Genomic DNA, 72089 nt, shown 5'->3' on the forward strand with positions numbered 1-72089 from the left:
GTGGTGAGGATTACTTGTGGAGTTTTTATCAGCTGTTTGGACTCTCATTCTGATGGCACCCATTCAGATAATCCATTGATTTAAAGCCTTGTCTTTCTCTTTCAAGCCTTCATTTTTGGGTAAACTATTCCTTTAAAGTATTTAGAGCCTATTTTGACCCTTCACATTTAGGCTACAATACATAAGAGCCCTGAAATTTGTCAAAAATTGTGAGAAAACCCAGAGACACAATGTTTTAAATTTCACAAAACAGCAGCACGATAATCGTTTCAAGAGACAGATGAGTCTCTGTTTTGAGAGCTGATGTTTTGTGTTTGTTCAGGGGTGGGTGGTTATGGATGATATGAGAAAGCGTGGGACAGACAGAGAGAAAGAGACACAGATCAACACAGACAGCCTGCTGTATCACGAGCGCTCGCTTACTCGCTCCCTCTCCGCAAATACTCTCATCCCGGAGAAGGTGGGCAGCCAGATACACGCGGCTTATCCATCTCTCCTAGGGCATGCTGGGTAAAGCTCGACTCCTGCCGGCTGACATAGACCTAAGCCACACAGAGCTCCAGTCTCTCCACGGGGCCACACACACAGACAAGGAGGGGGATTTATTTACTCATATTTAGCTGCGTCCATTGATAAAATCATATGAGAAACTTAAGAGCGGCTTACTGCACTGAGCCTGAGTATGCTGGGAGGTTGATTTATGTTAGAGGTCGATGACTGATGTCACGTCCAGCACATACTGGGACGCGGGGTGGATGTGTTGTCATACTGACAGTATGATGCGTGGATGAGCTGTTGCCAAGGAAACTAGTCTAATGTGGTGCTGCTAAAGGGTCTATTAACATTTAGTGCAAAAAAAAAAAAAAAAGAACCCACCTGGAAAAAAGATGTAATTAGTTCAAGGTTCAAATATGTTGTCCTACTCCAGTTTAATATGCAGACACAACTATCATTTGACTGGAATGGATTTTTAATCTTGTTTTTAGTTCCACTTTGGATTTGTGTTTTTATTTTAGTTTACGTTTCATTAAAGTGGTAGTACTTTGAGCATTTCAACTTTTCAAAGTTAACAATCTATTAAGCACAATATTACTGTTATTGCTATCCAGTGTTATTGTCAACTAAAACTAAAACTATTGAATGGCATTTGTTAATTAAATAAAATAGAAATATTGGATGAAAACATAAACCTAAAAAAAACTTTGGGAAATGTTGGGAACTAACTGAAAGAAAATAAGTTTAGATAAAATAAGCTAAAAGTGAGCTGGTGAAATTAATTAAATAAATATATTCAAAATAGTAAAATATGAATTTAAATATATTTAAAAAGCTAATAAAAAGACAAAGTTAAACTACAATTAAAATGCTAACTGAAAATATAAAAATAAAAACCAAACACAAAATGTATAATGAATAAATAAATACATTTCTAAAAAAATGAATAAATAAATACTAAAACAGTATATAAATTATACTAAATACTGCTGATGTCTAGTTAATTTTCATTTAGCGCAGGCTGATAGGACTTAAGGTTTCAAGTTTTATAATGCTATCCCAATTTATTTGATACCATTTATTAAAAACTACAACTTAAGAGTCATAAAAATTATTTTAGTTTACTTTGAAGTTTTTTGTTACATTTACTTCCATTTGAACTTTCTGTTAGTTTCTGTTTTTGATTAGAGCACTGCATTTATTTTTGTTGCTGTGTCACAAAAACGAAATTTCCTGCAACTGCAGAATAAGTTAACTTTCTCCAGCCATCTAAACTATATCAATCACAATCTTACAAGTTAGTTCACATTGCAGCGCATCGGCACCAGAGATCAGATTTGATGAGGCTGAGAAATAAATGAAAGCTGGTAAACCATAAATCTATGGTATGACCGTTAAACCTTCATTCTTCAGGTGTGGTTTATTATAAAGAAAGTATGATATGGAAAATATGAGAGGTTTTTGACAGCTCCTTTAATGTCAAACCATCTGAAAATCCTCTACTGCCCCCTAGCGCAGCGCACAGCCATAAACACTTAATGAATTCGGTGAGAGGGAGCTCAGTGTGCGGCCAACCCAGTGAGTTTGGCTTGCTGTGCTGTCACGGCACGACAGCGACAGGCTTCCTGTGCATTAGAAGAAACAAGGATACGACAGACAGCCAGAAAAACGAGAGGAAACAGAAGTTCCTCGCTGCTCAGAGTCAAGAAGATGTCAATATAACACATAATTTACTCTGAACGCTGTCAAACTGATAAAAGCAGCTACGTTTTCCACCCCATTGCCATCCCAGCAACCTCCTTTAAAAAAATAAAATCCCAGAATCTCCACAAGACAAACCCGTTCGACTCTATCGAATTTTCTATCAGAAAGACTGTTTCTGTGACGTCTTTCCTTGGACTATCTCTGTACTTCCCTAATTGGAGTCTACAGGCTTTTTAAGCTCCTGCTTGCATTAACTGTGTCTCGTCAGCAGTCTCTCCACTGAGGTGACAGTTAAAGACCTATTCCAGCCAAGAAAAGAGCATTCCAGATGGTTGAAGACTCCAGTGGATACGTCTTAATCCACAGAGTAGCATTTCAGGGCTCTCTGCCTCCGCGAGCCGCCAGGGGCAAGCTCTAATTGGCAGGAGGAGGGCTAGAAAAAAGGGACATCAATGAAGTAACGAGGTGAAGGCGTACCTGACAGTGAGGATGGGGGTTTGAACAGCCCATCACGGCTCCTTTATTCTTGAAAATCTGAAACACGAAAGATAAAGTCATTACGTCCTTTCAAAGAAACCAAACATAACAAACCACGGCAAACTGTATACAAGTGTACAGAAACACAGTCAAACAGACAAGTGCACACAACACATGCACTCTGTTATTGAGACATGAAGAGATCAGAGCACATGTTGCTGTCTAAAAGGAAACATCCTGTCGAAGACTTCCTGGCACCTCCCTCAAGGGCGATTTGAGCAGGATCTGCCCTTGACTACTCCACTTGATAAATATTGACTCGGCTAAAATCACCGCTCTTCAGGGTCTGTAAATCGCAAAGATGAGGCAGCACGCATGCTCTGATGTGTTTAACAGAGAAGAGATAACCACCGGTGTTATCCGAGGAGTCACTAAACCGCAAGAAATGTAGAAACGCCCATGTAGATGTTTCTCAGATTGGATTGAATTGCTGCACCCCAAAATAATGATTTGCTGTTTCAACACAATCTCACGTAATTATTTTATGAGGTCGTGAATTTGTATGAATTCATACAATGTGATTCGTACAGAAACACATGATTTTATGAAAAAGTGTAAGCATCTATAAGGTCCAGATTTACTAAAGAGGGCAAATTAGCGTTTCCATAATGACCAGCGAAATCTACCAAATTACCGCCTGCTTTATGCTTTTTTGGGCGTTAAATAATGCTGTAAATAGCAGTTAATTGATGAGCGCAAATCTTAGTAAATAATGTTGTGATTCATTTAAATACTCTCCTCCCATAAATTTACAGATCAAAAGGGAAACTCCTAGCAAAAGTAGCAAAAATAACTGTGTCCACACCTTTTCAGCACTAATTCTTCACTGCGTGTCTTTAGTAAATCCTGACAGTAGTTTTTTAATGGGTTTGCGCTGACGCAAGCTGATAGTAAACCTGACCCTATAACTATAACCTTACCATGAGTGGGGCATAACGGTGGCAAGATTGGATCTAAATGCTGAATGCACACGAACGCCATCATAATATCATAATTACGAGTGGGAAAAACAAAGTTTTCTTTAAGTCCTGAGCTTCTGAGGTGTCGGAATAATACCCCCCCCCCCCCCCCCCCCCCCCCCCTAAATTTTATAAAATAATAAAATAGCAAAAATATAGACTTAAGGCAATTATAAAGGTAAGATGCCATCTTGCTCCAACAAAAGTGACTTGCACACATCTGACATTATTACTTCTTCCCATCTAAAACTTCCCAGGACTTGAACATACCATAAGCAGATGGTACAAAAAAACAAAACTAAACAAATTAGATTGTACAAATAAATGTGTTCACATGAATTAGCCACCAAATCGCCAAAATGTTAAATAGTTACAAATTGTCATGAGAGTGTGTTGGTTTGTTTGCATGTGCATCTTTCAACAAATTACTGAAGAAAATGTTCATTGGAAAAAGGTTTTTGTGGGAAATTTTCAACATTGATAATGAAAACAAGATGAAAAAGACATGTCACGAAACTGTTTTTAATTAAGTTAAATTCTGACTTTCTCACATCAACACAAAGTTAAAGCACATTATATCCTAACTTGGCATGGCATTAAAAATCTCCAAAAACAAGTAATTTGTTGCAACACATGCGACACCACACAATGCAATCAGAACATATTTTAATGTTTACTGCTTAATATGCAGCTGTGTAGAATTACTGTATAATTTGAACCAATGAGATTTCACAGTGTGGACTCAACACAAAGTTCTTGTCACAATCCCAGATTAGGACACGGTGTTAAATTACAGATTCAGTGTCCCTGGAGTAGCCTGAGGTTGGCACTGTGCCGTAATGCTGTAAGTCAGCAGCAGCAATGCTAGCTCAGCAAAAGCGCTGAAGGTGCTTCCTTTTGCCATGAATACATAGATACATGCACTCGAGCAACCTTGTGAACCATAAAATTACAAACTGGTCAGTCTATAGGAGGGGTGTCCAATCCTGCTCCTATAGGGCTACATTCCTGCAGAGTTTAGCTCCAGCTCCTCTGTCTGGGCGTTTCTAGTGATCCTGAAGACTTTGATTAACTGGCTCAGGTGTGTTTAATTGGGGTTGGAGCTAAACTCTGCAGTAGTGTTGCTTTCGTCAACGAAAATTATGACTAAATATCGTCGTCAACGAACCTTTATCTCGTGACGAAAACGAGACGAGACGCAACGTAAATGCTGGTCATGTGACGATGACTATAATTAAATATATAATGCAATATTGTTGACGAATAAAAACAAGACTAAACTAAAAACTATGCTAAAATGTCTCTTCATTTTCGTCTCGTTTAGTCGCGTTATTATTATTATTATTATTATTATTATTTTGCAGTATTTCTGTTTCCTGTGTCTCTTCAGGGGCTGCATCAGGTTGCACTGCGCAGATGCAGGCGACATCACTTCCTCAAGCCCCACTCGCGGCATTATGTAGAAGACGACAACAAATATGTTAACATGTTTGGTTGGTAAAATAAATGTTGTAAATTCAAATCAGAGCATCTTCCTTGTCTGGCATGGATGTATTCTTAAGTCTATAAGGTAACAATAATATAATAAGATAACCTTGTTTGAAATGGGTTTGGCTAAAAGAAAATGTTGGTTTCGTCTATAATACTAGCGCAGTGGTGGGCCGTCAGGGGAAGCAGGGCCTTCTCTGCTGGACCTATACAAAATAAAATTGTGTGAAAAATGTTTTTATTGATTATCTAGGTATCATTTTCATTTGTGTAATGCCCACTAAATTGCCTATGATTAGTTTAGTTGAGGTTGAACTGGAATATCCTTCATAAAAAAAGTATTTGAGGCCAGCACCACAGATAGTGCTACCCTTTAGTTGAAAGACGTCACATCTGATATGTGACAAACATTAGTGACAGAATCATCAGCCAATCAAATTTTGACTTTCAATGACAGCCCGCCCTCTGGGTCCAGCTACGTGCCCAGTGCTACCCCCAGCGTTAGACCGCCTCTTTAATCAGGGATTTCCAAGGTACGAACATGAAAGTACACAAAAAGAAAATGACAGCTGCAGTCATCGGCGCCTACACCAGATCTGGTTGCCGATCTACTAAAATCGCCTTTCTCAAGGCGCTCTTTTGCAGACAAAAGAGAATAACTGTGAAAGGAGGACCTACACCCAAAGTGAATTCACTAACAAAGGCCAGCAAAGGTTTTATGCGTCATTTCAAAGATTGCAACTATGAGTGGCTAACAGCTAGCACTGAGCACAAGTTATGTTGTTGGCTGTGTTTACTTTTAGATCTGAGTAAAGAGGCATGGAATGACAGACCCATGGATTTTATTTACAAGTGAAAGGTGAGTGCTTTATTATTTGATGAGTATTGTCTCATGCACATTGTTATGGAGGTGTAGGTGGTGTGTTGATAATACTGTGGTGTAGTCTGTGGATGTCCAGCATTTGTACAGTTTTGCTGCTTTGGGCGCGTCGTCATTTTAGAGTGACATGAATGTGCATAGTGACCCGTGTATTGGTGGATTACTTTTACTGACCATGTAGGGAAATTTACTCTCCATTTAACCCACCCCAATCTAGCCTACTATTAAAATAGTTGATCAGCCGTCATTGTTTGTTGAGAGCCTGTGTGCAGCATAATATGTGCATTATATGCATATAGCTGTGTTAGCTGTAACAGAGATGTGTAAGATGTGTGCATGTAGTTTACAGTGGCTTACTGAAGGCCCTGACTAAAACCCCACGGTATGCCACTGCTGGTACTTATACTATATTGACTGGGTTAAATAGAATTGCATTACTAAAAAGAAACTAAAATGCAATTTTCATTGACTAAAACTAGACTAAATGTCATCAGTTTTCGTCGACTAAAACTAGACGAAAATAGTCATGGATAATTCTGACTAAAATAAGACATTTAGTTGACTGAAACTTGACTAAATAAAATAGTTGATATCTTAATTTGTGTTCCGAAGATAGGTCTTACAGGTTTGGAACGACATGAGGGGGAGTACTTAATGACAGAATTTTCATTTCGGGGTGAACTAACCCTGTAACTGATGGCACTTGATAGTTTGTGGCTGTTATGTATCGTACATCATTAGAAGTGCATTAGATGAGGTGTTTGTACACTGCCATATCTTTAATGTATTGCATTCCTGCACTCCAGGAGAATACACTTTTCTTCTATTATTTGGTATTGGATGTGTTCTATGGTCCTTTGGAGTCAATGAGTGTCTTCCCTTCATTATTTATCAGTTTGTGAGAAAACTGGAGAACTAGTATTTGGTTTATACCTGCCGATGATCACAGGGACAATTGTTGTACACATTTATTTACTTATTTATCATAGCTGTTGCATAAAAAAGTCAGTTACATTAAAAAAAAAGTTGATTGGTCTAATTTAAATCTGAAAAATAAGACTCGTTACCCCTTAGCTAACTGCTAGTTGCTCAGACTAGTTCTGTGTTCAAGACACAGTCTTAACATAGAGGCTACATTCATGCAACTGGCCCCAGTTATCCAAAAACCTTTGATTTTGGGACAGTGGGTGCAATGAGATGTGCAAGTTTACTATTGAAAATGCAAGTAGTAAGATACAAAAAAATGACAAAAAAGCACAGAATGTACCAAAAATTAGTGGACAAAATCCATATATGAAGGTTAGCCAATCCTAACAGAGGCCATTTATCTATTGATGTTAAGGAACAGTAGCAAAAAGGGTGGAAAATAGTCATATCAAACTAAATTATAACTGTTTTTGGCATAAGAAATATCAATAATGTTATAAGTGGACTTCAGAGAAAAACATAACATGATAAAGTGTGTAGGATTCTGTACCTTTAAACAGAAAACCTTCGTTAAACTAATTTATAGTCTGTCAAAAAGCCACTGAGGCTCAGGAACTCTCTCACACTCATAAGTTAACTATCTTTTGGCACAAACATCTTAATTCACTTTATTCATATCCCTGGAACCCTTTGAAGTGCTCCATTATTCCCTCACAGGAGCATTAATGTGTCCAGAGAGGCCAGAGGAGCGCTCCACACTGCCTGCCATTGATCAGCGCTGAGACACCCTGACTGAAGAGCATCTCCCAATTGATCCAATTAGCACTGATGAGGAAGACTGGGACAGAACCCAATCGAGCGCTGTCCCTGCCTCTGTCTCCTTTAAACACACACTCTTAAGCAGTCACGTCTCCGTGACTCCATGGCTTCTAGAGAGAAAGTTTCTTGAGGCAACAAATGGTGCAAATGTTTCATTAAGTTGCTAAACCCCTCAGAGAGAGTCACAGTGAGAAAAATGACAGTTTTTTTAAAGATGAGTCATGTGTCTTAAGGCTGTGTTTTAGTGCAAAGTAAATTAAAGTGTTTTGCTTGTGAATGCAAAGTAACTGGTGCACCAAAAAATAGACATGAGAGGACGAGACGTACTAACCTGCACCCACGTGTACTCGACACCCAGCTCTACAATCAGATCTGCCCACTTTTCAATCACTTTGTGGATCTCTGCGGGCTGCATGAGGGGGGGGGGGGGGGGGGGGGGTGATGTCAGACCAGGGGTGGAAACACATGACCTTACTGAAAACAAACAAACACAACAATTTGCTTAAAACGTCCTCTTAACAACATTATGCTCATATCTATCTATCTATCTATCTATCTATCCATCCATCCATCCATCCATCCATCCATCCATCCATCCATCCATCCATCCATCCATCCATCCATCCATCTATCTATCTCTGTATGTATGTCTGTCTGTCTGTCTGTCTATCTATCTATCTATCTATCTATCTATCTATCTATCTATCTATCTATCTATCTATCTATCTATCTATCTATCTATCTATCTATCTATCTATCTATCTATCTATCTAGTCTGTCTGTCTGTCTGTCTGTCTGTCTGTCTGTCTGTCTATCTATCTATCTATCTCTGTCTGTCTGTCTGTCTGTCTGTCTGTCTGTCTATCTATCTATCTATCTATCTATCTATCTATCTCTGTCTGTCTGTCTGTCTGTCTGTCTGTCTGTCTGTCTGTCTATCTATCTATCTATCTATCTATCTATCTATCTATCTATCTATCTATCTATCTATCTATCTATCTCTGTCTGTCTGTCTGTCTGTCTGTCTTGCTGCCCATCTGTCCACCTGTATTTCTTCATCTATACCTGTCAGTCCATCTATCTGACCATCCATCCAGCTTACATTTCTCCAGCAGTTATGATCTATGCAGCATTTATCATAAACACACAGTGGATGTTACACTTCACCTTCGAAAATCATCCCGGCAGGGTTATGAATAAATACATAGTGTAATTCTGTCTACTCTTAGCCCTGAATGAAACCCAGCAGCTGTGCCTGCAAACTTTCCAAAGTCTCCTCTTTCAGGCTTTATGTGGGGCAGCCAGTTCTCTCTATTAGGCGTCCTTGACTTGTTTGCGCCTCGAGCGCTATTCTTACTACTTTGAAAACAATGTCAGATCCCAGTGCATTAGAGTTGAGCGTCAGTTGGCAGGGTCTGTGTGTTTGTGGCCTGCTCTGCTACGCTGCTAATTGGATGGTTTCACACACAGGTGCTGTTTCAGAGCAGCCGTCTGTACCTTCTCAGTGTCTGTAAAGTTCTCTTCTGCCTTCAGAAATAGTGCATAAAATGGTCAGTGTGGAGGAGATCAAACGGAAAGCACTAGGGATCAGATAAATCAGGGTAATAGACAATCCAATGGTGTCTCTCCCATAAAACATGTCCACGGGATAATCACTGTGCACATATCTTGGTCTTGAATGTCTTTGTTCAAAGACTCTTCTACCTCAGTCACTTCTTAGATGACAGCACCACCTAGTGTTAACAATATGACACAACCAGAAAGAGAAAGGGAATGAAATATTGACAAATTATTGGACTGATTTGTCTTTTAACCTGCTGGTGTATTCAAATAATTTTTCAGCTAAGAAGTTGGGAAATTTCTAAACATGATGCAACTCAAAATCATTATGTATCATGACTATATAAATATGTATAAATATAAATATTATTACTTGTATATTATTAATAGAAAACGTTTTTTTAATACAAGAATACAACGTTTAAATACTTAAATATAAAAATCTAAATACTAAAAAAATAAATATTTAATAAAATACAATCAAAATGATGATGCAATAAAATGTAATACAAAACTAAAAACTACTAAAACTTTATAATATATTTTAAAAAATTATGAAAATGTAAGAAATTCAAAATAAGGCTCAGCCAGTCACAAACAAACAAATGAATAAATAAAATAAAACTATTTCTCACTATTTTTGTTTGAATTTATTTATTTATTTTATGAGAACGCCATGGAGCATTGTTTTGTACAACTGCAAGCGATGCCTAACAACAACCAGTACGTCGTGTAAGTAGTTATTTAGCAGACACGTTTGTGACTGCAAGTGCACTTACCATGGAGTAACTTTTTTTAAGTGTTCAAACATTTCAGTTAAACCAGCCCAGATTTTTTAATAACTCAAGTCACACTGTTAAAGATATCCCAAAGTTAGAATGTGAAGAATGGTGATTTCATAAATAATCTACCTAATACACTAACACAAGCAAGATGCTGATAAAGCCTTGATTTGACTCAACCTCTAATGTGTTTTGACTCATTGCTACGAGTTAGACTTTTCCTCTCAGCTAATGCTCTCCCGAGGTGTCGCCGTTCTGGCAGCACAATCAATTTTTACACGCAGCGCGATTAAACTCAGGGAAATACTTTATTAGCAGTACTTCAGAGGGGCCACGAGCCACAATAACAGAGCTACAGCACTGTGCTAACAAAATATCCATCAGTGCTGCTCCCATCTATGGAAATCTGTGCTAATGTACTCTGAAAACAACAAAAGACTGTGATAAGGAATAGCAAGAATAATCTATAATAGGGATGGAGACATAGACTTGGTTAAATAACTGGGGGGGGTAAGAACCAAGAGGAAAGAGCCTACTGTAAGTTTCTTTGGATAAGAATATTTTAATCCCTTTTTGTTGTTGTTTGTTCGTTTGATGATGCCACAGACCCCCAAATGTGACGATCCCCTTGTGAGGGAACCCCATAAAAAATAAATGCATCTATATAATTTAATGTTATAAAGATCTATTACTATAGCCGTAAAAAAGTATCTGGAAAATACTTACTTTCTATTCATTTGATTTTATCCCCCACCATTTTGACTAAAATGTTAAATTTATAAATCTACAGAAACAGAAAATTATGGTTGTGAACGAATATTTGCGATTGATCAGATGATTTCCAACAAATTAAACAGCCATAATAATAAAATAAATGTTAACTTTTTACTTACATTTGTTTATATCAAACGTATTTATTTATTTATTTACTTAGTTAACTTTAATAAATAAATGTATTTATTTATTTTGTTTTAGTTATTTCTTTAGATCAACTGTATTTGTTTATTTATTCATTATATGATAAATAAATGTATTTATTTATTTGTTTGTTTATTTATTTACTTAGTTAACTTTATAAATAAATGTATTTATTTATTTTCTTTTAGTTATTTCTTTAGATCAACTGTTGTTTATTTATTCATTATCTACATTTATATTATAAATAAATGTATTTATTTATTAATTGGTACTACATAATATTTATTTGCTTATTATTTTTTACATTTGTTTACACTAATTTTCACTTTTTTGTGGACGATAGTACCCCCTTGTGGCTGCCATTATCATAAATCTGTTCATTCAGAAAAGTAACCACACACCTCTCTTTAACAAGTCACACAATTTATAAACTCCAACTCCAACAAACAGTGCACAATGAGATACATGCCTAATCTGAATATTTGTGCTTAAGGCGTTTGTTGTTAATAGTAACGCCAGCAATACTAGTTAGTAATCTTAGTTCTTAACAAAAAGAAATAAACTGTTCTCACCAAACTGCTTTGCTTTGGAATAGTGGATGATAATAATTATTGCAGTAATAATACAAACTATCAGAAAGAGAACATTAGCTGTCTACTTTTATTATAATGGCAAAAAGTACTGTAGTGGTACCATAACAGAGAGACCGAATGAGATGACAACGCCATGGTACTTTGTTATACACTATACAGTTCAAAAGTTTAGGGTCCAGAAGATTTTTTAGTTTGTTTCTTATGCTTACCAAGTCTTTTATCCTCACCTAGGCTGCATTTATTTGATGAAAATGCAGAACAACACAGTTTTGTGTTGTGATATTTGTTAAAATGTCATTTGTTCAAAGCTGTATTTTCAGCATCATTACTCCAGTCTTCAGTGTCACATGATCCTACAGAAATCAGTATAATATACTGATATTTGCTTCTCAACAAACACTTATTATTATTATCCAATGTTGAAATGTCATATTTTTACACGTTTCATATCCAGTTTTTCCATTACCATGTTAGAGGTCCAAAACATTGTTAGATGTTTGTTAGTAGAACATCCAAAACACTGAAATATACATAAAAATGAATACAAAAATAGATGAAGTGGGTCTTATGGGACGGTAGATCATAGAGCGTCAGGCTGGAGAGCAGGGAAATCGTTGTCAAACATGCTGTCATATTCAGGATTCACCTGCAATAAAACAGAGGAAAATGTGAAATGACTGTTTAATCACAATCTGAAGGATAAAACATCCCTTTCTTTCAGTTTGCTCTTCCTCAGGTTGACATATCTGACTAGACAAGCTGCTTCCAGCCAAACGTATATCTGAACAACCTGAAAAAGTGAGTTCAAGAGTGCATGTTCAACATCTTGTCTGAATGTAAAGTAGTCTGGCAACTTTGTGTTTAATTAATCCTTAAATAATACTGTCCAGAAATGAGAGAGTCAGCCAAGAAGATTTGCCAGGCTTAAATAAACTGCCACTGAATATTCATCGCTGTAACTCACACGGGCAGATGGAGAGAAATGTGCGTTGAAGGAGAGGATATCACCTTTTTAGTTAGTAAACCTTCCACAGAGAAGACGGTTTCATCTGTGTTTGTAAAAAAGCTCCCATAATGCTGCAGGCTGAGCCAGAGGTGTCGACAGCTTATAACTATAAGCTCATGAATGTTTAAAATCCTGTAAATGGACCGTTTTACTACAATCTGATAACTTGATACTTGATAACAGCGCATGCAAATGAATCGGAAATGGAAATAATTTTGTTGGAAATAATTTTCTATGGTAATTGTCACCATGTCAAAGATTTTCGATGTTGTTTTGAATCAAGAACATACTTTTAAAAAGCTGTTGCAAACTATTCATTATATATATATACACTCACCGGCCACTTTATTAGGTACACCTGTTCAATTGCTTGGTAACACAAATTGCTAATCAGCCAATCACATGGCAGCAACTCAATGCATTTAGGCATCTAGATGTGGTAAAGGCGACTTGCTGAAGTTCAAACCGAGCATCAGAATGGGGAAGAAAGGGGATTTAAGTGACTTTGAACGTGGAATGGTTGTTGGTGCCAGACGGGCTGGTCTGAGTATTTCAAAAACTGCTGATCTACTGGGATTTTCATGCACAACCATCTCTAGGCTTTACAGAGAATGGTCCGAAAGAGAGAAAATATCCAGTGAGCGGCAGTTGTGTGGACGAAAATGCCTTGATGTCAGAGGTCAGAGGAGAATGGGCCGACTGGTTAGAGATGATAGAAAGGCAACAGTAACTCAAATAACCACTCGTTACAACCAAGGTATGCAGAATACCATCTCTGAACGCACAACACGTCGAACCCTGAAGCAGATGGGCTACAGCAGCAGAAGACCAGACCGGGTGCCACTCCTGACAGCTAAGAACAGGAAACAGAGGCTACAATTCACACAGGCTCACCAAAATTTGACAATAGAAGATTGGAAAAACGTTGCCTGGTCTGATTTCTGCTGCAACATTCAGATGGTAGGATCAGAATTTGGAGTAAAGAGCATGAAAGCATGGATCCATCCTGCCTTGTCTGAACGGTTCAGGCTGGCGGTGGTGGTGTAATGGTGTGGGGGATATTTTCTTGGCACACTTTGGGCCCCTTAGTACCAATTGAGCATCGTTTAAACGCCACAGCCTACCTGAGTATTGTTGCTGACCATGTCCATCCCTTTATGACTACAGTGTACCCATCTTCTGATGGCTACTTCCAGCAGGATAATGCTCCATGTCACAAAGCTCAAATCATCTCAGACTGGTTTCTTGAACATTACAATGAGTTGACTTTACTCAAATGGCCTCCACAGTCACCAGATCTCAATCCAATAGAGCATCTTTAGGATGAATTAACGAATAATTAAGGCAGTTCTGAAGGCAAAAGGGGGTCCAACCCGGTACTAGCCAGGTGTACCTAATAAAGTTGTGTGTGTGTGTGTGAGAGAATTTTTAATATATACCTAATCTTGACATACAGATACATTTATGTCTCGAAAGTGATGTGGTTTTATAACAGAGCAATACAAGAAAAAGAAGCAGAAGAAGAATAAAACATGTATTAATCTGTCTGTGAGGTGATGTTACAACAGCAGCCGCTTTTATTGTTTCCTTCTCACTTCTTGCAAAGCCACTCAGCAACATTGAGTCGGATGAGCTGTTTTGCTCACCTTTCCATTAGCTGTCTCGCTGCCGGGACAGAGGGCTTGTTCGGGTCATGTCGGGGGAGGTTTCTCTAACAGGCAGAACTTTGCTCATTTCTGAGTCACAAACGAGTAATCTTTTGAACGAGCAGATTTCGTAAAGCGCTTGTAAATGAATGAATTTGATAGGGCACTTTGACAGTTTAAGCAAACATAACTATCATACAATTTCAAGCAACCTATACTTATTTTAAAGCATTGTGATAAACAATAGTATGTATAAAAATGCATTTTACTTAAAAATGACTCTTAAAATTCCGCCTAACTATTAAATGAGTTTGAACCGGTTCATTGACAACTGAACTGTCCAAACGAACCGATTCAATAAAATGACTCGGACTTCGCACCGCTAGATAAATCACGTGATCCGCCGTCACGTGACTCATCTACCAAATGTACTATTTCCAGTCTATTCAAAACACGGTAGTAGAAGCAAAAAGAGGTCAAATAATGTGTCAAAACATTCCTCAACTTTAGGATCAAACGTGGGTTTACTGATACTGTCCATCTTACCCTGTGGTTACGAAATATACCCGATCACCTGTTACAGGTTTACAACATGAATTGTTTCTTTCTAGAGTCTCGAGTTTTCATCTGATCTTCCTCCTAAGTGTCCTCAAGCGAACAGCGCTGCGCAAATAAAACGCAGTATGTGGCTTTTAAAGATGAATAAACCGATCAGTGCTAGCACTGTTTACAGACTCCCCGAGAAGATAAATAATACCACATACATAAATAAATTCATTTATTCTATATATTTCACTATTTCAATAAAAGCTGCTTTGCGTATTTTGGTGGCTTATTGAGGATAATGACGCTCCGCCTTCTTCCGTGTAGCGTTCTGAGCGATTTCATTGGACTAGACCTCGCCGTTTGTGGCAGCCGATTGGTTGACGCAGACGTGACGTCACCTCACGTCAGCTTTATGTATGCCATGCTGTGTGTCTGAATGAAGTCTTTTTAATGTGTTTTGCAATCTTAGACAGCGGTTTACTTCTAAACAGTCGTTTGTGCCCGGATTACGATGTGTGTAATAAGACTTCTTCTAAAAGCGGTGGTGGTTCTCGGGTTTCTGGTGTTGACAGTTCAGTTTATAAGATATTGGATGGCAAATAAACAATATGTCTTTACAAAAGAAGATGTTGCCAAGTTAGCCAGACAGTATGCAGGTGAGTAAACACTCAAAACCTGTTTCTATTCTGAAGTTATATCTGTTGCTAAGATATTGCAGGAATTGGTTTCTATATAGCTCTTATATATAGCAACACAGAGCTTCAGATGGCCATAGTGTCTCCCTAAAAGAGTTGTTTTGAGCAAATACCACATCTAATAGCATAACTGTCCAGTAATGACTCTTCCTAACTTGTCTGATAGATGTCTAAACCTAATAAAACTGTGTGCCACAGGCCAGGACCACGAGCAGGCCTTCTCCAAGGTGGTGGTGGAGCTGAGGAAGAGGTATCCGGGTCACATCCTGCCCGATGAGGACCTGCAGTGGGTGTTTGTGAATGCGGGCGGCTGGATGGGCTCCATGTGTCTGCTGCACGCTTCTCTCACAGAGTATGTGCTGCTGTTCGGGACAGCCGTGGACACGGGCGGGCATTCAGGTGGGTCAGGAACATCTCCAGGGCATGTTTGTCCTCAAAATCAAAAGAAAGAAAGATATCAAATAAACACTACTATAGGATCATTATGACTTTTTTGCACTGCAACAATATTTTTTAATTAAGCACTAAATTCTAATGAACTTGTTGGAAATATTATTTAGAATAGCAATATTATTTAGAATATGAATTCATAAATTTTTACTCTTGCTATGAAAAAATACTGTAACATTTTCTGTATTCACAATTTTTTATTTATTTGTTTATTTTTGGTGGTGGAGGCGGAGTTTTGCCTTGGCTTCTAACTAAAATAAAATAAGTTGAAGTATTACTAAAATTACTATAAAACTATATTTGTAATTTTCTTTCTGTCTTTTTAATTTTATTAATTTATTGACAGTTTAAATAGTATGTTTTATTTCAAATCGATCTATAAAATATTAATATTAGATGAAAACCATGTACTTAATTTTTTTTTACGAACATTAAAAATGTTGCCTGTGCTACTAATTGAAAAAATAAAGTAATTTAAATAATTAAAAATGCAAATTAAGTAAAATAAAGGTACATAGAAATATTAAAATCCAAAAGCTAATTTAAAAAAGAATATATATATATATATATATGAATATAAAAATATTAATGGCTTATATAAATAATGACTAATATAATAACTACAAATATAAATAAGGCTATTTCAAAATCTTAGCAAAAAACTGTATAAATAATACTAAAATGCACTGTTCTAATTTTAATTATTTGTGAGGGTAAATAAAGGTCAGTTTTTTTTTTGTTCTAGTACACCCCCAAAACAAAATCAAGACTTTGTAAAAAAGCATGCTCTCATGCTTGGTGGTAAGAAAATCACATTATTTTTCACATAATTTACATTATTATAATACCTTTCTCCCCAGCCTGACACAAACGACTCGATTAGTTTCGAGTTTGATGAAGGCCCTCCTTCTGAAAAACGAAATGTGTTGTGATTGGTTACCTGTCCCAGTGCATTGTGATTGGTAAACAGCTTAGACGCATTTCAGTATTGCCCCGCCCCTTGCCAGAACAGCAAGTTAGTCAATATCGCCATATCAGTTCAGACCCCGGGAATATTGAACAAGATGATCGCGCAGAACCTTTGCATGCATGGAAATTGCAAGACATATTAAAGTGGTAATGTTATAGTTGTTGTTTTTGGCTAAATCACGTTTTATATGGGATGTCAACAACAGCTTAAAAATAACTGCATTGACTATGTACAGATAAGTGCAATGGTAATATGTATTGTTTATTGTTCTTTAATTCTAACATTATAACATGAATTGCACTGAAACCGTTACAGTTGAATTTATTTATACCATAGTCCCACAGACGTACACTATTTGTGGCCGCATATGCAAATGAATTCTCTGCCAGCAGGAGGTGCTGTTGGAGCGGGAGAGTAACGCTGTACACAAAACAGAGCTCCGCTCACAAACACTGCTTTATCAGACAATATATGTAACATTAAATGAAAATGACATCCAAAATGTTCTGAAAATAGTTGGTTTCCATCAGAAATACAGTGATATAAAAACAACCGCACTGGGTTTCGATTTTGAAATGTCCAGTGCTCCTTAGACCCCAACCATTCAAATTTCTGTAGGCGGGATTTACAATTTGTGATGTCATAAATACAGGAATCAACTTTGTAGTCCAAACAAGCCGTTCGTTGTAGTTTTTGAAAAGGGATTTTTTTTTTAAGCGAAATATCTCCCTTTGGAGTGGACTTTGAGAATTGTAACTTTGTAGATCGTTTTATGCCCAAACATACACACTACACACTGACTAAAATTCAAAAAGTGAAAAAGCATAATAGGACCCCTTTAATATCCTAATTATTTTTGGCATAAAACAAATCAATAATTTTGACCCGTACAATTTATTGTTGGCTATTGCTACAGTACAAATACACCTGTGCTACTTATGACTGCTTTTGTGGTCCAGGGTCACATTTATGTTATATGTATATACATATACACATACGCATACACACACACACACACACACACACACACAGTGGGGGGAAAACAATTATTTGATCCTCTGCTGATTTTGTACGTTTGCCCACTGACAAAGAAATGATCATAATATCTATAATTTTAATGGTAGGTTTATTTGCACAACGAGAGACAGAATAACAAAAAAAATCCTGAAAAACGCATTTCAAAAAGTTATAAATTGATTTGCATTTTAATGCATCAAATAAGTATTTGATCCCCTATCAATCAACAAGATTCCTGGCTCCCAGGTGTCTTTTATACAAGTAAGGATCTAAGATTAGGAGCACTCTCTTAAAGAGAAGACATCTGTCCACAGAAGCAATCAATCAATCAGATTCCAGACTCTCCACCATGGCCAAGACCAAACAACTGTCCAAGGATGTCAAGGACAAGACTGTACACCTACACAAGGCTGGAATGGGCTACGAGACCATCACCAAGCAGCTTGGTGAGAAGGTGACAACAGTTGGTGCGATTATTCTCAAATGGAAGAAACACAAAATAACTGTCAGTCTCACTCAGTCTGGGGCTCCATGCAAGATCTCACCTCGTGGAGTTTCAATGATCATGAGAACGGTGAGGAATCAGCCCAGAACTACATGGGAGGATCTTGTCAATGATCTCAAGGCAGCTGGGACCATAGTCACCAAGAAAACAATTGGTAACACACTACTCCATGAAGGGCTGTAATCCGGCAGCGCCCGCAGGGTCCCCCTGCTCCAGAACGCACATGTACAGACCCGTCTGAAGCTTGCCAATGATTCAGAGGAGAACTGGGTGAAAGTGTTGTGGTCAGATGAGACCAAACTCAAGCTCTTTGGCATCAACTCAACTCGCCGTGTTTGGAGGAGGAGGAATGCTGCCTATGACCCCAAGAACACCATCCCCACCCTCAAACATGGAGGTGGAAACATTATACTTTGGGGGTGTTTTTCTGCTAAGGGGACAGGACAACTGCACCGCATCAAAGGGATGATGGACGGGGCATGTACTGTCAGGGCCAGGGCATTGAAGCCGGCCAGGGCATTGAAGCCAGCGAGGGCATTGAAAATGGGTCGTAGATGGGTATTCCTGCATGACAATGACCCAAAACACACGGCCAAGGCACCAAAGGAGTGGCTCAAGAAGAAGCACATTAAGGTCCTGGAGTGGCCTAGCCAGTCTCCAGACCTTAATCCTATAGAAAATCTAGCTGAAGGTTCGAGTTGCCAAACGTCAGCCTCGAAATCTTAATGACTTGGAGAGGATCTGCAAAGAGGAGTGGGACAAAATCCCTCCTGAGATGTGTGCAAACCTGGTGGCCAACTACAAGAAACATCTGACCTCTGTGATTGCCAACAAGGGTTTTGACACCAAGTACTAAGTCATGTTTTGAGAAGGGGTCAAATACTTATTTCACTCATTAAAATGCAAATCAATTTATAACTTTTTTTTAAAATGCGTTTTTCTGGATTTTTTGTTGTTCTCTCACTGCTCAAATAAACCTACCATTAAAATTATAGACTGATCATTTCTTTGTCAGGGCAAACGTACAAAATCAGCATAGGATCAAATATTTTTTTTCCCCCCCTGTATATACATGCATGCATTTCTTTCCCCACACCATAGGTGTGCTCCTACAGTAAATGTAGTTTTGCCACATTAGGATTTCTTGTATTTTCACATTCCTTTCTTATTTGTATCTCCTTCAGGTCGTTACTGGGCAGAAATATCAGACACTATCATTTCTGGAACGTTCAGGCAATGGAAAGAAGGAACCACTAAAAGCGAGACTTACTATCCAGGTACAACCACCACACGTCACCAACACACACTTCAGTCTAACAGTGCTCTCCGATCTGAGGCGTGAAGCCTGTGTTTGTTGTGGCAGGAGACACTATCGTGCATGCGGCGGGAGAGGCCACGTCAGTGCAGTGGAGCGCCGGGACGTGGATGGTGGAGTACGGCCGAGGATTCATTCCCTCCACGCTGGGATTCGCTCTGGCCGATACAGTCTTCAGCACCCAGGACTTTCTAACACTGTTTTATACTGTACGTGTCTATGTGAAGAGTATGATCCTGGAGGCTAGCACTTTCCTCACTAACACCGGCGTCCTCTGAAACACACGTCCCTGTGTTATTCTGATAACTGATGACAACATCAGCTGTTCGCTTGCTAATGGAGAACCGACGACTTGTTGAATTGGATGTATGGAAAGCACTTAATGTAATTACTTTTCCAACGATTAAAGTTTTATCTTCCACACTGTACAAAGAGTTTATCAAATGTCTTTTCTAAAGGTGAAACACAGTTTTGTCAGCACGCTGTTTGTGGTCCAGTGTCTGTGTTTGAATGTGGCAAGATGTTTTAGCAGCTCAATACTGTCCAGAAACGGTTATTACGAGGTATGGATAAAAAAAAAAGTAGTTTTCTGTATTTCCAGATCACACTCTTTGCACCTTTACTATACTGTGAATATTAATTGTTGCTTTATTTTTTTCATAAGATACATTGTTCAAAACTGACCTGTCTCCTGTTCAGCCTGAAGTCGCTCCAGAATAAACATATTAATTAGTATTGTCGAATAAGTCTTTTATTCAGTTATTTAGAATTTATTCTGTTATATCTGTCAAATAAGAAATGTGACAAAAAAGGTAATTATTTTCCATAATGCACAGATTATTTTTTTAATTGACATTTACAAACAATTGGCGTTGTTGTTGTTTTTACATGCTGATTTGCTGCTGAAGAAGCATTTGTTATATATATATATATATATATACATACAAAAATATTAAGCAGCAAAATAAAAAACAAAAAAAGCTATAAATTGTAACAAATATTCACAACATTACGAATTTTACTGGATATTTTATTAAATGTTTGCAGCCTCGGTGAGCATAATTCCAAATGTTTTGACCGGTAGTGCATGTAATTTTGCATATTATAATTATATAATGTATATGTTGGTGATCAGCGGCAGTATCAGGGACACGCGCACACGCACGCGCGCTCGTTCGCTTCAGCTCGCTGCTGTCACTGTGTATGTGTGTGTGTTTGTGTGTGTGTGTGTCTTAGCATGGATCTCTCTTATCAAGCCATAAGGACTGCTAATCAGGCCCGAGAGGCGGTGAGTGCTGAAATCAAGCTGTTGTTGTAGCTGTCGTGCTGAATTTAGTTCTCTACGATTTCACACCATTAACTGCAATGTGTTGAGCAAATATTCGTGTAACGTTAACTGCGTGTATAGAGGAAAGAGTGTATAAATATAAGTATTTTGAGTGCGAATGAAGTCGAGTGCCTTTAAATAGCCTTTCGGATAAAATGATTTGACCATTAGCAAGATGGCTAGTTTGTTACTAAATACGCGTGTTTACATTCATTGAGTCCTGTGTTGCTATAGCAACCGGTCATGCTGTCTTTGCACTTCCTCTAATGTAAGATTTGGCGCCAAAAATATTAATCAATATCAATTCTAATATCTGTTACAGCTAAAGTGTATCAGTTTGAGTAACAATTAATATTCACACAGATTCCCCGCAATATAGGACTGCGGTCAAGCCAACCGCTACTGAAATTATTAGTATTACTATGATTACGGTAATTGCAGGATTAAATTTTTTTATTTATTAAATTTTTTTAGTACTTCTGCTTTAATATTCGTGTTATTTATTGGTGTCTTTGACGGTTCTGTGTTACTATATTTATCTACCTTTCAAATCATTGAAAGATTCGTAGAAAACAAGATATGGGACATTATTCAATTTAGAGGGGTATAAACACTGCTCGAATTGAAGGGGGGCTGGGGGGATCCGGGACCCCCCATAAGGCATTAGGGACCCCCCATAAGAAGTAAAAAAATAGACTTGGGGGGGTCCCTCAGACATTTTTACTTGGAGTAAGCCATTTAAAAGAAGAATAGTAGTTTATCTCTCTTTGTTATGCAACATTAAATAGTATATAGTTATGCATATTATGATCAAATATATTGTTTATTTTGTATAAATTGTATATTGCGAGACTAACCCCCACCAAAAAAAAAAAAAAAGTCTGATGGTGGGGACCCCCCATAAGACTTGATTCAATTCGAGCACTGGGTATAAACCACCCATTTCTAATAAATAGAAAAAAAACTATAGTTAATTCTTATATGGGACGTCCCATATTATATGCACACCTCATATGAGACCATTTTACTGCAGCGTTTTCGAGATATGGCACATGATTCGATTTAGAGGGCTATGTGTCGTGGACATAGCATGCATCTGAATACAACAAATACAACAAAATGCTATTTAACCAAAGAAGTAGAACCACTGTCTATTTTCTAAAAGGCACATAATACATGAGGGGTACCCAATCCTTTTTCAGGAGATCTACCTTCCTGCAGAGTTCAGTGTCAGTCCTGCTCCAACAAGCCTGCCTGTAACTATTGTTCCTGACTCTTAATTAGATTAGGTTTGGAGCTGAACCTTTAGTGAGATCTCCGGAAGCAAGACTGGGCGTACGCTATGACCCATCCATGTTCCAAACTGCTCCAGAGCAAAGACTCTGTATTAAGTGTTCTGGAACTGTGTGAGGTATAGTGTGACAGTTCTGACAGTGTGGGACTTCATTTTAGCTGTGCCATTATTTGTATCTGCATATTTATACTGATGTTTCTATAAGCCTCACAATTGGAGAAATAATGTACTGTCTTTAAGAACTTTGTTGAATTCGGATGTATGCAACTTCAAACTGCCACAGTACACAGACTTCTCATTAGGTGTGCTGAAAACGTAGGAGAAATAGCCTTTTTTTACTTATTTGAAATAATATTTCTAGTTTTAAATACTGGAAAAATTGTGCAATGTCTGAGAATTTTCTTGACTTTGAACTGCAAATTGCTACAGTAAAATGTTTTTAATATAAAGGGTGCAGGTAGTATGGGAGGTCCCTTATAAGAATTGGTTGTTGATTTTTTTTGTGCTTATTAGAAAGCATAAATGTACAGTTTTATAATTCTATAATTGAAATAATAGCATGCACTTTAAAAATGATAAAGTAAAATGTATGTATAGAAGATGGGAAATGACTTATAAGAATCAACTGTTTTTGTTCTTAATTGCATGTAGATTACACTTCTCTGCAAGCCTTTGAAGTAAAATATAATGGTACATTTCTCTAAAATATCTCAGCAAAATAGCTTCATATAGCTTCTACCTAGCCAAAAATGAGATCTTTGTAGCCGTCTAAAATGAAATAATATTCATATGTTATAATAACATATGAGGTGTGCATAAAATATGGGATGTCCCATATAAGAACTGATCGTCCATTCTTCTTATTAGAAATGGGGTGTTTTCGGGACTCTGAAATGAAACAATAGCACATTACTCTGCAGTAAAACGCTACAGTAAAAAGGTTTTATATGAGGTATGTACAGTATATAGCATGAGACGTCTTATATATGAACTGATCATTTTTTTCTTCAACTTATTAGAAGCCCTATGAAGTAGAAAAATGCAACATTTCTTCAAAACGGTGTAGTAAAAATTATTAATATGAGGTGTGCATATAGTACGGGACGTCCCGTAAAAGACTTGACTATTCATTTCTTCTGCTTATTAGAAATAAGGACTTCATAGCCCTCTAAAATGTAATAATGTCCCATATCTCAAAAACACTGCAGTAAAATGGTCTCATATGAGGTGTGCATATAGTATGGGACGTCCCATATAAGAATTGACTATTGTTTTTTTCTACTTATAAGAAATGGTGTCTGTATACCCCTCTAAATCAAATAATGTCCCATATCTCGAGAACGTTGCAGTTAAATGGTTTCATATGAGGTGTGCATATAGTATGGGACGTCCCATATAAGAACTGACCATTCATTTCTTGTACTTATTAGAAACAGGGTCTTAATACCCCTCTAAATCGATTAATGTCCCATATCTCCTTTTCTACGAATCTTGCAATTAAATGTAGGTAGAAGAAGGCCTAATACACAAACTACAAAGACACCAATAAATAACACGAATATTAAAGCAAAATAAAAATAACGAAAAATGTCATTGTATCTCAGTTCTGGGCGTCTAGATGAAAAGCCTAACCATATTAAAGTCGTGACACATTTAGTTTGTTGATGTAATTGTATATAAACGTTTTATGAATTTCTTTTCTTAGGAGGAACTAAGAACAGAAACGCGCAGGAGAAATTTGCTGGTTTTGATTTATCATCATTTAATGGAGGAGGGGTGAGATCTAAAAAAAAAAAAAAAATAATTCTTCAAATGGCATGAACATTAAATGACTCTAAATTAAAGAAAAGACATAAGTGTAAAATACATTGAAGTAATTTCTTTTTTGACTGAACAGGTATATGGATTCAGCTAAAGCCTTAGAGAAAGAAAGCAGTTTTGCTTTATGCCATTTTGAGGTGTGTGATAACGTTGACTTGGAGACCGTTCTTATGGAATATGAGAGTTATTATTTAATAAAGTTTCAGAAATATCCCAAACTGACAAAGAAACTGACAGAAAAAGGTGAGATTTTACTCTTAACTTCTGTAAAACTTCATAAATATTGTTGTATTTTTTTTATTATTATAATTATATATAGAGAGAGAATGTTTTTGCATGTACATTAAAAAATGAATTGTTAAGCAATATATAGTGTAATAATACCTGTTAATACTATTAATAACGGTTACTATGTAATGTCATTTTGTCTTTATAGGAGAGAGTCGGCTTGTAAAGAGCTGTGGTAAAAGAAGGTATGTACAGTATTTTTATCACAAGAACATTGAGAGACTCAGTAAAATGTTGATTCACCATTTGTGTATTCATTTGTGACAGGATTTCATCATCCTGTCGCACACTCCCAAGAATCAACTCCATCCAGCGACCTCCATCCAGAAACACTGTTAAAAAGACTGAATCTAAACTAACAGCAAGAGACATCAGCAAATCCAGTGTAAGTCTACAAACATCATTTTTTGGACTATTATATTCTCTATAAACAATAAAGAGTCACTTTGCGTGATCTGTCCAGGAAGGAGAGCAGCTGACGCCTGCGGACGCATCAGGGTTCGGTCTGAATGTGTCTCCTCTCATCAGGAACGGGACAGAAGAGGGAACACACATGAGAAAGGTCTTTCATTTTTAAGGATTGTTTATTCAAACATTTGCCTCAAAAAAAGAATATTTGTCATCATGTACTGTACTCCCCTTCATGTAGTTCAAAACCCATATGACTCTCTTTCTTTCTTCATCAGGTTGATTGCAGGAGTCTGATTCCTGATGCAGTTAAAGGTGCCGCTAACGACTCAGTCCTGCCCTGCACAGATTTCTCTGTAGGTCAACTGTATGTTTCATTCAAGTTCAAAGCAACTGAAGCTCTGCTGGAAGCAGCTGTGATAGAAAATTATTCTGAAACATCCCTCATCCTTTTGTCTGACAGGAGCGTTTGCTGAAACCCATAAGTGCCTTCATTGGGATGAACAGTGACATGAGGGAACTTGCAGCGGTTATTAGCAGAGTAAGTCAATGTTTATGAAATTACTTCCCTTGTATGACAGTTTGGTGCTATATTAGGGAAATATTATGAAGTCTGTCATTTTACCATTAAAGTAATATTAAAAAAATACACTTAGCATGAAGACAATGAAGCCTTTTCAGGACTACTATTATTTATTTATTTTGGAAATGTGATATTATTTTATTGACAGTTAAGCACATTCCCCCACAATACACACGATCATAAAGCTTTTTTGTTTGTTTGTTTCTTTTCTTTTTTGATAATTTAAATTTTACTCAATGATTATTTGTATTATAGTTTCAATACAGTAATACAGTACACAATACGAAATCAATCTATATTGACAAAATCATGTTTTTAAATTACTGTGTAAATTGAAATTACTGTCCACACACTGAATAAAGATTAACTACTAAAATCTCAGTAGAAAAGAAATTATATACACACACTTTTGCAAAGTGAACAAATTACGGTACATTTTAAAAACTATATATATTCACATCTGCAAAGTGAAGAAAGTGCAGTGATATATATATATATATATATATATATATATATATATATATATATATATATATATATTTTTTTTTTTTTTTTTTGTTTTTTTTATATATATTTTATTTTTGTTTCATGCACTTGAAGCATTACTTTTGTAACTGAGTGCAACAATCTATTTTTTATTTTTACTTCACAATCAACAAAAAGCACCACAATTAATAGCATAGGTTTTTTTTTTTTTTTTGGTTTGTTTGTTTTTGCCACTATATGAGAACTGGGAGGGGAAATGTCATAAAACTAATGTCCCAATGCAAAATATCTTGGTGGGTCTAAAATATCCTTCATCTTCATTCATTTGTAATATTTTACATAAATTTCTGATAATGAAAAATACTGTGCAATTCCAACACTGATTCAACACTAGAGAGCAGCATACAGTCTGTTTTATTATATAGTGTGACACATCCCAATATCATTGTGTGTGTGTGTGTGTGTGTGTGTGTGTGTGCAGATACATACACAAGCTGGAACATGTATTATTGAAGCACTCCATTTCATCTTTCTCTCCTGTCTCTTCATAAAGGATATCTATTTACACAACCCCAACGTGCGCTGGGACGACATTATAGGCCTGGAGGCTGCCAAGCGATTAGTCAAAGAAGCTGTCGTCTACCCCATTAAGGTGCTTGGCTGCTAAACACTTTGGTATTTCTCAAGCTGCCGCCTGCCTTCGATTCTGAATACATCTCCACTAACAGCTAGAGGAAAGCCGGGCTCAGGGTTATTTCTTAAGATGACATGAAATCTATACCTGAATACCATCCAATCTGACCGCTCACATCTCTGCCTCATCTCTGGCCTCTCTGCTGATGACTACAAATCCACAATACGCTCCTGACAAACAGGAAATGCAAACATTATTTGTCTTCCCCGACTCAATCATGTGGTGAAGGAGCGTGCTGTCATACAGGATTGCCTGGAAATTCTGTTGGTGCATCTTTTTTTTGCTTGTAGCACATAAAGTAAAAACTGTATGAAGAATATGATTACATAACATTATGCTAAAGGACATTTTGAGGCTTGGTTTTGTCAATACTTGGACCTTATCATGTATTAGATTAAGATAAAGTGGTGTCTGACAGTTAATTGGTCGATGAAAATATTAGTTTTTGTTATTCACCTTAGCGTGAAGTCAACAAACAATATTGATTATCCGTGAAATCTCACTAGCAACCACTTATAACACCTTAGTAGCCAAATAACAACCATTCAGAGCACCACAGCAACCAACTAACAACCACCCAAAACACCTTATCAGTACCTTAAATATTAGAGCACAACAGCAACAGCCTAGCAACACTCTTACAGGCACTCAGAAAACCTTAGCAGCCACCTAGCAACACCCTAGTAACCAGCCAGAACATTGTAGAAACTAACTAGCAGTTATCCAGAACACCCTATCAATGCTCTAACAACCACTCCAACAAACAAGGATTATGAAATCCTTGGAAACGTCCTTGTAATGTCCCAATAACCTTCCAGAACAGCCTAGCACATGTTTAGCAACCACCTAGCAATGGACTAACAGGCATGCACAACTCCACTGCAACCAGCAAGAAACCTCCCAGAACACCGTAGGAGCTTACTAGCACCACAGCAACAACCAGCCTAGCAACTGACTTACAGCAACTTAGAAATTCTTAAACCACCTAGCAATGACCTAGTAACTACCCAACATGCCTAACAACCTTACAATCCTAGTAACCGTAACAAAGCCCCATTGCAAGATGCCTAATGACCTAACATTCCTAGCAACCGTAACAAAGCCCCATTGTAAAATGCCTAACGACCTAACAATCCTATCAACTGTGACAGAGCCCATAGCAACATGCCTAACAACCCTAGCAACCATGACAAAGCCCCTTCAGCAACATGCCTAACAACCTAACAATCCTAGCAATCATAATAAAGCCCCACAGCAACATGCCTAACAACCTAACAACAACCTAGGAAAAAAATAGCAACTTAGAGCATCTTAAAGCAAAGCAATCACCTAACAACGCCTTAGTAACCGCCCAGAACACCCTAGTAACTGATGATTAGAACACAATATGTCTAACACAAGCCTCTCAGAAAACTGTAGCAACCCCTAGCAACACTCTAGTAACCACCCAGAACATTATAGCAACCAACCAGAAATGATCCAAAACAGCATTTCAATGCTAACAACCACCAAATTACAACATCCTTAGAAACTTCCACAAGCATATGCTTAGCAACCACCTAGAAACCCCTAGCAACTGCCTAGCAACCATATAGCAATGCACTAACAGCCACCCAGAACTCCACTGCAACCAGCTGGAAACAACTCAGAACACCTTATAAATGCTGCAACAACCACCCGCAACACAAATTCAGCTCTCTAGCGACCATATATAGCACCATGGCAACAGCCAGCCTAGCAACACACCTAGAAAACATATTAGAAAACACCTAGCAACTGCTTAGCAAATACCAAGAACACTTTAGTAATATGCCAAACAACAACCACCTAGTAACCATGGCAAAGCAACCATACAAAAGACCCAAGTGACCACTCATAACACACTAGTAACCAATTAATAACCACTTAAAACAATGCTGTAACAAACAGAGAACCACAGCAATAACCTAGCAACACACTGATAGCCATCCAAAACACCCTAGCACATGCCTAGCAACGACCTAGCAATGCACCCAGAATTCAATATCAGCTTTCTAAAAAATACATACAGCACCATAGCAACAACCTAGCAGCACACTTGCAGTCATTTAAAACACCTTAGAAACTGCCTACCAATGCCTTAGAACCCATTCAGAATACCCAAGCAACACAAATCCTAATAATTGTGACAAAGCAACATAGCAACCACCTAGATGTGTACAGCCACTTAGAAAACTGTAGCAGCTGCCTAGCGACACCCTAGTGACCACCACCAAAACATTATAGCAACCAACTGGCGAATGGCTGCCAGAACGCCCTATCAAGTAACAGCCACCTTAAAGTGTCTTAACAACCACAAAAAAAAAAAAAAAACAGTGAAAACATAACAACATACTTACGATCACATTAAGAATATTTTAAAAATGACAAATATTACTCACCTAGAACAACTGCCTAGAAGTACCACCTAGCAACCCCCAGATAACCTAGAAACACCCCAACAACCACCTAAAGCACCATAGCAACCATCTAGTTCTAACCACTATCGACCTACCTTCTTTTTTTTTCAGTATCCGCAGCTGTTCACTGGAATTCTGTCACCATGGAAGGGTTTACTCCTGTATGGACCACCAGGTCTGACCTTTCTGTTTTCTGTTTGTACAAATCCATTTGTGAAAATATGAATATTCAACCCCTGAAAATAAAAAATATATAACTAATTTTGCATGTAATATGATCTTAATGTGATGACTGCCCCTCAAAAATCAGGCACAGGAAAGACGATGCTGGCCAAAGCTGTAGCCACGGAGTGCAACACAACATTTTTCAACATCTCTGCATCCAGTATTGTCAGCAAATGGAGGGGAGACTCTGAGAAGCTGGTTCGGGTCAGAAGACACATTATTTTGTCAGTTTTGTGTTTTTTTTTATTGTTTTATGAGAAGGTTGTGCTCAGCAAAACATTTATTTTCCTCATGTTCTGATTCTCGACAGGTTTTGTTTGAGCTGGCAAGATATCACGCTCCATCCACCATTTTCTTGGATGAGCTGGAATCAGTGATGAGCCAGCGAGGGGTTGGCCAAGGGTGAGCATGAGCCAGTAACTTTCACTGACAGAAAGATATAAAACAACCTAAAATCTCACTCCTAGTACACAATCCATAGCTATTAAATTACACAATTTCTGTTTTGCTCTTTACATCTCTTTAAGAGGTGATCACGAGGGCAGTAGAAGGATGAAGACGGAGTTACTAGTTCAGATGGATGGACTGGCACGATCAAACGATCTCGTGTTTGTGCTTGCTGCCTCAAACTTACCTTGGTAAGGAGTGATTGTGAGGAAACAATATATTTTTTTTCTTTTGTTATGGTTTTCTTTATAATCTTTCTAATCTGTCTTCAGGGAGTTGGACCATGCCATGCTGAGAAGACTGGAGAAGCGGATACTGGTGGGTCTCCCATCTGCCCCTGCCAGACAAGCCATGATCAGTCATTGGCTGCCTCCAGTTAGTAACACGGGTGGGGTGGAGCTACGGACAGAGCTGGACTATGACTCACTGGCACAGGTGAGAAAATACGTGACTGAGGTACATCCACTAGATCAGGGGTCACCAAGTTCAGTCCTGGAGGGCCGGTGTCCTGCAGAGTTTAGCTCCAACCCTAATCAAACACACCTGAAGCTGCTAATCAAGGTCTTACTAGGTATACTTGAAACTTCCAGGCAGGTGTGTTGAGGCAAGTTGGAGCTAAACTCTGCAGGACACCGGCCCTCCAGGATCAAGTTTGATGACCCCTGCACTAGATAGATAGATAGATAGATAGATAGATAGATAGATAGATAGATAGATAGATAGATAGATAGATAGATAGATAGATAGATAGATAGAGACAGACTGTGCTATTGACACAATTGTCCTGACATGTTCACGTCCTGATATTTCAGAAGACAGGAGGTTACTCCGGGTCAGATATCAGGTTAGTGTGTAAGGAGGCCGCTATGAGACCTGTGCGAAAAATCTTTGACGCCCTTGAAAATCACATTGAAGGTAAGAAATATGCTCTGAACGACATTAAACTGCTGTTTCATCACGAAATCCTGTTTTGCCCACAATTCACAGTCTCCATTACACCATGCATCTTCACAGGTCAGTCCAATATGCCGGTTATTGAACTAGAAACTGTGACCACAGCAGATTTCCTGGAGGTGATTGCTCACACCAAACCGTCAGCCAGATGTCTGATGGATAGATACTCGGCCTGGGAGAAAGAGTACGAGTCTGTCTGACACCCAGCATAATGCATGGACTATTATTACAGCAACCAACAAATGTTTTTACCGCACTACTACCTACTGTTTTTATAATAACATGCTGTGTTTCTCACTAGAAAAACATTTTAAAGGAAATATTATCGATATAATATTATAATCAATTAATATTGATTTTCACAGTTCATGTTTTGATTTTGTTTTATTTCTTTTAAGTACATCAGAATAAATGCATAGGGAGAGCAGAGACATTATAAGAGACAGTTAAACAATAATAAAACTACACAGTACCAATATTACTTTTTCTTTATTGTCAGTTTTCCAGTTATTTAGATCCTAAGAGATTTTCAAGTATATGATTGACAGCCTCTGGAAAGCTGTCACACGTCAGGTGAGGTGGCGGGTTAATTTTACCCTCATCACCAGGTCTGTATTTACCTGCAAAAAAATTTAAAGATTATGCACCCAAAAAAAAAAAAAAAAGACTACATTATGAAAACAGAATTGCATATTAAGAATGAAGCCTACCAGTTTTCACCAAAATTCCCAGCATTCCTGCATTCTGTGCCCCACCAACATCATCTCTGGCATCCTGTGCAATAACAGTTTGGTTGGTGACAGATTAAATTGTAAGGCAAACTAATTCATAAACAATAAAACAAACCAAAAATAATAATAATAATATTTTGCATAAAGAAAATTAAGATTTTTGCATTGTGATTAATAATAGGCCTAATTTTATTAGTGCAATTGATTTGATTTAATTTGATTATTTTAATGTGAATATTATGACCCAGAAATGTTCTCCACAGGATTAGTAAAACCTAAAAGATTATATATAAAAGATGTGTATAGACTTAATAATATTTATACAATAGTTTTTTTTTTTTTTTATAAAATATATTAATAAATGTCCTAAAATACACTTTGTTTTCTTCATGCAATATATATATATATATTTATTTATTTTTTGAGTGAAGGATAATCCTTGTCCAGACTCACCCAAGATTCACCCAAATATTACAGTCCTATACATATTCATACTCACGTCTCCTATCATCACAGCCTCCTCCGGTGAGCAGTTCAGATCTCGTAAGGCCTCCAGGAAGAAGGCTTTCTCTGGTTTACCCACCACTGTGGCCTGGGTGTCAGTCGCATACTCAAGACCCGTCACAAACGGACCCGGTCCCAAAGCCAACCCGTCCTTCCTTTTATAGTATCGTGCTTTATGGATGGCAATGAGGAGGGCACCATCTAAAATGAGTCTGATTAAATGAGTCTGATAATATTAGAAGCAATATTTCAACTACTCAGTGGGAGAATTCAAATATTTACATGTTGTTTTGATGGTCTATAAATATCTTCCGTAATTGTTTACCGGAAGGCTTTATTGAGTGTCTGGTAGTTGAAGTGGTCAGGTGCTAATCCAATCACAACAGCATTAGGATCTGAAGTTTCCAAACCTGCAACATAGGAAAGTATGAGACCAACACACACCATTATATGACAAACATGGAAAACATTTTATTACATTTTTCAAAGAACATCATGTTTTCTATATAAAAAAACATGGAAAACAAAGTTTTTTTTTTTTTTCAAAAACAGATTTTTGCCTGTTATTTATTTATTGTCATCTTTTTTACTCATTACTTTGATGCTAGGGTGTATCATGGTTGCCCAAGTGTTGTTAACTGGTTGCTAGGTGCTCAAAATGTCAAGTCTGATCTCCCTCAGATAAGGTGTATAACTGAACAAGACGCTGACCTGTGAAGTCCTCTAGAGCGCTATCCTCCACCAGCAGTAGGGGGCGCACTGCTCTCTGCTCCAGAAGATTACGGGCTGCAGTGAGTGATGTGAAGATCTCCTGCTCCTGGAGGTCAAAGTTTAACTGACGCAGTCGCTCAAACAGGGTCCTCTTACATTCCTTCGTGGTGTTGGTCACAAATTTTACAGCAACTGGAGCCTGTCTTAATCTGGACAAGTACATGTCTAATTAGTTTCTATGCAACACCAAACATGAAATCTCTCAACTACATAACAAATGGCACTGAAATAGTAATTTGCATATCTGTAATGCTGATATCAGGTTGGCAGACATGTCTTTAAGCAGTGTGTTTGAAATAATACCCATTTGTTGATACAGCATACTGTCGATTAGTTGATTTATTTGTTTTTAATTGATTTTCATGTTGATGAACTGATAGCAATTTATATAGGCCTATAACTTAAATTCAAAGATCAATCTTTTAGTCTATGCTGTTTATTAGTTGATACGTGAGCAAAACTTCAAGAAACATTATTTGAAGTGGGCTTCCCATCTGTTAATCGCAATAAACTTTGTCCTTTGTTTATTTTGATATGAAACTATCAATTTGATATTAAAAATATCAAGAAATTCAAAAAATACATGCCGTTTTGTACAATTTGCAGCATTATGACATGCTGTTCCTGATATATATTCAAAAGAGTTGAGTTCGAATCGAAATCGAATCAATTCGTGAAATGTGTCAATACTATTTTTACCTCTAAAGTATTTCTTCAGACAGAACTGTCTCTTTGTGAACACATCTATTTAAAAAAAACGTATACAGTGATCACAAATGGCCGATATTTCAACAAACTGACCGGGCTAACGCCTCCTGCGCCCCAGGAACTCCAGCATCCTCGATATGAAGAGTCCCACTCAGATCAATGAGAACCGCTTTTAGTGCGCGACGAGACGCCATCACTGAAACTCACACACACATATAGAATAATATGACAGACACTTCACTTAGCTTTCTTATTATTTATTAGATAGATAATAGTGCTGTCAAATGATTAATCGCATCCAAAATAAAAGTTTTTGTTTACATAATATATGTGTATACTTATTCTATAAATACAAACACATGCATGTAGGCTATTTAAGGGGAGACACTGCAGGTTTTTTCATGCACCTGTCAAATTTGAGATTTTGGGCATTTTGGTATATTTTCAGACTAGTGGAAAGAAAACATCCAAAAGACACTGTTAAGTGTTTCTTTTATAGCACTTTATCTATGTGTGTCAATAGATTTCAATTACAATACATATTTTTAAAGGCCGTTTTCTCAAAATGAGTTTTCTCTCCTACATTTAGCCATATCTCTCCGCTTCAGTACCACTTACACACACCAAACTCTACATATTTATTCCTGTCTATATCCTGAAGGTTTATACAGAGGGATTTGTTCATATATAATTTGCTTGATTATATACATTTTACTCCCCAAAAATTGTGAAAATGTATTGTTTTCTGTCTGTTCTAAGTATTTTCTGAATTATGGAGTGACAAAATGAGATACCCAAAATTCCCTAAAAACTTTTGACTCTAATATGTCAATAATATTAAATAACTTCATCCAGTGTTTCTTATTCATATTCATATTTCATTAAATAACGCCTCATTTGCATATTTGAACCTAACATTCAATAATAAAACGAAGTAAAAGATAGTGTAAATAGAGCAGTGTGTTTGAGGGACTGATTGCGTTTAGCTGTTTAATTAGATGACAGCCCGATGTAAAGCTACAAAAACAGAACATGCTCAGTCATTTCCAAACGATGTGCATATTTGTATTTTAAACTAATAAAAAAGGATGAAAGGATGTCTGTTAAAGCATAAAACACATTTGAGTAATTGAAGTTATTGTACACATATCTATGAACTACACTTACTTCCTGCTGGGGTCCTTCTGTCTTACATTTAGTAGCCCTAAAAAATGCCTGTCCAAAAAGCACGTGCATCTACTTAATAACTTCGTGTTTTCTATTTATTTTATGTTCTCTTTTAATATATTATGTGTAGAAGTATTTCATTTATTTTGTCTAAGAGCACATTGGCTTTTCTCCACCCTGTCTGGCAGTTTATAATCATTTAAGAGGGTTGTATATGACAGATTAGTCACTTAATGAATAAAAACATGTTAGAACATCGTTTCATATCTCTTTTACCAATATTAAAAATGTTTGTTACTGTTGTTTTACTATTTACATACATCCAATGTTCATTATTAGCGTAATACATTATTTAATAATGTATTAATGAATAAAATATGAAAACAGAATAATTTCTATTATGTGTTGATTTAAATTTAAGGATATGTATCAATGTATGCCTTTAACATCCCATAATTTTTGGGGAGCATAGCTTTGCTGCCAAAAATATTTTTCTCTGCCATGATATAAATCCTGGGATTGGAGAAATATAAAGACACATCATCTTCGGTAATAACCATTAAGCATAGATTTGGGTTAGTCTTTAATCGCAGCTCTGAACATATGGTTGGGAGTTTTATCAGTGGTCTGGGCTACTGTTAATAAAAAGGTAGTGTAATCTAGTGTTGTTAATGGACTCCATGTGTTTCTAATGACTCTGATAACATTTAACCATCTGACTGAATAAATGCTAACTGATCTTGAGTGGCAAAATAATTAGAGATGTAAAACACAAAAAAATGACAATACATACATTGACAGATGAAAAGACAAAACTTTATTAAAGCCTGAAATATGAAATGACTGGCTCATAAGGGTAGAAGCTACTTTTCAAACCCAACGTGTTGCATATTAAAGCTTGATGTCACTACATTACTCACATCTTTATTCAAATTTACCCATATGTCTTTAAATATATTAAACCCAACTTTCACTTTCCAAGCTGTCTTTGAGATGGAAACATTTTAAGATTAGCTTTGGGGAACTTAACATTTGTTAAAAAAAATAAAAATAAAAATATTTCAGGTGCCAGAATCTGACCGTAAGACAGCAGTGTGGCTTTGGCAGACCTGTCTGACTGATTTAACTGTTGCTTGTTCTAAGAAACACATGAATGCTTGAGGAAGCGACACTTTAGTGGACCTTGAATGTGACAAATACAACAAGTACAGACACAGGAGCTTCTGTAAAATTACAAAACTGGAAAAGCAAAAAAACTGACTGGTATGTGTTTCATATAAAACTACCAGAGTACTTGCAGTAAATCATTCAGGGTACAATTTTCAGACATTGGAGAGCAACATTTAGAACCACAGTCCATTTTCCTTTGCCACATTCACCGTGTTCCCCATTAGATCCTGATCCACCGCAATCCATCAACTCCTTCGTCATCCAAACAGTAATAATAAGACGACACACACTGAATTTACTGCTATCAGAGGTACTGCGGGAGGAGAAGAGAAACCGTGTTAATATAGAACGATTTCTGATATTACATAAAGATGTAGGAACAATATATGGAGCTATATTTCCCAGAACGTGATTAATGCAAATCTAAAAACCATTACAGGTATGTTAGTATCTGTATTAATGATTCTTGGAATAAGTAAACATAGGAATCAGTAGAGCACTGTACAAAAGAACAAACCTCTCATGACCGTCCTGACGGAGCGAATAAGGTTCAGAAGTTGTGCTTTAATGCCGGGTTCATCTCCAAATCCTCCAATACCCTGCTCTGCTCCCCAGCCGACTGGAAACATGAGGTGTTTGTTAGTCACAGAGCCCTCTGCCACGATAACTATACGCCAGATCTCTTTATTAGCATGTGCTGAGGGATTATATAGTGTACTTTTCATCTGTATTCACTGGGAAAAGAGTGTGGTTAATCCCTAGCAAGAAAAATATTTATAAAATTGGATTTATTTTATTTTATGCTGAAAGATAATAAAGACTGCTTCATTCATTTTTTTTTCCTTTACTGTAAAAATGTGTTAAATTTATAAGAATAACACATTTCGTATATGATATAATCGTTCCTACAGATTTCTTTCACATACCTGTTTATATATATTTCTGTTATTTTATTACAAATTAAATGAAAAGTTTAAACCCAATGTAATCATTATTATGTTTTTATTTCAAATATTCCCAGCTAAAAAAAAAAACAATAGAAGCCCAATAGAAACCATCGCAGAAATTACAATGGTTTCCATTAAAATATCATTATAAACCATTACAAAATTCCTTTTTTTAGTGTGTTTTGGGCATTTTTGCAATAGGATTTAACATCCCACCAATAGAATCCATCACATACCAGTAGACCCCAGTATAGTTTCCATTAAAACCAATACAACTCCCATTATAACCATTAAATGTCCTATTGTGTTCTGGGCAGGCTTCTGTTGTTTTTTTCCGTTAGGCGCATTTACAGCATGATACTGGTGAAGTGATATACAACAGACTGGCAATTCTGATTTATATTAATATCTAACGTTACCTTTCAGGGGAAGTCAAAAACAAAGCATGTTATAATCGCTTATGTCAAAATGGACCATTTATGAGACGTCAACTCTAGGCTAGCAAACCAGATGGCAATACACACGACAAAACAAGCCTAGCGTCATCCAAAGGACTTACTTTTACTGAGAAACCTCTCTTCGTGGAGAACTGCGACGGCATTAGTGAGTAATATCGCGGTTTGAATCAGAGCATACAGCGTGAACGCCATGCTGGCACTGAGAGCTGGCGTCGCGCGGAATTACGTCACAGGCGCGCCGCCGCGAGACACACAAAGTCCAACTACACAAATAGTAGAAATGATATTATATTTCGAATTTAGCCTTAAACATTGTAGATATTTGTGTACGTTTACAACCTCTCTCTCTATATATATATTTATATTATAATATGCAGGAAATAATTAATAAAACGTACATGTCATGATATATTTAATAATTAAATTACAGATGCAATATGGGTCAAAGACATAATAAGTGTAATACTGATTTAAATTGTTGTTGCACAAAAAAAAATCTAAATGTTTTCTGTTTAATTTAAGTGCAATTTTGTTTTTGTTTTTCTGAGCAAAAAATAAATATGATACATTTTCCCCTGATTTACAGAAGACACCCACTACAATGCCATCAGTGTAACAATCTTGTCAGGCATATTTACAACAAAAATCAATTTACGACTAATTACGTTCACCCCAAATACTAATTAGTTAATTAATTAATGTGTTACTCATTTAAAACACAATAAGATGTAATATGCTCCCTTATTCTTTTATATATATTTAATGTGTACAAGTTAGAATACATTTTTACATAAATATTGTGCTACACTGAACATTATTTCAACCAAATTTTGACATTTTATTCTCCAAAACGTATTTGAAAGATTAAAAGTAGACACTTACTTACATTTAATTGACATAAAATCACTTTTGTAAATTTATTTTGATGCAGACGTCTTAACGTGTTTGACCCGCATACAAAATCAAAAAAATGCACACAAATATTATGTTTTATATATATATATATAATATCACAAATTTTCTTTCTTTAGTCCCAAATTATATTATGCTTGTGTTTATCAATGCGCCACTTTCATAAGTAAATAAATAGTCTTTTTTTCATATGATAGACTTTTAATTATCCACATAAATAGTAGAGAAACTACAAGAACATATTTAAATACATTTGCATGAACAGTTAATAATAACATTTTTAAACTTGTGTTTATGTCAGTGTTGTATTTAAACAGGCAAAACATGAAAAGTTTACACGCTTTCAGATTGCTCTTAGACATCAGCCACAGTAAGAGCAACCCGGTCCCTCCACAACCTCCTTTTGTACATTTACAACCTACAGCTAATATCATTGTACAGTTTGCTGTTATCAACAAACAAGTGAATGCATGGGTAATAAATAAAGTTCATAAAGTGGGGTTACTGTACAGGAAATACATCAAATGAACTCTAAATCATTGGTAGATGCATTGAACCGTACTGTGTATCAGTCAGTACACTGATGCCTTTGGGTTTGATTGAGAGCTGGACATCGATGAGGTGGTCTGTCAAGGGCAGCGTTCAGCATTTGATCCGGTCAAGAGGCTGCTTGCACAACGCTTGATGATTCCTCGTAGAGATGGGCATGATTTAACCTCTTTGTGTCAAAAGACGTTGAGAGCAGCTTGATTTTATTTCAAAAAACCATTTACCTAAAACATACAACAATTGAATTAGTCACTAGGATTTCTCAAAATAATCAAGAACGTCATCCATATAAAACCTATTTTGCTTACAAATCGTGAAGCTCATATTAAATCTGCAATAGATTTTACCGAATGGCCACATATTATGTGTCTCATTTGATGAAATAGCTTTGATACTCACCATTTAGCTTTTGTTTAGATGTGTCCCGACCTTTTCTTTTCTAATGATGTTTGCATAGGGAATCTAAAAAAAAAAAAAATTTTTTTTTAATTAATTAATACAACAACAACAAAAAAGGAATCAGTTACTACTTGAATTCTCCATCAACAATACAACATTTCTCTTTTCCACATTTTAGGGAATATATCATCTACCTAGAGAAGGTATGACACTAAATTTGCTTAATAAATTCATGTTTAATGAAAATTTGTGTCCTTGATATTTTTTATAATGCAGTAAATGCACTAATTTCTACATTTTATAAGTACATTTTATTAAAATAATTTATTTTTATTTTTTTTATTTTAGTTTTTAGTCTCTTCTGCTCACCTAGGCTACATTTATTGGACTGAAATTACAGTAAAAATATAAATAAAAATTGTGAAATATTTTTATAATTCAAAATAACTGTTTTCTATGTGAATATGTGTTAAAATGTAATTTATTCCTGTGAATCAAAGCTGATTTTCAGCATCATTACTCCAGTCTTCAGTCACATGATTCTTCAGAAATCAGTATAATATGCTGATTTGCTGCTCAAGAAACATTTCTGATTATTATCAATGTTGAAAACAGTTGTGCTGCTCCATATTTTTGTGGAAACTGTGATAGATTTCAGGATTCGTTGATGACCAGAAAGTTAAAAAGAACAGCATTTATTTGAAATATCTGAAAATAAATGTCTTTACATTCACTTTTATTAGTTTAATGCATTCTTAGCTAATAAAAGTATTACTTTCAACAACAAAAAAAACAATCATAAACACATTAGGCTGTCCATTCTTCTTTAAATTAAAAATACACTTTAGTCGTGACTATATTCACAATTCACAGGGCTTCTTGTACACTAGAAAAAGTGATGTTAATTTAACTTTAAAAAAATCAAGGAAACCTGTTGCCTTAAAACTAAGTTAAGTGAACCAAGTTAAGTGAACTTGACTTTTTTGATTATTTTTCGCTTAATAATTTTAAGGCAACGGGTGTCCTCAATTTTTTAAGTTAAGTCAGCTTATCACTTTTTCCAGTGTACCTTGTTGCTTAAATATGTGGTGATATGACACCAAAAGGAAGCTTGCATCTTGCAAACTTCATTATGTATTCATCTCTATAGTTTCCTGCATTACAGAAGTTCAGCTTTCAATCTGTCACACTGTAATCTCTCATATGTGATCTCCCCTGGCTTGACGGATGGTGTTGAACTGAGAGAACACACAGTGGCAGTCTGCCAGCATCATCCATGTGTTAAAACACAGATGCACCAGTGATTGATGCCGCAGCGCTGTGCAATGTTGAACCAGCTCTAGACAACAAAAGATTACGAGACACCAGATCCTGCTGCTAGTCTGCTGGTTATCTCACATTTCTACTTTAACATCGATTTAGCCTGCTACAGCAGATTACTAATATAACAGGGCTGCATGTGGGATATTTGTATGATTCTCGAGTAAATTAATCAGATGGGAAATTATGACATTATTGTAGATGAAACCTCCTTACCATCTGTAACTGCTGCACCATTTCTTCCCTGTAAGCCAGTTCTCTCTTCATTTGGTCCTGAAAGTTATCTGTAGGATAGCCAAATATGGAATATTAAAAACAAAGGCATCTTATGGTCACCTGAGTTCATAGCATTTTGTAGTGGCCTAAAAAAAGGGCTTATTCGTTTTATGGAGTTATACTGATTTATTGATCAGATAAAGCAGGTTCTCTGATTTTCACATGCTAAATCGTGACGATAAAACACATGAAGTGAAAGTCAGGACACTTACGGAAAACTGGAAATGGAGAGCTGCCTTTCAGGGCGTGAAACTCCTGCTCCAGTCTCCTCCGTAAATCTATCTGTTCAAGGAGAACTTTCTGGAGTTCCTCTGAAGGACAGATTACACGATCAAGATCAGACGCTAAACTGTGCTGAAATATCAACTATTATATCTAAAGCAGTTACAAAAATGTGTTTGAAACATTTTGCATGCCGTTCAAAAGCTTGGGGTCAGTAAGAGTTTTTAAAGTCTCTTCTGCTTACCAAGGTTAAAAATACAGTAAAATTGTGAAATATTATTATTACAATTTCACTATTATTTATAATAGAATTTTCTTTTTTAATATTTTGTCAAATGCAATTTATTCTGGGATCACGTGATGCTTCAGAAATCAGCTGATTTGCTGCTCAACAAACAGTTCTGATCATTATCAATGCTGAAAACAGCTGCTTTGATGGATATAAAGTTAAAAAGAACAGCATATATTTCAAATCAAACCATGTGTTACTTTATAAATGCATTTACTGTCACTTTTGATCAAATGAATGCGTCCTTGCAGAATAAAAGTGGAGCACAAACCTTAAATCTTAAATCGCTGGGGTATCTATTTATATATAGATTTTTCTATTATGCCAAAAATCATAAGGATATTAAGTAAAGATCATGAAGATATTTAGTAAATGTCCTACTGTAAATAAATCAAAACTGAATTTTTGCATTGCTAAGAACTTCATTTGAACAACTTACACTGTAAAAAGTGATATGTTGACTTAACTTAAAAAAATTGAGGAAACCCGTTGCCTTAAAATTATCAAGTAAATAATGAATCAAGTTCACTTAACTTATTAATTTTTTTTTTTAACACGTTGCCTTAAAATGTTTAAAGTTAAGTCAACTCATCACTTTTTACAGTGTATATTTAGATTTTTTTGCACCCTCAGATTGCAGATCTCAGCCAAATTAAAAGATAAAACTGACCCTTATGACTGGTTTTGTGCTCCTGGGTCACATATATTCTTCAATAAACTAGTTGCTTGTCATCTCACCTTTTTCCATGTTCTCAACATCCTTCTTGAGTGATACGGGAGAGTTTGTGTCTTGACTTTGGTCTGCTGAGCAGAAATAAAGAAGATTAAAAAAAAAAAAAAAAACCTTTGAAGATTTATAACATTGCATGCATCCATTCATGTCAGTTTCTGTAAAGTTCATATGAGAGAGTGACACACGTCATGCAGTTCTACCAGCAACCAGTAGATGTCAGTATCACATCAGAATATTTCAGACAAACGTATTTACAAAGTGAAATAGAAAATACAATGCTATTTTTCTGGGGTGAGGAAATGGTATTCATATATCGTGAATATGGTATAGCTGCATATTTACTGTAAAGACATAATATTATGAAAAGAATATAACTCGCTCAACAAAATTTCTGATTAGTGCATTCGAATAAACAGCCCTTGCAAAATGCCAATATCCTGAAATTGTGAAAACAGCTGATTTCGTTAATGTCACTGCACTATTGAATCAGGAAATTATTCGAAACAGTTTTGATTGCAATCCTTAGGAGTCGGTACGTCCGCGCTGCACGACGGCGTCTGTGTTTTTGTGTCTATATCGCAAATGGCTCAAATGAAGTGATCCAACACGTTGGTATAATCTTCCCCTCATTCAACCATCTCTCTCTCTCTCTCTCTCTCTCTCTCTCTCTCTTCTCATTACCCGTCTTGCCTCCTTAAGCCGAACAAGGCGTTCCTCATTTGGAAAGCGGTCTTGTTCTCGCTCTCCTCCTCTCTCTGTCTCATTTGACAAGCAAATTTGCAGACAGTGCCTGAGGATAACAACCTCGTTTGACAGTCAATTAACCGTGAATAGTCAAAGCCAAGGCAGTTTGCATTATATAAATGGAAAATTAGATTATTTTTTCCCTCCCTCCCAAGAAACAGAACTATCTTTAAGACACTGCCGTTAGACTCTTTGGAAAATCAGAAGTTCTAATCACGTTTCCCAGTAGCCCCTCGGAGACATTTAGCAATCAGGCAAAGGTGGTTTCATTTAATTTGTTTCATGTAATTTTTTCAAATATATTATACGTTATATGAGGAGATCATTATCGGCTAGATGATATAAATGTTGCCATAGATGTCATAAAACACTTTTAATGTCTTTCTGACAGATAAAAGGCAATAAGCTATGATCTTTCCAAGCAAAAGGCAATTATTTCCGTCTGATATTGTTCAAATGGTGATTGTCACCTTCCTGGCGTTGAGCTGATTGTCTTGCTGAACTGTTATGGCTCCCTACAGAACACATTTTCCCAATGACATTGTGGAGAGAGCTGCTCCATTTTGAGAGTGCGGCGAGAGTATATTCTATCCCGTATCTGTTATATTTAGATTAATCCTAATATCCTTGCAGGGATGGGCCAGCTGTGCTGTGCAAATTATTTGGCGGCCCTCTTGCTGTAAGTGGCGGATGTAAAGCGGAGATAAAGTGGTGTTGCGTTCTTACTTGGATTCTCCTGCCAGTATTCGGGTGCCGACGTTTCTGTCTCCGGGACAAAAAAGCTGCTCTGCTCTTTGTTGTCATCTGAAAGAAAGAAAAAAATCAAATGTGAATACATGCACACAAATGAATTGAATGTTAAGGTAAAGGTGTAAAATTTTATTATTTTTGTTCATTATTAGTTTATTTAAAAAAAAAATTTTTTTTAGTTTTGTTAAAATATGTTTTAATGTACATACAATTTTACAGTAATAACTGGTATATACATATATACATAATATATGATAACACTTTAGTATAGGGACTAATTCTCACTATTAACTAGTTGCTTATTCGCATGCCTATTATTAACATATTGGCTGTTTATTACTTATAAAGCACATATTTTGCATGAGCATATTCTACATCCCTAATCCCACCCAATACCTAAATTTAACAACCACCTTACCAACTATTAATAAGCAGCAAATTAGGAGTTTATTGAGGCAAAAGTCAAGTCAATGGTTGGTTAATAGAGAGAATTGCACCTTAAAATAAAGTGTGACCCTATGGTCTAAAAAACTTCAAAATAAAATAATGCATTTAATTTTAATAATTTTACAATAATAATTGTAAAATATGTATAATATAATATACTGTGTGTGTGTGTGTAGATATATACATATATATGTGAAATGCATAGAATAATCACATTGCAATTTCCACATCCATTATATTGCAACAACATTCACTTCACATTCATTTCTCACCTGAGGTGGTGGTTTTGTTTTTGCTTGCATATGCTGGCAGCCCATCGTCTCTGTTCTTGTGAGCCTGTAACCATAAAACACCGGCGATGTCTGATTAGAACTGATTCATAACATCAGGCCAAAGGTTGAACATAGAGCAACAAAATATATCAGTCAGCCAAAAGCACAGAATTGACTAGCCTTGAGCACGACAAGACTGTTATGTTTTATATATGATCCTGATGTTTGTTTGGTTTTGTCATGCTACCGAGTTACTCTGGATAAATCAACGTGCGTGAGGCTAATTGCTAAAGAATTCCCGTTTCGATCCCTGTCACTCTGTCTGTTAATGTAGCGTCAGAGGGTTAAAGATTAAAAGGGCTAATAGGCAGAAGTGACAAAGGGGAGCAAACATAATGTCGCCATTAAACAAAACACGACTGGGCTTATTAGAAGGGATCAAAGAGCTCTGAATATTTCATTTCTGCAGGGAACACAGGCTATCAATCTTGTTACGCATATGGCCCCTGCCAGCCAATGGCCCGCATTTAAATAATTAGTTAAAGTGCCTGGAGGGAATATTTACATTTCTGTACGCGCCGTTTTCCTCCAGCGAGCCGTGAACAGGGCTGGGGACTTTGAGGATGGTGGGCGGACTGGCTGCGAGGCCGGGCTTGTCCTCTGCTGAGGTCTCGGCGGGAGCACTCGGGAAGGAGGACGGTTCTTTGGCCTGCTGTGGTTCCCCCACGCTGCTGTCGGGAAGCCCGCGCATGTGCAGGGGCGTCTGCACCACTCGGCTGCCGAAGTCCTCCTGCTCCTCGTCCTGTTTGGTCTCCACGTCCACTTCCTGCTCCTCGTCGCTCTCTCCGCTGTCGTAGCTGCAGCTGGTGCCAGGAGAAAGGTGCCGCTCTGGACCGAAGTCCTCCAGGCTGCCGTGGAGCTTGGCAATGCTTTCTGCATCTTTGACCACCGGCCGGAAGGCGGAGTGGTAACTGGCTTTGCGGGCTTGCAGCGAGGGGGCGTCTAGGAGTTTCAGCCAGCCCTCTGGGGCGGGGCGGATATCAGAGGTCACGGGCGGGCAGTCGCTCTCGAACAGCCCGGATCTAGGGTTCGTTTCCAAACCCGAACCGGCATCGCTTTGCTCAGACAGATCCAAAAAGGCTTGTCTGAGGGACGGGCTCTCTGTGAGCGAGGAAAGGGCATTGGGTTGGGGCTGGAGGTAAGTGGGCACCGGGATACCCCCAGTTGCCCTCGGGGGCCAAAACATGCAGAAGGGAGGATAAAAAGCGTCCTTTCGGCCGGGCCAAAGGAGCCCTGAGAGGCCACTGTTTTTCTGTCCATTGGTCGCCTCACCGTCGTCCTTCTTCTGCGGGCACAGGCCGAAGGCAGGGAAGGTGTAGGGGCTGGGGAATAGCGACGTCGTTGGGAACTTCTGCAACATCCCGAAACCTTTGCTCGGGACCGGGATGACCGGGTAACTGCGCGGGACCTTTCGGGGCGAGAGGCTGTTGGTGTCCAGTTCATCATCGTCTTCGTACCGGCCTCTCTTATGGGCCAGATCTGGAGAAATCATGTGGGGCAGAACTGAGTTCACAGCCTTGATGGAGCCCATGGCCGAGCAGTTAGAGGACGGAAGCGCCCTCTTGCGACTTCCTCCATTGAACATGGCTTTTACGTCCTCCCAGGCAAACAACAGGTCCTCCGGTGCCGTTTTGTCTGCCAGTTTAAGGTGCCGACGCCAGGAGTTGAAGTTGGCGGCGTCTGGCTGCGTGTACTTGGCCTCAGGTGTGCGGTGCGAGTGGAAGATGAATTTGTTAGGGGAGAAGTACATATTACAGTAGGAGCACTTGATGCATTTGGCCCGGGAGCTGTTGTAGCGCGCCGGGATGAAATTTCCCCGGCAGCCCCAAGCACATTCATGTATCACGTCGAACGCAAAGTTGTCTGGCAGTTTGGGTGGAGAGTTCTCACCGAGGAAAGACTTGCACAGTCGCTCTGCCTCCCGTTTGGTGATCATGCCGCAGCGGCGCGAGGAGATGGGCATGGCACCTGCCCGCCGGAGGATCTCCAGCTGGACCGGGGTGCACTGCACGCAGGTGATACCCAGAGCCACTCGGCGGTTGTGGATCTCGTTGTAGCTGTAGTTCTTTAACAGGGTGTTGGATATCTGAGCCAGACATAAGCGCTCTTGATGGTCAATCACCAGCGAGACAATAGGCACCCCGTAGAGGATGACCTGCCCAACTTGGTTGGGCTTAAGCGAGGATCTTGGAGGCGTGAGCGGCTCCTGGAATGAACTCGGTGGGGTGGCCATCACAATTTCGTTTGGTCCAGGCAGAAGACTCTTTTCCATTCTTTGGAGACCAATGAGTGGAGGTGTTCGTCTGTAAACACATTTAAAAAAGATAATTTATCAATAAAAATAAAGGAATTAGAGAAAAAAAGGTTCAGTTGCATTAATTAATTTATGCACATAAAGAATATTACTCTGATAATATGTAGTTATTACCAGATGTTGCATAGTTATTAAATAGAAACCCGATTTTTTTCCTTTTCTATACCAAAAAAAAAAAAAAGAGAGAGAGAATTAAACAACTTTCACAATTAGTGTAAAGCTTTTTAACATGTCAGACACATTGATTGTAGATCAGAATATGATGCGGGTGAAATAAAAACTCGCAGAACGAGACAAAATGACGATATGAAGAGCGAGAGAAAATAAAGATGCTATTAAATATGATCGCAAATTAAATAAAAAGGATATTTTAAAAAATAAAGAAAGAAATAAAGAACTAAATCAGTGTGACAGCAACATGCAATGATTAATTGTATTCCTTAAAGACTTAAAGCAGGAACATTTTTTGTCTCTGTGTGAAAATGCAAAAGAAAAAGCGTGTAATGCTTTTAATGCTGTGTAATTATTTTACAATCACTTTATGTGGGGAAATAACAATTTAGCGAAATTTGCAGAGTTCAAGTAGAATTTCCTGTAGAATGTTCTGTCGGCGTCACCGTTCTGTTCCGACTTTTTCATACACAATATAGAACGTCGCTTTTTTTAGGTTTAGGTAGGCTAATGTATCATATAATGGCCTAATCTTAGCCTAATAATAATAATAATAATAATAAATTTACCATAAAAACAAATGTAGCCTATTTCACTTTCACTTTTTTACTCTGTGAACAAATGTCACTTAAAAATTCTAAACCTGAACAAAAAAACATTTAATTTTTAGACGGACTCGGAGACGATAAAAAGTTAGTATTTGTCTTACCCCCGCGCGCTGCCGGAGATGTCCAAACGCTACAGAATTCGAATCATGTCGCAGTCTATTCCACACACAAAATTGGAAATTTGCCTTCGAAACCGGTCAACGAGAGCGCGACCTTTATAAATACAAGCACGATAAATGGCCAATATCACAACAGGCTCCTTTATCGAGCCCAGCATCAGTAGAAAGAGAAGAGAAAGCGCGAATAAGCGCGCGTCTCACACACTGGCTCTTATTGCCGGAGCGCGCGGAGAGTGATTGGCGTGGCTCTGCCCCTCAAGAGCCAATGACGTTTCACTGACTGCCACTCAAACTCGCCTCGAGTTCACATCTGAATTAGAGGAAAAAACTCCCGAGATCCAGCCGTGTGCAATCGGTATAACAGCATGGAGAAGAAGAGAAACCGTGCGTTTCTTTAAATTATTACAACATAACGCGTCGAAAATATGTAGCCCAGACCAAAACATTTTCTGACAACATTAATAATTTAATTGCGCGTTTTTATACTAGGTTTTATACTAAAGCCTGAAACTAATTGTAAGCCTAATATATTTTAGCCACTGATAGGATGATGTAAAATAATTATTAAGCCGTAATATTTTAGTCAATTTTAACTGTTTAATTGTTTTTATTTTATTATTTTTTTCAAGTAAGCTATTTGATTCCTCCGCTTTAAGCATCTAATCACATAGTTTTTAAGCATTAAAAGTAGCCTAATAATTTTTTAAAGCGTGAAAAGCAGTCAGGTAGTTTTTTTTTTTTTTTTATTAATGCTTTATCATTTCGTTATCAGCATCTGCAATCGTCACACACTGAAACTGTCCAAACTGCCATGCCATATTTCCACGCATTCATAAATCAAGCGAAAGGGAACAAATGTCGGCATGTCATTTTTTCATCATTATGAGGGTAACACACGGGCTGTACTGAATCGACCACGACTGAGAATAAAACTAATCGCTTGATGCCGATGAAACGTTGTCCGACAAACTGTCTCATCAATAACATTCCTGTATTAGCAGGTGCACTATTGATCCGAATATGAAAAATTACAATTATATCAAAAATGCCTTTTTTTTTTTTTTGCAGAAGAAAAAATCTTCGCTACAAAGACTCAAAGATTTTTATTTTAAATTATATTATTCCAAAGATGCTGATGGCATTTGGGCTTAATTGTGACGTTTCCATTTTGCCGCGATAATAGAATTAGTATAAAAGGTCAAGTGTTTTGAAAAGCCAAGTCAAATTGACAGGAAAGAGAGGGTCCCATCTGCAGCCCCCTGAACCTCATTTAGATCCCATCCCGCTGGCTTTTACCTCCCAATAGCCAAAGAGCAGCTCATAAGACCCCTCATCCCATTACAGCAATATGAAAAAATATGATACTTAAAATTGATTGGTAACACAGTAAGAATAATGCTCATTAAGCTTTTAAATTTTAACAAACATTACCTCAAATATGCTTCAATAATTGTAATATTAAAATGCCATACAGCTTGGTATTTTCATATCTGTATTTGAATTTACATATTGTCTTATATGTCCATGAAGTGAAAAACTGCTTTATGATACTAATTATAACAAAGACCAGTTGAACTATCCATTGATAATGTTTATGTTTATTAGACCGCTGATAATGACAACTATTCATGCAGAACAGGCCTTAAATCATAGCTCATGTGATGCATTGAACTTCATCTATATGTATGCTAACCCTATACTGTGAAATTAATCATGCATTTAAAAAATTACTTATGTGACCTGTCGGGGTCAATACAGAAGAAAAAAGAGGGGGGACCTAATAGCTACAAGAATAGGACATTACACACCAAATCCATCATCTAACCAAATATACCTCAGGCAAACTCTTGTGTTTTAAAACAAATGAAACGTCAGGTTTACTTCAATGAATCCGGCTCTCTTTAAAGACTCCTCTCTGACCTATAATTGTCATGAACAGAAAGTCCCACAGTACACTGCGGTCTAAATAGGTCTAAGTACACTGTCCTACATTATAATCCTTATTTAATGCTGGAGGTCTATCAGAAAATTGCAAGACTAAACGCCGCTTGGTCTGTGAAGACTTATGAAGCAATATCATTTAAATACAATCTCATCAGACGTAAAGCATTCGTAGATGTTTGATCCTCTATTGTTTAGTCTTGATTTCATGCATGAAATTGTTACCTGTTCAATATGCTGGCTTCCAGTAGTCTATAATGGACACTGTATATGTTATCAATGGAAGGTAATCAGACTCCATGCATCTTTTGATTGAACAGTGATACAGAAGACAGCATCACACAGGTGAATAGGGCTAGAAGTCGATACAGTGTGGTGCCACCCATAGCATTTTATGGAATTGTGAAATAATTTAATTACATTTTAATGTTGCAATAATCAGTCAACTTAGAATCCCATAATAATTCTGTTTATGGTAAATAAGATTAATGAAATAAGTGTTTTAATTCATTTAAACATTCCTCAAATTAATTTTTAACAATTTAACAAAAACTAAATTAATATCTATAATTCAAAATAATAAGTTAGTTGAAATATCTGAGCTGTTTTGTGTCAGGGTGTGTTGGCGCACATACCTTTTCCAAAGCTCAGGAGAATCGTGTTTTCAGTTCACCTTCTTCAACATCAGTCAATCCCTGGAACGAGCAGACACATATTTGAGCCTTGAACAGTCATAAATTACAGATTTTTTAGTGTCCTTCGTGCCTCACGGGAGCTTGATTGATGGCTTCATTCGTGTTCATGAAATTATAATAATCTTTTGTAACACTAGTGACCTTCTTGACAAAAAAGAAATAAATACGATACTATTTACGACTATTTTTGGTTGAAATCAACGGCATGAGATTAAAACAATGAACCACTTTATAAAAGTTCACTCTCTCTCTCTCTGTCTTAAGCTCCATTCATTGAATGATAGAGGATATAGGTAAAATATACGGGTCTAAAAAATTAAGAATAGCCTGCCATCACAGTATCTTCAAGGAAGTTTTATTTTCGTTTAAAAAAAAAAGGTCCGACAAATAAATGTACGACAAAACAAGACAGCTGCCTTTATATAGCTAAACCTGCTTAGGCTATATTAATGTATAGCATAATAGTTTCATATCTTGCGATAGATGTTTGTCAACCAAATTAGAATTAATTGCCGTTTTAAATGTTTAAGTAATATCAAAGTGATTCAAAAGTTTTAACCGGCCACATTACATTGAATTATGACGGACATTGATCTGAAAACGGAAAAGCCATAGCCTAAATCCGAGTAGAAACGCAGAAATTATTGTGACAAGTTACGGACGATCCTAAAACATTTTGCCTGAAACATTTCTTTAATGGAATTTGTTACAAAACGATAAACATTCTTGAACTTTCAGAAAAACACGTGAGACGAAAAGTCTGTGTGTGTGTAACGAACAAATAAGAAATTAAATGTAGGCTTATATAAAAGGCAAACACGACTATCCGGTCATTAAAGACATCATTTTAGATTTGACGCAATTTTGAAAACTTTAAAAACGCATTCAGAAAGCTGACGCTCTTACCTTACGCGCACCACGCGTCGCGCGTCTGCTCTTTTGTAGGATATTCCAAGTACAAGCTTTAGCGATGCAGCTCTGCGGCTGACAGTGGACTGATGCTGTCGTGCTCTGTTAAATCACCGCGCGAGGCATGAGAGCAAATATAAAGGCATCTGCCGCGCATCGCTCTTGTGCTCTGGAGACGAGCTGGAGAGATGTGCTCATTGCAGCCGGTGCTGTCATTGAACTTCACATCCCAAAGAATCTCAGAGAGGTGGGGCTTTTTACAGGATCAGAACATGGATAATGGCATATCACGTTTGATCTTTCCCGTCTGAAAGTTGGGAAGGAAACTACACTTTTTACTGACTGGCGACTGAATCTTGGTAAAGATATAATCTGAAAAGTTGCCATTGTCGATGAGATCAGAAAACTTTATTCCTTTGTCATTAAGAATATTTGATAGAAAATAGAAAACAAAGGCATTCATCATTTTTGCACACTCTCAGGAATTATACCTACATCTTTTTGAACTTCTTGAATACATGTATTTGAAAGCGATTTTGTCACCATATGTAGACCGGGGCTAGTTGTCACACTTCAATGATTTTATGTTTGAAAGTCAAATTCTGTATAGACACAAACCCTAAAATCTTGAGGGGGAAAATTTTATTTATTTATTTATTTATTTATTTATTTGGGGTGGGGATTTAACAGTTATTGGCAAATAAAAAATACAATATATTGAACACACACTGATCTTTTGTCATAACATGCTCTGAACCACTGTATTTTCACAATGCAAATATTGTCATTAAATGAAAAAAAAAGAGTCGTGCATAAATCTAAAATGTATGCTAACTTATGAATTTATAAGTCAGAAAGGACCAAATTCAGCAAAATTATTCAAATTTACAGTTTAAAACTTATGTCTAAATACATGTCTAAAGCCAACATCTTTTGGAGAAAAAGAGCTGCCGGTCAGCTTCCTTTACTGGGTTATTAACTAGTGTCAGTTTGCTTAGCAAAGCAGAGTAACCAACACTGTCCGGTGAGCTTGAGCTCCTATATCCCACTATTAAATGAATGAACTACATACTTCAAATAAACTCAATTCTTAAAGACACACCACAGTAAAGCTATTTAACTGAAATAAGACAGAAAAGAGCCGCTTTATAAAACCTATACCTCATTTTAATGAGCAAAATTACACTGTATAAAGTCAGAGTGTGCATTTGTTATGTTTATGATGCATTTAAGGTTCTTTCTTGGCATCTATGGTTCTTTGCATAAACTTTGCATTGCACTAAAGGTTCTTTATAGTGGAAAAAGGGCCCTTTAGATTATTGAAATGTTATTTACACTAAGAAAGAATATTGTTCTTTTAAGAACTGATCTTTGTGATGTTCTTTAAGGACCATAAAAATGGTTCTTCTATGACATCTATGTGATAACCTTCTTTTGGAAGCTTTATTTTTAAGAGTGTGACCCTTAAAATGGACTTTTGTTGGTTTAATCCAGTGTGGTCAGAATGATTCATTCATGTTAAATAATATCCAATAATATATATATATATATATATATATATATATATATATATATATATATATATATATATATATACATATATATATGAAGAGTTTATTTACAAAAACAGATAACTCTGTTTTTGAAAATGTTCAAAAATCATGTTTTTATTGTGCTATCATGTTTTTATTGTGTTTTATTGTGTTAGTTAGCTGGGGGTTTTTTAAGTTATTTTTTAACCCAGTCAAAATAACCTGCACAAGGAAAAAAACATGATTTCTGAGAATTGTTAAAAACGGAATTAACTGTTTTTGCAAATGAACTCTTCACATATATATATATATATGAAGAGTTTTGTTTTTTTGGGTGGATGCTGCCACATCTTAAATATGTTTAAGCTTAAAAGTTAAAACTTTTATATAGTGTATACTTGAAATTATAAATTGAATTTCATTATAGACATTCAGGTGTTAATTGCTATATACTGTAAATGGCTTAGATGCTAATGTCATAGATGTTATACAGCTTTATGCTTATGTATTTTCAAAAATTCTGATCTGTGAAAAACAGTTTAATTCACTGGTAAAGTCAGTTAACTTAAAAATATAAAATATTCTTCATGCGGCAACATGCAATTAACTGATTTTGATTGAAGTAAAAAGTATATTTGAACTGAATCACCTTAAATACTAAGATTAAGTCAGTTTAGGGTATCAACTACATACAGTCAATTCTCACTGTCTTTATCATTACCTTATTTTGCATTCATTTAAAAAATGATTATAATTAGACTTTTTAACTCTAAATCAATTTTTGTCCTGTAAATCCATCTTGTAAGACAGCCATAGCTTTTAATTTGTAATTGAATAAATTGGTGGTACAACAACTCACCTTGTGTCACAGTGTCCTTCAGTCTTCCCATACAACATTAGTCTGAGACCTTTGAACTCAGAGCAACTTACATATCGCCTAGATACATTCAAAATACAATAATATTTTAAAAAACACTACCGTATATATTGCATGTGTTATTATTCTTATGTTTCGTGAACGCTGTCTGGACAGTGAGAGGACGCAAAGGTCATAAAAGTATCAAAGGGTGAATCAGTTAAGCAAAGCCTCCTAACCTCCACTTCCTTAATTACTATGCCGGTTGAGAGCTAGGCCTTTTATTGCCTTCATCATTAGCTCTTTCCAGCAGTCTAGGAAAGGCTTCCTTTAAGGACCTCATTGACTCATTGATCAGCTGGCATCACTCTCGGCCGGCGTGCAGCATGTGAATGGCCCGATCCCGGCCTGTCTCTCTCCGACTCGTTAAGTGCTCTTTTTTCTCTTCCTCTCACAACTGACTTGTAAAGAGCTTTTAATGCGGCTATTAGTGGAAGTGAACAGGAAGCGTGTTGAAATCACGGCCCTTCATTATTTATGAGGAGGTTTAATCTGTTGCTTAATCACCATTGTTTGGGCAAAGCAAGTTTGGTGTTAGTTGAGTAATCTGAGCATAGAGGAGACAGGACAGCCAGAATCTGATTGGTCCTTTCGTGAATTAGCATACTGACATATAGTATCGTTTGGCTGGATGTCAGTTTTAATAATTTCAGGATTGTTATATTGTTAAAATTACTATTTTTTACATTGATAATAATCAGAAATGTTTCTTGAGCAACAAATCAGCATATAATTATCTCTGAAGGATCATGTGAGAGGTGGTGATCCATCAGAGAGGTGGGCATGGGCACCAACAGAGAAGTCAGAGAGGAGGGCATGGGCACCGACAGAGAGGTCAGAGAGGTGGGCATGGGCACCGACAGAGAGGTCAGAGAGGTGGGCATGGGCACCAACAGAGAGGTCAGAGAGGTGGGCATGGGCACCGACAGAGAGGTCAGAGAGGTGGGCATGGGCACCAACAGAGAGGTCAGAGAGGTGGGCATGGGCACCGACAGAGAAGTCAGAGAGGAGGGCATGGGCACCAACAAAGAGGTCAGAGAGGTGGGCATGGGCACCGACAGAGAGGTCAGAGAGGTGGGCATGGGCACCAACAGAGAGGTCAGAGAGGTGAACATGGGCACCGACAGAGAAGTCAGAGAGGTGGGCATGGGCACCGACAGAGAGGTCAGAGAGGTGGACATGGGCACCAACAAAGAGGTCAGAGAGGTGGGCATGGGCACCGACAGAGAGGTCAGAGAGGTGGGCATGGGCACCGACAGAGAGGTCAGAGAGGAGGGCATGGGCACCAACAGAGAGGTCAGAGAGGTGGGCATGGGCACCAACAGAGAGGTCAGAGAGGAGGGCATGGGCACCAACAGAGAGGTCAGAGAGGTGGGCATGGGCACCAACAGAGAGGTCAGAGAGGTGGGCATGGGCACCGACAGAGAGGTCAGAGAGGAGGGCATGGGCACCGACAGAGAGGTCAGAGAGGAGGGCATGGGCACCAACAGAGAGGTCAGAGAGGAGGGCATGGGCACCAACAGAGAGGTCAGAGAGGAGGGCATGGGCACCAACAGAGAGGTCAGAGAGGAGGGCATGGGGCCCATCAAAGGGTTGGTCATCAGAGAGAGAGAGGCAGAACTGTTGTCGCTAATGAAGTCCGGGCCATCATCGTTGATCATGTGGGGAACCGAGGTCTTAGATTAGTTGATCCAAATCTAAAAAGATCAACTGTAAATTCTATCATCTGAACTTTTCGCCAAGAAAACGTGTGGAGGATATATACTATGCTTTACCATTACATTTACAGTAAATTGTAATGCATGTAAATTCATCAAACATGTTGCAGTATTCTTACAGTATGATCTTTACTTTACTTTGTCAATACAGTATACTCTGTTCTATGCTTAGAATTGTCAGAAAACCCCATAGTGGTGCCGTGTGCTGACCGCCCAGCAGGAGTGGGCAGTGGTGGAAATGGTGAGAGCCAGGAATGATATACGGCTGTCAGAAATAAAGCAAGCAATTGAGGAGGATACTGACGCCTTTGCCAATGTGGCATCCATCAGCCAACCAACAATAGGTCGCCTTTTGAAGAGGCACCAGGTATCAATGAAGCACATTTACCTGGTGCCTTTTGAGAGAAACAATGACCAGGTAAAACAATTGAGGGCTGAGTATGTTCAGGTACGTCACTATATATTGTATTACTGATTCTATTTGATACATCGCCTACTTCATATGTATATTGGAACAACACTGTAAAAAGAATTAACAGAAATATATTTTTAGCAGGTGATGGTGCTTGATGCTGATGTGAACATCACAAGTACATATTTGTTGATGAAGTGGGCTTTAACCTGACCAAAACTCTTCGTCGTGGACAGAACATCATCGGCCAATGGGCCACTGTCCAAGTGCCTGGACATCATGGAGGAAACATCTCCATGTGCGCAGCTGTCTCTGAAGATGGTGTCATAGGACGTAGGCCATTACTTGGCTCCTATAATGCTGCATATCTCATTGAGTTTCTCAATGAAATTGAGCCGGCCTGTCAAGGTGAAGGGGTCACATATGTAATTGTGTGGGACAATGTCAGGTTCCACCATGCAGAGGATGTTCAAGCACGGTTTCAGGCCCATCCCCGATTCATGACCCTCTACCTGCCTCCATATTCTCTGCCTCCAACCCTATTGAGGATTTTTTCTCAGCATGGAGGTGGAAGGTCTATGATCGCCAACCCCTTGAGCGTGCCACCCTCTTTCAGGTCAAGACAGGCTTGATCCAAATTAATGTAAAGTGTGTGCACTAAATGTTATGGTTTTCCTTTTTATTTAGCTATTTTGTTTTATTTAAATGTGTACATTTCATTATTGAAAGTAAACCTATGTTAAAATTATATCTGAAAAATAAAAACAAATTTGCCCAAATGATTGGAGAGGATGTCTTCATTGATCCTTCACTTGATTACACATAAGATAGATATTATGGAAATGATCGATTCTGTCAAAGTTGGGTAATGTAAGTGTATTGCCTAATGTGAAAACTGTGTAATCTGTCTTTTACAGTACTGTAGCGTACTAATTTCAGCACTAAGGCCGATTTGAAACACGTATCTTGTATTGTTTGCTATTAAATGAACTGATTGTTAAAAGTACAAAACTGAATGAAGATCATACTGTTGTGTTTCGGTGATTAAACCAAATGTTGTCATTACATATTACACTAATCTTGTGTTTGAAACAGTGATTATGTGGACTGAAAATATGTGCAACTGAATAAAAGCATTACATCAGGTTTTGAAAGAATGACAAGCTGTGTTACAAGTGTGATCAGTTTGGATTTTTGTACTAAGAGTTTTGAAAAAGTGCACCTTACTTGTGAAATTAGTACCAAAGCAAGCAACAAAAACTGTAATATTTCACATTTTTAAGTAGTTTTACTGTATTTCTATCAGATAAATGCAGCCTTGATGTGCAGAATCAGTCTTGGAAAAAATAGCTTGCGTCAGAATGCCTCTGCTCTCTCAAATCGTATTAATTGTGTAATCCTCTGATCCAGTTTTAATCCAGGGAAACGTATAGTGGCAAATATGGGAGAGCACAGATTAGATCACAGCTCATTGTTCACTGACAATAACACATCAAATACTGTGAAGAAAGAAAACAGGTTGTTTTTCACTATTTTACTGTAATAACTGCCCCTCTCACTGGTTCTCATCCATCATATTTGGAAAGTCAATGCCTGCTTAAAAAAAAAAAAAATGAAGAAGAGAGAAAAGCATTCACAGTCATGGTGATGCATTTATCTAATTGTTTTGATACAAGCAGTAACACTGACCTTCAAAACAACACAGACAAACAGATATAGAGAGAGATAGACGGACGGACGGACGGACGGACAGACAGACAGACAGATAGACAGATAGACAGATAGACAGATAGACAGAGAGATAGATAGATAGATAGATAGATAGATAGATAGATAGATAGATAGATAGATAGATAGATAGACAGACAGACAGACAGACAGACAGACAGACAGACAGACAGACAGACAGACAGATAGACAGATAGACAGATAGATAGATAGATAGATAGATAGATAGATAGATAGATAGATAGATAGATAGATAGATAGATAGATCTGATGCAGCGTTTAGTAATCAAACACAAACAGTCATTAGCATATCTAATTATTAACAGAACAAACATCAGAGCATCTCTTTGCTGTTTAAATAAACACTGTCATTAGAGACAGAGACAATAGCAAACACATGAAATGAATCTGGCTTTAATGTGATTTGATACAGCGTCCTGAACTGCTCACTACACTGACTGAAGTAGCATATGCCTGTCTGCACATAATACCCATCATGCCCTTCATCCACTGCTGTCACAGGACATACCGTGTGTTGTAATCGACAGGATTAAACACGACACTCACAAATACATTATCTGTTGTTTTTGATGTTCACACAAACAAGTTGATGTAATGTGAGGGGATAATCGATGCTAAATTGTTTTTCATATTTTGTTGTTAAGGAGATTAATAACTGATGTGTCAGAAATCTATCTCTAAATAATTCACTTAAATCTGTTGTGTGTTTAATGATGATGCAAACACCGTGTTTACATGTGCACATCACACATAACATGCCTGTTATTTGATATTTCATAGATTAACTGCCAAAGAAGAAGAATATTACAGTTGAGCACAGCAAATATCAATAGAATGTAAAAACATGCACATGAAATATACAGTGAGTAAATGTAATACCATATTCAAAATGTTGAGGTCAGTAAGTGAAGTGAAGTGAAGTGAAGTGAAGTGAAGTGAAGTGACATACTGCCAAGTATGGTGACCCATACTCGGAATTCGTGCTCTGCATTTAACCCATCCAACGTGCACACACACACAGCAGTGAACACACACACAGCAGTGAACACACACACAGCAGTGAACACACACCCGGAGCAGTGGGCAGCCATTTATGCTGGGGCGCCCGGGGAGCAGTTGGGGGTTCGGTGCCTTGCTCAAGGGTCTCACCTCAGTCGTGGTATTGAGGGTGGAGAGAGCGCTGGACATTCACTCCCCCCACCTACAATCCCTGCCGGCCAGGGACTCGAACCCGCAACCTTTGGATTACAAGTCCGACTCTCTAACCATTAGGCCACGACTTCCCCAAGTTTTTATTAATAATTTTTTATACTTTTATTCAGCAAGGACACATTATTTATTTTAAAAGACACAGTTAATTTACTCTATTAATCAAAGAATTCTGAAAAAAAATGCATCACGGTTTCTACAAAAATATGAAGCAGCACAACATTGGTAATAATCAGACATGTTTCTTGAGCAGCAAATCAGCATATTGGCATGATTTCCGAAGAATCATTCAGTTTTGCTATAACAGGAATAAATTACATTTTAAAATGTATTAAAATATAAAAACTCATTAAGTCATTTATGAAAATATTGTAAAGAGAATTCACCAATTTTGTACACACACTTATTGACTATATGTTTAGCATAAGGAGGGATACATAAAGGAATTTTAAAATGTAATGTTTAATTATCATTTATGCAGTATAGTTATATAAATCAAAAGTTTAGAGCATTATATCAATCAAAAGAATTTGGACACAACTGAATGAATATATGCTTCACATGATCTTAAAAAAATAAATAAACATTTTTTGCTTAAATAAAAATTGTGCCTACATATAAACATATAAATACATTTCTTTCTTTCTTTCTTTCTTTCTTTCTTTCTTTCTTTCTTTCTTTCTTTCTTTCTTTCTTTCTTTCTTTCTTTCTTTAAATTTAATTTAATTTAATTTAATTTAATTTTATTTTATTTTATTTTATTTTATTTTATTTTATTTTATTTTATTTTAAGATGAGTTGGACCAAAAGAAAGGTGGCAATATGAACACACACACACACATATATATATATATATATATATATATATATATATATATATATATATATATATATATATATATATATATATATATATATATGTATTGCCTACATATAGACACATTTATTTAGTTAGTTTTATTTTATTTGATAATTTAATTATTATAATTTTTTTTTAAGATGAGTTAGACCAAATAAAATGTAAATCCATTTAATACATAATGCACACATAATACATAAATAATTATAATGAATAAATTAATTGTGCCTCTATATACACACGCACACATAAACACATATGGGCTAATGTCCTATTTGCCTTTATGTAAATATGTTATTGTTTTTAAACATCTCAATAAACATGCTTGTTGCTATGCACACTTCATGAGAAACTGCTGAATTGACAGCTGCTTTATTTTTTAAGTGCTCCTGGGCATTTTAATGTCATCACTAGTGCTCTGGTTACCATCTGACCCGGTGATTTATCCATACGGATTACTGAACTCTTGCTAAAGAGTGGAAAAGCTCAGTTTATCATTCTTAAGTGAAAGTCTGCTGGAGAAAAAACAAAAAAAAAACATGTTTACACATTAACAGGGAAAAACATATGCAGCACATTAGTGGTCCTCCAGATGTTGCCGTGGTAATCTGATGCGACGCGCTCTGATTGGTCAGAAAGTTGTAATCATGAAGATGTTTCTGTAAACTGTTAATAAAAATGCTTTCACTCTGATAGGGAATGAAGGGGTCAGACTTCTTAATAGGTTAAAGCGCTTTGGTTTTCAGCGCAACAATCTGTCTTAACATCCAGCAGAATTACTTTTAAAAGCACAGTTTAAAAGTTCTGAGGTAAATACGTTTTTCACTCATGAGTGTCCTTGTGGCTCTTTACAGGACAAAGATATAAATATGCCATTCACATTAACTCTACACTCACTTCATACAGTAATATGCTCTAAATGCTGATTTTCAATCGAATCATGGTCATCACAATTAAAAATGAGCATTTTTAATCTATTAAAACACTTATTTTATTACTAAGTTGTAGATAGCCAGCTTTGTGAGGTTTGTGAGTGTTTGGTTTTATTCAGCACCAAGGACAGCGACGCACTGAGACTCATACAGTTCAAGCAGTCTTAATAGAAGCATATTACAATCAAAACCACACAATAAAGGCTGTATTTTCTGTATTCTGAAGATTATAGATCAACAGTGATGTGGTGCTGCTCAATCAGGCTCTGTTTGAGTTGTCTATGACATAAGAGCTGTAAAATGGATCCCTATAGGGATTTAAACACATTAGACACAGATTGCAGTATGTCCTTGATCAATAAAGCCACCAAGGTAATTGTTAGAGTGATTGACATGATTGGAAGACCAACCCTTTTAGTGTCACTGTTTCTGTCCATCTGTTGAGCAGATATGATGCTGATTATAAAGAAAGAAAAAAAAATCAATCAGTCATACTTTATTTTAAGGTCCAATTATCTCCAATACGAAACTATTAACTACGACTTTTGCCTCAAACTCCTAGTTTGCTGTTTATGAATAATTAGTAAGGTAGTTGTTAAGTTCAGGTATTGGAATTAGGGATGTAGAATATGGTCATGCAGAATATGTGGTTTATAAGTATAAACAGCCAACATGTTAATAACAGGCATGCTAATTAATGCTAGTTAATAGTGAGAATTGATTGATTTGCTTGTTGAAAAATGTGATGGTGTGGATTCCACCAGAGAGGAACAGAGAAGGTGAAGGTTTTGGAAAGTGACTTTGTGCGTCACTTATTCAATCACAATAGCTTGTGGGAAGGACAATCCACTTGTATCAGGGAATTGAGGTAGAGAAGTGCTGTTTTAGTGACAGTCCTGAATGGCAGCGTCAAAACCTTCGATTTGATCCTGACTTTAATCTCAGTAATAAAGTTTTGACTCAAAAGTCCGAGTACACAAAGGTTTTATATGTTGGTTTTAAAATCAGATTTCAAAACTGTCCTAAACAAAAATACATTAGAATGAATTCTATCATCCAAACTAAAATCGCAAGATCATTATATTTTTGTAATTGTTGATTGCCATTGGGGCATGTTGTCACAAAATGTAAAATGATCTGAAATATTTATTTAAATTTTTTTGACAATAATTGTGTAAATGTTCATAGACTTTAGACAGAAACTGATTTCAAAAAACAACCTACCTTGTAAAATATTCACTGGTGTAAAATGTGACAACTAGCCCCGGTCTCCCCTGCTGAAGCATTGAGAGTGCATTACGATCAAGACGCAGCTGTAAAGAAGAAATGGTTTCGATCTCGCTCATCTTTTCCCAATTTCATTCTCTCTTTGGCTCTTGTTATTGGGCCTGATTTGTCAGGGCCCCCGGTGAGAGAGTGTGCTATCACCGTACGCTTTTCTTTTGGCATTGTTAAAACTAAATGAAACAAGGTAATTAGCTTGTTACAATTAAAGTGACTCGACTGGATAAATTGTAATCACCCGAAATGAAGTTAGGCTTCCCTGCAGGATCAGCAAGCCAGCTGAGCAGCCTCATTTGCATAATTAAAATATACAAATGATAATGGATTTTGTACTCAATATCCAGCGGCTGTAAATCCAGAGAAATATGAATATTACAATAACAACGCAGCTGCCTTGAGGTAAACGTGGGATGATGTTCCCGGCATTCGCGTTTTCTCCCGCACGCATCCGTGGGGCCGCGAGATGAGTCTGGATATGTGAGCGGAGGTACCAATTGAAAAGCCGAGTGATAAAATAGATGAAAAACATTCAAAAGTGATATTAGTTAATAATGCCTGTGGTGGAACCACGGGGTGGAGAAAGAGAGAGATACGTGGACCAATTACATTTGCAAATTGTCAGTGGCGGGTCCTCATAGCGTCGCTCTACCTCGGGGGAAGCCTTTTTCCTGATTACACAAAATTGGGATTGAATTAAACATCTAAAAGGGTTGTCCTAAGACAAACCCGAATGAAATTAGGCCCGCTCCTTTTCGCTGCAAGGGCAAGGAAGCTGGCGTGCAGAGAACGAGTCAGAACGAGAGAAATTTTCTCAATTAGGAAAGGGACAATGTCACGAAATTAGGCCTTAGAGGTTTTCCCTCCGCTTTGCATTTGTCATTAAAGTGAGCTACGCTGGCCTCCAAACATCTGGGTTCCTGTCAACTACTGGCCGCTTTGCTGGCTTTCTCTCTCTCCGTGTGTCTCTTTCCATGCTTGGACTGAGTCCTGGTGGAATGTGTAGGAATGCCAAGCCAACTAGACTGGTTAGATCTGCAGGCCACAAAATAATCATGGCATTCATTCACATTAAGAGATATCAAAATACTGTAAAGCTTAAATTATTATGATACATTTGAATCAGTTGATGGTTCAGTTTGACTTGTGATGATGTTTTATCTTTTGATGAAAATATTTTTTTAAATTTACTCACTATTTTGTCATGTCATATTCATTCATTTTAGTCAAATGTATGGGTGTAATACATAGATCCAGTGACTAACAATATTTACCCTGGACCACAAATATAATCATAAGCGTTCAACATCATCTGAGAGCTGTCTAAATAAGCTTTCCATTGAGGATAGGACAATATTTGGCCGAGAGACAATTATTTGAAAATCTGGAATCTGAGGGTGCAAAAAAAAAATCTAAATATTGAGAAAATCTCCTTTAAAGTTGTTCAAATTAAGTTCTTAGCCATGCATATTAATCAAAAATTAAGTTTTGATATATTTACGGCAGAAAATAAAACAATATCTTCATGGAACATGGTCTTTACTTCATATCCTAATGATTTTTTGGCATAAAAGAAAAATCGATTATTTTGACCCATACAGTGTATTGTTGGCTATTGCTACAAATATAGCGACTTAATCACATATGATATAACAATGCAAATAAATAAATAAAATAATTATGACTTTTTATCTCACAATTTTTTTGAGATGTAAATTTAGAATTGCAATATATATAAACTCTCAATTCAAAACAATGTAAACATTGAGAAGAGATAAAAATTTCACCTGTAAACAAACAAACAAAAATTTATTTTTTTATCTTTTAGTTTATACTGTGGAGAGAATTACCTCTGTATTGTGAAAAAGATCAGAATTCAGAGTTTATATATATTCCATTTTTTTCCAGAATTGTGAGGGGAATGAAGTTCAGATTTGTTGCATAATTTATCTTTGTTGTTTTATTCTGTGGTATTCTGTGGCTTAATAATTAATAATAATAATAATTTTGACACTGACACTACAAGAAAAACCTCTGAAAAAGGCACATAATATTGTGAGGTCAATATATTGAATCTAATAAAATCATAATCGTATCGCGGCATCTTTTAAGGTATTGGTAACTATCATATCGCTGGCTGAGAGAATCAATTTACACCCCCTCAGTGACTCAAATCCAACATATTTTTAATCAATGAAATTCATATTTTCTTCAACAACAAGTTCTGAAGTTACATTTAAAAATAAACAAACAAAAAAACTGCATGAACTGCATTGAAACTGCCTGCTTGCAATACACTGGCCAAGCTTTCAAATCTACATTTGCATACTAGCATAGAGTATACGCTTCTGACCTAAAAGATGAAAAGATTCTCATAATTGCATAACATTTTACTCAAACGTTTTAGAATTTTATAACATGCCTTTTTTTGTTCTCGTCCCACCATTTGATAACGTCTAATATAACAATTGGCTGCAGATGCCACACTTATATACACATCTTATATTTAATCTCCCAGAAAATGTAAACTTTACTTCTCCTAATCAGCATTTCCTCTTCTAAATGACCTGTATGCGTGTGTCCACTACCTTACTGAATTGTGTAACCACGTCAATGTATTGAGTGTGTGTGAAGTGCTAAATGCCTTTTCTATGGCACATCAGTGCAATATGGACCAGAGCTGTAAGTAAATAATTTGCAGTAATCAAAGTTAATGGAACCCAATGGGAGAGACTTATGCTATTGCAATAATCTCATTTAGCAGACAGCAGATTCAGTGGATAATTGGGCATAAGTAAAATTGAATTCCCCTGCTCAATTACTGAACTATTACGCTTCATATCAGCAAACGCAGGTCAGCTGGATCTCTGACACAGTGAAAACACTAAAGGCGAGTGAGAACTTAGCATCTAGTCGCTCCGTTCATCCAGAGCATCTGTCAAAATACAGCCAAGTCTATGCAATCACCTCATTTCTGGATATGATATTGTTGTTCCATGCTGCAACAAAGTTAGATTGTGCAGAGGACTCATCTAGATCCTGTGGTCTTCACTCGGGAAACCAGAGTCCTCTGCACAATCTGACTTTGCTGCAGCATGGGACAACCTGCTGGTTCGTCTGGCCAGAGGAGAACTGGCCCCCCGACTGAGCCGGGTTTCTACCAAGGTTTTTTTTCTCCATTCTGTCACCGATGGAGTTTTGGTTCCTTGCCGCTGTCGCCTCTGGCTTGCTTAGTTGGGGACACTTAATATCCAGCGATATCGTTGACTTGATTGCACAGATACTGTTTAAACTGAACTGAGCTGGACCATGACATCACTGAATTCAATGATGAACTGCCTTTAAATGAAAATTGAGTGTTTACTATTGTCCTTTTGCATTATTTACACACTATTTTCCTATTTAATACTGTAAAGCTGCTTTGACACAGTCTAAGCGCTGTATAAATTAAAGTGATTTGACTTGACTAAACAATTAGATTCTTGCCTAAAAAACTCCACAACACAAAAACATTATTATTTATAAAATTATAGTGCATTTGGGTGTCCACCATGCCTCTCTCAGTGAGAAATACTGCATGCGGAGTAATACAAATGGTGAAATGGTTGGAGTTCTATTATCACTTGAATATGGCACTCCTGGAAAAGTCTCTCAGCCAGTGAGACATTTTTTTAGTTAGGTGGGTCTGCAGCTAAGAAGTTATTTTCTATACAATCATTAGCAATCACTAATACAACACATTATCTGAAGTGCTATTCGGACAGTACAGGCTACTAGTTTTCTAGATCCCATCCGAATTTGCCACGTCTGTGTTTTTTGACTAAATTAATGATTTGAAAACGCGAATATCTGCAATGGCTGATATTGTGTTACCATAAGCCCTCGAGTATTTTGACCTACCTGAGCAACCATTTGCATGCCAGTGTTGCATGCAGCACCTTTAAATATTAAAGGCATCCGACAAACAAAAAAAACCCCAAAAAAACATAATAAGGAGCACTAAATCGCTGAAAATTTGTATCAGAATCAGGTACAAAAACTAATCAACCAGTTAAATGGGCCTAATTCATGTTACGTGATGCAGCCGGTCCTAATCGGTACATAATCAGACATCTGATGAGAATTGTCACCCAGCCGTTGCCTAAAATTGAACCAATCCCGTCTGTATAGAAGACTTACAGGGTTCCTGTTTCTGTCTGCCTTTCTTTCTTTGCTCATCGTCACTTTTGAAATAAGTGACTGCTAAATGAATATATGTAAATGTACAGCTAAAGGCTACACCTGGCCTGCAGGTTAATTCATAGTGTGTAGTTTTTCTTTGCTCTAGGTTTATGGTGCCTCATGATGGGCTATAATAAAATGGATTTGAATATCAGTTTCACGTATAATGCATAACTGATTATTTTTTTCTCTTGAATTAATACATTTTGTACTACACACTGCATATTAACAAAGCAAAGCTAGAAAAAATGGTAAAATCTGTCAAATTTCAGAAATCTTAATTTCCATAAGAAATGTGTAGGCTATTTATCAGATTTTGCTCATTCATAGCTCAGAACACTTAGCGAGTTCTCAGTGAAAGAATTTGAGCAGGATTGAGATTTTCAACTTCTGAATGCAGACTCTGGTATTCTGTTGACATTTCATCTAAACTCTAGAGGAGAAATATGAGATTATGAGGTCTTTGTATCAAAAGAAACATCTGAGGGTGTTACAGAAGCAGGACTCAAACAGAGAAGTTAATGAATAAACAGGTATTTATTGATGAACAGCAGAGCTATGGATTCAGGATCAGGTGAGTGAGTAATTCGATTGACCAGATAGAGAGCGATGAGATGGTAACTGGGTATCTTTGTCTTGCCAGGAAGATTAGGAGCAAGGCGCTGAACACACACCTCACACAGGCGGTTTCCGGGACAGGACGCTGGAGCAGACTGACTGGGGAACACACACTGGAGAGAACACTGGAGGTAATACAAGGAGGTAAGTAGCAGGTAATTCCTGTGGTATCACAAGCAGTCCTCTTCGTATAAACGAGACCGGACAGTGAGGTGTGTGTATTTATGGCTTGGGTGATGAGTGGTTCAACGACGTGCAGGTGTGTGTGATCAGAACTCAGGTGAGGGAGTGCGCTGTGATTGGCTGGTGATAGAGCCTGGCCGATCTGTAACAGAGGGTTAGTAAACATAATCAAAATTGTGGTGGTGAGCATAATTACTTGTGGATTATTGTGATGTTGTTATCAGCTGTTTGGACTCTCATTCTGACGGCACCCATTCACTGCAGAGGATCCATTGGTGAGCAAGTGATGGAATGCTACATTTCTCCAAATCTGATGAAAAAACTAATCTACATCTTGGATGGCCTGAGGATGAGTAGATGTTCTGCTAATTTTCATTTTTTTGGGAGAACTATTCCTTTAATTCAAAGTGCCAGAAAGAGGGTGTTTTTTTGTTTTTTCTTTTTTGATAAGAAAAAAAAACCTAACTAATATTGAAAGCGGACTTAATATACTGTATGTTCATATTTGAAAAATGTGGCAAACTTAAATCCCCCTGCCAACCCCCTCCTCCCCCATAAACAAAATTAAAAATGAGCAGCTCTCATACATCAAAGTCTTATTTCCAATCTTTACCTTTTATTTACCCTCATATGCCCCTGTATCTATGCCCTCGGCACTTTTCTGTCAATTTCATGATGAAATTCTCCTTAAACCCCAAAACTGTAAGTGTACGCAGTTCACTGAATCCATGCCATCCAATAACCAAATGTATTTAAATCATCATTTAAAGTAATGCCGCTCTGCTCCCTTTACCCAGGACTCCAGAAAAATCAGACGGGACGGAGAGGGACGCAAGCTTAAGGCAGCTTAGTTCCCTGAAAAGATGTATTTAATCTTAAGATATTAGGCCGGGTTATTTTTACTTACCATCGGCGCGTATTAAAAACATTTGCTTGAAGATTTTAGTGAATGAAACAAATGAAATGAAAGCGAGTGGGTGATTTTAATCAAGGAGAGCAGCGGCGAGTCCAGCGCTGAGGGTTTAACAGATGTCAAACAAGTCTAGCAGAGCTCCATTAGTAATATGAAGGGTGCACGAGATGATTAAATGTTATTTAAAGAAAGGACAAGAGAAGATAAACTCCTGTTGGAGAGCTCCTTTCAGCGGCGTTTAAGCGGAAGGAGAAGTGATGTTTGTTTAACATTGTCTCATTGCTTTGACCTCTCTCATTAAAATGGGAGAGTACACTAAGCTGTTAATGTTGTGTCTCAGTCGCCCTCTTTTCACACACCAAGAGCTTCATTTAAATAACTTACAGGTCCAATTAGATGGGAAATTAAATTGTCATTATTTAAGTGGGTGACAAGCAGAGGAAGTGACAGGAAGGAGGCAGGAGTGGTTTGTGTCCCTCGAGGCCTGCTGTAGTTACACTTATGAATTTGGGAGGAAGCGGTGCTGATAATGACACACAAGCCCATGTGTTTGGAAACTCGACAGAGGTGCAGATTAAATTCAAATTACGCAAAACCATTATGTTCAAATGTACTCATTAATTTGTTTATTTTGAAGAATATGTAATTGTATTAGTACTTAATTTAGCATTCAATAATAATATTAACGAACCATATTGCATTATAATGTTTGACTATGACTCAGGGTTTAATTTTTTTTAACAATCTATGAATAACATCTATTGGATGAAACTAGTTTCCTTCTTTCTTTTTCTGTCTTTCCTTCTATAATTGTTACAGACTTTGATATATTTTATTGTATAGTTTATAATATAGAGTTGATGTTAAAACAGAGATGTTGTAGAAGATGGCTTTTACCTTACCTTTTTTATATATATATATATATATATATATATATATATCTGTGATATATGTGTCTGGGTGTTATATATGTATGTCTGTGTCTGTGTGTGTGTGTGTGTGTGTGTGTGCCTGCATATATGTGTATATATATATATATATATGTATATGTGTGTGTGTAATAATAAACAGTCTTAATAGACTTAATAAACAGCAGACAATTTATGTATCAAAAACCAATCCAATTTTCCCCATATATATTTATTTTTGCAATTTACATTTTAATGCATAAGTGTTAAATGAGACAATTATTTGTATTATTTTTAGTAAGATATTCTTTTGAAAAAAAAAACCTCTTCTGCTCATCAAGGCTATATATTCCTTTGATCGAAAATACAGTAAAACAGTGATATTGTGAAATATTATTACAATTTAAAATAACTGTTCTATTGCTATATTTTAAAATGTAACGTGATGCAAAGCTGAATTTTCAGCATCATTAATCCAGTCACATGACCCTTCGGAAATCATTCTAATATGCTGATATGCAGCACAAGAAACATTTATAATTAATATTGAAAGCTATTTTTTCTGCTTAACATTTCTGCTTTAATATTTATTCAAATTAATGCAGCCTTTCTGAATAAAAGTAGCCTACTTCTTTCTTTCTTTTATTTTAAAGCTGATCTCATACTTCTGAAGAGTAGTATCTATCTTAAGTCATTTATATACATTATTTATTGACTGATTGATTCTCCGATCACGAAGGTTAGCCGATGGGCCCCTGCGGTCCCTGTCCTGTCTGCATACACTGCCACATCTCTGCCATAAAGCTGATGGAGGGAGTGAAATTAGACATTGACAGGTGATCTCTGACCCGAGCATCTGTGCTGGTGCGCTGCTGTCTGTGGTCAGTCTGAGAGCCGGTAACACTTACAGGAACCCCTCACGACTGACCTCAGACCTCAGCCACGAGGGCCACTGTCTCACCGGGGGATAATTTGACTCTGTAGGGCAACATACGGCCACTTAGATCATTCTAGAAAGCATTTTATATCTCATATATCCATAGATAGTTATTTCTGATGGAGAGTCAAACCAGATGTTTATAAATGACCAAACCAGTGCCTATTTCTGATGCATGAAAGTAAAACACAAGTAAAATGTATATTTGATTTTCTCTTACTTTAGTTGTTTGCTTTCAGGTGTAAATAACATACAACTAAAATTTTACTAAGTAAATGCTTCAATTGACTCATATTTAAATTCTAGTGCATTCTATTTGTATTGGTGGAATTTAAATGAACCTGTTAGAATTGATTTTTAATGCTGTCTATTGAAACTAGGGGTTAAGTTAATCAAATTTAACTGAATAAAGTTATGTATAAGGTAATTATATATGTACTACTGTTCAAAGGTTTTTTTTTTTGTTGTTGTTTCGGTCAGTAAGATTCTGCTCAACGAGGCTGCATTTATTTGATCAAAAATACAGTAATATTTTGAACTATTATTACAATTTAAAATAACTGTTTTCTATGGCAATGTCATTTATTCCTGTGATGCAAAGCTGAATTTTCAGCATCATTACTCCTGTCTTCAGTGTCACATGATCCTTCAGAAATCAGTTTAATATACAGATTAATGCTCAAGAAACATTTCTGATTATTATCAATGTTGAAAACAGTTGTGCTGCTTAATATTTCTGATAAGTAGAAACATTAAAAGAACACAATTGATTGGAAATAAAAAATCTTTTAACATTATAAACGTCTTTTACGGTCACTTTTAATCAATTTAATGCATCCTTGAATAAAAGTATTCATTTCTTAAAAAAAAAAAAATTATATATATATATATATATATATATATATATATATACACACCTTACTAACCCTAAACGTTTTAACAGCAGTTTGTATATTATCACATTATATATCATTTTAAACACACACACTGTACATATTTAAAAATATATTCCCAAATAGCTTAATGCTCCTTTTTTAGATTTACTGCAGTTTAAGTACTTCAAAATATTAGTAACTTGCAGTAAAACAACTTCAAAATAGCTTCCTCGGCCCTGATAACACAGCTTCATAATGTTTTCTCCAGTGGCCTTCAGCTAAATTAAATTTTGAAGGTGAAAAACTTTCTTTTGGCTCTCTCAGACAGTGATATAAACCTTGATCGCGGAAAGCCTGGATAAAAAAAAAAAACAAGACTAGAACTTTTCCACTCTGTCACGGCCTCCGTTTGTCCCTCTCAGAGTCATTTTTTTACATCGACCTCAAGAAAGAAAAAAGGGCCCACAACCGGCAAATTGAAAATCCATTTGTTGAACAAGTACCTCTCACTTACAAAAAAGAGCAAGGGCTGTGTTTGAGGAATAATATGACATGTGTGCTAATAGCGCGCTTTCTACAGAGCCATCTGTCTGAGGGAAAGGTCAGGAGAAGATGGCAGGTGATGGAGAGAGCGAGAGAGGGGGAAAAAAACAAGTAAAACGTACAGCGACAGGCGAGGGGCGGCGTGACATCACATGAATGTCATAATTGAGCGGCACTAAATCGAGAGGCCCACTTTCGATGTGTCAATAAACAAGTTCAAGGTGACACGGCAGATCAATACAGCGCGACAAGAACCATCCGACAAATTTACTGCGGTGTAATTGGGTGCAAAATGACTCAACTCAACCTTCACGGCGCAGAAAAAAAAAACAAGAAAAAAAACAAGAAAGAAAAAATCTCAGAGCCCGCCGTCGCCCTCCGGCAACAGTTTGTACATGTCACATATGCCTTCAGGTGGCATTGGCAGACAATAATGGATTTTGTTTTGGTGTGTGTGTGTGTGTGTGTGTGTGTAAAAGACACAAAAGGTAGAAATAATGTGTGTGTGAAGCAGGAGCTGAGCATTACAGGAAGAGTTCACCAAAAATTACATTTCTGTCATTATTTACCTACTTGTATGTCAATACTAAGCTATATTCTATTAAAACATAAAGAAACTATTTTTAAAAGGTTGATGTTTTTTTAAAAATGTTTTGAATTTGACCACATTTATCATAATAGAAACAAATAAAAATGTATGGTGGTTTCTGGTGTATTTTTTTTTTTAATTACCTTATTTTAAAGAGCTCTTTAAACATTCTCATTTTCAAATAAAAGTTAAAAATAATAAAAAAATAAATAACAGCATATGAATAAACCCTTATGGTGGATTTCTGTTTTTTTTTTTTTTTGTAAAATATATTTCAAAGAGCTCCTTAAATGAAGAGTTAATTAGCAAAAACAGATAATTTTCAATTTTCAAAAATCATGTTTTTTCGTTGTGCATTCCAATTAATCTGTCAAACTGCAGTCGGGTTATTTTGATTAGGTAAAAAAACTAAAAAATACAGCACAAACTAACACAATAAAAAAAAGATAACAATAAAAAAGCGTTATCTGTTATCTGTTTTTGTAAATAAATTTAAATTTAAAAATATAACACAAAACATATATTATAATAAAATGCATAGATTCTAAAAGTATTTTTAAAGATTTTTTTTAAAGAGCCCCTGAAACATTCTCATTTTTATTTATAAAAATAAAATAAAATAATAAAAATAAAATCTAAAATAAAAATATCAGCATATGGGTTTTGAATGACATGAATGAGTAATTGTATTTTATGGTGACTTATTGCAGATTTTGTGTTTTTTAAGCTAT

The 72089-nt window shown here is 36.8% G+C and overlaps 5 protein-coding genes across 6 annotated transcripts; 2 read left to right on the plus strand and 3 right to left on the minus strand.

The window, feature by feature from the left end:
• The first annotated feature begins 15242 nt into the window (after positions 1–15242).
• LOC306864312 (sigma non-opioid intracellular receptor 1) lies at positions 15243–20639 on the plus strand. The gene is made up of 4 exons (XM_079408258.1): positions 15243–15516; positions 15754–15954; positions 19682–19774; positions 19861–20639. The coding sequence occupies exons 1-4, from the start codon at positions 15372–15374 to the stop codon at positions 20088–20090; spliced, it is 669 nt and encodes a 222-aa protein (XP_079264384.1). The 5' UTR covers positions 15243–15371; the 3' UTR covers positions 20091–20639.
• A 336-nt stretch (positions 20640–20975) lies between these two features.
• LOC306864079 (katanin p60 ATPase-containing subunit A-like 2) lies at positions 20976–31426 on the plus strand. The gene is made up of 16 exons (XM_079407785.1): positions 20976–21100; positions 24139–24209; positions 24331–24497; positions 24691–24727; positions 24810–24927; positions 25006–25104; positions 25229–25306; positions 25414–25491; positions 26573–26671; positions 29263–29326; positions 29462–29580; positions 29687–29778; positions 29904–30014; positions 30096–30258; positions 30636–30738; positions 30838–31426. The coding sequence occupies exons 1-16, from the start codon at positions 21050–21052 to the stop codon at positions 30975–30977; spliced, it is 1590 nt and encodes a 529-aa protein (XP_079263911.1). The 5' UTR covers positions 20976–21049; the 3' UTR covers positions 30978–31426.
• On the minus strand, positions 31251–34704 carry hdhd2 (haloacid dehalogenase-like hydrolase domain containing 2). 2 transcript variants are annotated; one of them, XM_079407786.1, is made up of 7 exons: positions 34659–34704; positions 33585–33693; positions 32724–32932; positions 32338–32422; positions 32008–32224; positions 31488–31551; positions 31251–31397 (listed from the first exon to the last, which is right to left on the minus strand). In XM_079407786.1, the coding sequence occupies exons 2-7, from the start codon at positions 33683–33685 to the stop codon at positions 31285–31287; spliced, it is 789 nt and encodes a 262-aa protein (XP_079263912.1). In that variant the 5' UTR covers positions 33686–33693; positions 34659–34704; the 3' UTR covers positions 31251–31284. The 2 variants fall into 2 exon arrangements, with proteins under 2 accessions (XP_079263912.1, XP_079263913.1); XM_079407787.1 differs by having other exon boundaries at positions 33585–33687; positions 34659–34694.
• Positions 34705–35452: 748 nt separating this feature from the next.
• Positions 35453–37445, minus strand: LOC306864087 (immediate early response 3-interacting protein 1-like). The gene is made up of 3 exons (XM_079407802.1): positions 37335–37445; positions 36346–36447; positions 35453–36141 (listed from the first exon to the last, which is right to left on the minus strand). The coding sequence occupies exons 1-3, from the start codon at positions 37423–37425 to the stop codon at positions 36086–36088; spliced, it is 249 nt and encodes an 82-aa protein (XP_079263928.1). The 5' UTR covers positions 37426–37445; the 3' UTR covers positions 35453–36085.
• Positions 37446–39096: 1651 nt separating this feature from the next.
• Positions 39097–46478, minus strand: LOC306863972 (SKI family transcriptional corepressor 2-like; the record flags this gene model as incomplete). The annotated part of the gene is made up of 7 exons (XM_079407605.1): positions 39097–39156; positions 40630–40697; positions 40902–41000; positions 41939–42004; positions 43404–43481; positions 44147–44210; positions 44712–46478. The coding sequence occupies 7 exons, from the start codon at positions 46476–46478 to the stop codon at positions 39097–39099; spliced, it is 2202 nt and encodes a 733-aa protein (XP_079263731.1).
• Between the last annotated feature and the right edge of the window lie 25611 nt (positions 46479–72089).

Source organism: Barbus barbus (genome assembly GCF_936440315.1).
Source record: "Barbus barbus genome assembly, chromosome: 45".
NCBI lineage: Eukaryota > Metazoa > Chordata > Actinopteri > Cypriniformes > Cyprinidae > Barbus > Barbus barbus.

What these genes read in the sequence shown, in the direction of transcription:
- LOC306864087 (XM_079407802.1), bottom strand. Translation starts at nt 37,425, where the DNA reads ATGGCGTTCACGCTGTATGCTCTGATTCAAACCGCGATATTACTCACT. An exon ending in AGAGAGGTTTCTCAGTAAAA is followed by an intron (nt 36,448 to 37,334) that starts GTAAGTCCTTTG and finishes TCATGTTTCCAG; the next exon opens with TCGGCTGGGGAGCAGAGCAG. An exon ending in CGTCAGGACGGTCATGAGAG is followed by an intron (nt 36,142 to 36,345) that starts GTTTGTTCTTTT and finishes CTCCTCCCGCAG; the next exon opens with TACCTCTGATAGCAGTAAAT.
- LOC306864312 (XM_079408258.1), top strand. Translation starts at nt 15,372, where the DNA reads ATGTGTGTAATAAGACTTCTTCTAAAAGCGGTGGTGGTTCTCGGGTTT. An exon ending in GGACACGGGCGGGCATTCAG is followed by an intron (nt 15,955 to 19,681) that starts GTGGGTCAGGAA and finishes TATCTCCTTCAG; the next exon opens with GTCGTTACTGGGCAGAAATA. An exon ending in AAGCGAGACTTACTATCCAG is followed by an intron (nt 19,775 to 19,860) that starts GTACAACCACCA and finishes TTGTTGTGGCAG; the next exon opens with GAGACACTATCGTGCATGCG.
- hdhd2 (XM_079407787.1), bottom strand. An exon ending in ACACTCAATAAAGCCTTCCG is followed by an intron (nt 32,225 to 32,337) that starts GTAAACAATTAC and finishes TCATTTAATCAG; the next exon opens with ACTCATTTTAGATGGTGCCC. An exon ending in AGGCTGTGATGATAGGAGAC is followed by an intron (nt 31,552 to 32,007) that starts GTGAGTATGAAT and finishes GTTATTGCACAG; the next exon opens with GATGCCAGAGATGATGTTGG.
- LOC306864079 (XM_079407785.1), top strand. Translation starts at nt 21,050, where the DNA reads ATGGATCTCTCTTATCAAGCCATAAGGACTGCTAATCAGGCCCGAGAG. An exon ending in AAAGAAACTGACAGAAAAAG is followed by an intron (nt 24,498 to 24,690) that starts GTGAGATTTTAC and finishes TTGTCTTTATAG; the next exon opens with GAGAGAGTCGGCTTGTAAAG. An exon ending in ACTCCTGTATGGACCACCAG is followed by an intron (nt 29,327 to 29,461) that starts GTCTGACCTTTC and finishes CTCAAAAATCAG; the next exon opens with GCACAGGAAAGACGATGCTG.